This window comes from Toxorhynchites rutilus, chromosome 3 (genome assembly GCF_029784135.1).
Source record: "Toxorhynchites rutilus septentrionalis strain SRP chromosome 3, ASM2978413v1, whole genome shotgun sequence".
In the NCBI taxonomy this organism is placed as follows: Eukaryota; Metazoa; Arthropoda; class Insecta; order Diptera; family Culicidae; genus Toxorhynchites; species Toxorhynchites rutilus.
This window is the reverse complement of record NC_073746.1, coordinates 301,440,185-301,512,273: the sequence shown is the minus strand read 5'-3', so window position 1 is coordinate 301,512,273 and position 72,089 is coordinate 301,440,185. Positions and strand designations below refer to the sequence as shown.

The 72,089-nt window shown below is 38.8% G+C and overlaps 1 protein-coding gene across 1 annotated transcript; it reads right to left on the bottom strand.

Annotated features, from left to right (window-relative positions):
• Positions 1-53,271: 53,271 nt before the first annotated feature.
• Positions 53,272-55,188, bottom strand: LOC129774353 (protein fem-1 homolog CG6966-like). Its single transcript, XM_055778073.1, has one exon. The coding sequence runs from the start codon at positions 55,186-55,188 to the stop codon at positions 53,272-53,274; it is 1,917 nt and encodes a 638-aa protein (XP_055634048.1).
• Between the last annotated feature and the right edge of the window lie 16,901 nt (positions 55,189-72,089).

Genomic DNA, 72,089 nt, shown 5'->3' with positions numbered 1-72,089 from the left:
GCATTGACGTCTCTGGCTGACGATCGGCGTTGAGGGAATGTTCAAGCCGTAATTCTTTCGAGTCTTGTGGTGAACGCAGAGATATACACAAAGTGCCTTTCGGAAGTTGCCGCTTTCATAAGAGGTATCACGCAGCTGAGAGATCAATGGAGGAGATGAATCGGCTGAAAATAAACATCGTAGCGAAAACCGCCAACCCTACCAACATCCCCCAGCTGCGAGGGATAGAAAAAAAATTGGGCGAACTTCAAACGGAAGATTTCCTTCAATAACTTCATGGGCAAAACGGAGAAACAGCTGACCGCTAAAGCCACGTAAAGGTTAAAGAACATGCCGACATTTACCTTTTCATCGGCCATGGTTGAGGTTCCGGCCGCAAGTCGGCCTGGCACTTTATTTACAATACTTCATCAAACATCTCTGCCTCTTCCTGTCCAACATCCACTAGTTCTTCCGGCTTATCTAACACATTGATCCCCGAAAGAACTATAGGACCGAGAATGATTTTTTCGTCTGACTCACGTCGGTCCCTGCGGGTCCATAGGACACAAAAAAATCCCAATTTTATTGCTGTCGTTTCTACTTGACACTCTCTAAACAAAAAGTACACGTTCGGTGCGATGAAACTGGCTCAACGAGTTAACCTTCGGATTCATTGAACGGTCTGCCAAATAAATGTTTTTTGAAGTTCATCCATTTAAGAAAATCAACATGATCAAATTCTAATATTGAAAAATGTTGATATCGCAGGACATTTTAGCTTCTTTTGCCAAATGCGGGACGTTTCGCGGGACATTTTGTCGAAACGCGGGACTGTCCCGCGTAACGCGGGACGTCTGGTCAGTTTATGAAAGAGTGAAAAAGACACAAAAAGACGGGTGGGTAATGTCGGGGACATAACCGGAGTGACGTAGGACTATACAAAGGGGACAGCTTTTGTTAAAGATATATTTTAAATATGTTGTTTTATTTTCTTCTCCTACGTGAACCTGAAAAATGGATTAGTTTACTGTTTACTCTTTATGAATATGTTGATGGTTTTGAAAAGAACCTTTGGTGTTGTGTTTTTGTTATTACTCGATATTCCCATCTTGTTCGGTTAAACCTTCCTGTTTTGCTATTGCGTTTGCCACTCGCCACAGCTTTCACAGTTGGAAAATTTCTTCCCATCCAGCTTGTGACATGTTGTTCAGTAAATTACATTTAATGCGACGTGCCGGAGAAACACTTTGCCACTCACTGAAACTAATTGTTGCCTTGATGAGCGCCGAACCGAAGCTGCTCTGTTCTTGATGCGGGTTTTCTGATTGTCGTGAGCAGCTTTGCAAGCCAACTCGAGCACTCCGACGGCCGAAACTCTATAATCGCTGTTAGGTATACTGGTGCTCCGGCACCAATCCGTTCGGCCTAGTTACCCTTGCGGAGCAATCAGTGAATGCGACCAACAGGGATCTGGAGACCTGCACGGTTCGAGTGAGACTTTGCCTTTCCCTTAACTTGTCCTCCTTTGTTACGTCCACGATGCCGATGCCGTACAACCACACGGGTTTACGGTTTGAAAGAAAATAAGATATTTTTTTGGGGTCCGCGTGTTTTATACTCTAGCGGTACACACTCACAGGATAGAGACAAATCAGCAGACTCAGCAAGAGGGGCGAGTCCAACGAGACGAACGAATGAGCGTTAAAAGGGAGCGATGGCAAAAAAATACATTCTATTAGAGGCGAATGAACTGCAAAGTTTAAAGCCTCTTAAAAACAAAGAAAGAAAGAAAGAAAATACATTCATTACGATTTGTTCGCTCGTTGGATTCACATGCAGGCTAAAAAGGGTCCTTTTCAGGATCACAAAATTATCTTCAATCTAAAGAGTTTATTGTTTTGTTATCACTCGATATCCCCATCTTGTTCGGCTAAACCTTTCTGTTTAGCGATTGCATTTGCCACTCGCCACAGCTTTCACAGTTGGAAAATTTCTTCCCATCCAGCTTGTGACATATTTTACAGTAAATTACATTCAATGGCACGTCGCATTACCACCACTCAGTATCGGATTGGAGGTAATTTTAACCTGTAATTGAACATTTGCGATGACAGTGGTACAGTGTCGACTTTCAATGTGGGGTCATAATTTGGACCCCGAACTCTATGTTTACAAAAATGTCCAACTAAATATGTCGCATTACAGCTCCGTCCAATTAGCTAAATGTCGAGATAAGTGTAAATTAATGTACTTTCAATCTGGAAACAATTTAGGAATTGATGAAAATCTATAAGCTCAGAACAACTGCCAAATTCACATACTCATCATATCCTGGCAAACAAATTATGAAAAAACTCAATTTGTGTTTTATTATTATTTTGGATATTGTTTTAGAAAGCATTGAACTGTATTTCCTAAACTCTTTTTTGGAAGGTTTAATGGCCCTGAAAAGCGCCTTGTTTTATGGAATGGTTCCAATTTAGAAAACTTAGTACTCGTGGTTTTGAAAAAAACCATTTCGAACGCCCTCGATGCCGCCTTGTTCTGGATTTGCCACCAAAGCAGTTTGTATAAAGAACAAACTTTTTTCTTCTGCTACCTGATGCCGTTTTGCGATTGCGTTTGCCACTCGCCACTCGCTGCAACTGCCTGTTGTCTTGATGTCCACCGAACCGAATGTGTTCTGTTCCGAATGCGGGTTTTCTTATCGTCACGAGCAGCTTTGCCAGCTATCTCGATCACTTCGGCGGCCGAAACTATATAACGCCGGCTAGGTGGACTGGTGCACTGGTACTAACGCGCTCGGCCTAGCTACCCTTGCGGGGAACTCCAGATCAACACGGTTCGAGCGGGATTTTGCCTTTCCCTTCACTTTTCCCCCTTTACCATGTCCAGACATGGCTGCTTGGGTTGGTTTGTTGATGTGTTGTGATGCGAACCGATGTGGTGTACGGTTTGAACGAGAATGATCGTTACGGCAGCGGAGCGGGGATTTTTAAGCTGACTGGCTGGCTCGAGAATTACGCATGTGTAAGACTGCGACCAATGTTTCGTTCATTTTTTTCTTTTTCCTTTCCAAGCTTGCTTCATTCTATTTCGCTGCTGCTCTGGTTGCCCGTTTTGGTCGGTACGATTTGAGGAGCACAAAATGGACCAATCAAAAATGGGCACATAGTGCATTTTGACAATGCTTGATATTTCAAAATTATTCAATTATTTATCTCAAGAAAAATGAAATGTTATTCGTTATGATAGATGCGTAGATATATTTTCTATCAATTGATGCAAAAACCTTCGCGATCTATTGAGAAATGCTCGAGTTATAAGCGTTCCAAATCTTGCATTTTTTCCTACTTGTTCAGTGCCTAGATTTCCATTTCACCCCCTATATCTTCCGGTTAGACGTAGTCCTACGTCAAAATATTATTTTTATTCATCTTCTCCGACATGATTCCACAAACATCCACTGCACACTGCTACATTATACTCATATTAAGCAGGAATTCCGAAAAAAAAATACGTTTTTCATTGATAAGAAACTTACAGTAAATACCTTTTTGCATGGATGTGGAAGACAGTTGAATGTATACATAAATATTGACGTCGCGACTTGAGAGGTAGCTATGGCAGCGCATGCTATCACGCACACTACGCTCGCAAACTCTACCATCTGCTCTACCTATACTTCTTGCACATGGGATAGAAGCTGACGAATTCGAACGAATCAAGGGGGAAGCATTGTAACCACACTAATGCAACTCAATGTGGTTGTTTACTTTCACTATTGCATACAATTCATACGACCACGCCTAATGCGGGCGCTACACGATTCGTCCAACGTTTCACTCGAATGTTGGACTCAAACATTTGACTCGATGAATCGACAAATGTTGTGACGAATGTGCTGCTACACGGTGAAGTGAATGTTCGATTCAATGCAATCGGTCCAAACATTCGGCGAGTATTTGGATCGAATGTTTTTTGTTTTGATTTCACGTCAAAAACGTTCGAAAAATGGGTGACTATGCAACTATTGAAATTGCGGCCGCAGCAATTATATTGATATCGGGCTGTAAATTGAAAATGCTCGAAGAAAATAAACGGAAAAGACGTGCTAGAAGATGGTGGATGTTATCATTAAATAAAAGCAGAGAAATGTGAGTTGAATATATAGTTTGTTTAAAATCCTAATAAGAATATACTAAAAATTTTAGGTACAACGGATCGGATATGCTGATGGATTTATTGAAAGAACCATCAGGAAAATTTGAAAACTTCTGCAGAATGTCAGCTGAAGATTTTGAATATTTGCTGAACAAAATTGGACCGGAAATAACAAGACAAGACACCAATATGAGACTTGCTATTCCGATAAAAGTCCGCCTAGCGGTTACGTTACGATTTTTAGCAACCGGTAATACTTTTACCAGCCTCGGATATCTCTTTAAGTTATCTCACCAGTCTATAAGCAACATTGTTCCCGAAGTTTGCCATACACTTACTGGGGCATTGAAAAATGAAATTCAGGTGAAGAAAATACAATTTAATCATATAAATATTTATTGTTACATGTATAAATTACATTTATAAAACATTTAATAAATTAAAGTATATCGTCATCCTTCTCCACTAACTCTGAAATATTAGGTGCAGTTTCATAATAAAAACTTACTCTTTCTAGAGTAGAACCAGATTGACTGGAAACAGAGGGCATTGAAGAAGGATGTTGTACAGAAGAAACATTACTGGTAGAAATGAAGGAATGCGAAGGCGGAACATTTATTGCATCAAGTTCATTGATTTCTGCCTCAAATAGCAGATTATCGATCTGGTTTTGTAAAATGAGCTGTGATTTCTTGGATAGTCTCCTGAGTTTTTCCGTCAACAGCTGTCCGTACAAAGCAGGTGCATCTTGTAACGGAGTTGTTAGTTATTTGTTGGTAACAAGAGTGTTCAATGCATCGCTTGCCTGTTTTAAGTGCTCATCGATTTGGCTGTGCTGATTCGCGCCTCCTCTTCCATTTCTCTTCATATTTCCTTGTGGCAATGCAGAGAGTGTAGCACTTCGCTTTCTTCTCTGGCCTCCCAAGATAAGATCCTGCTGAAGTGGTTCGTTATGTTCGATATCGGTATCCTGTACTTGTTCCTGGTTCTCATTGATTATTATTTCCTCTTCATATTGAATGATGTCATCTTCTGTTAATCCTTCATTTGTGGGTTCCTGTGAAATTAAATTATAGTTAATTTATTATGTGTTTAAAGCATATTTTAATATATAATTTCATTGTTTTCAGTTACCGCGATCAGAACGTGAATGGATAAAAATAGAAAAAGGATTCAATCAGCGATGGAACTTCCCTCATTGTCTTGGAGCAATAGACGGAAAACACGTATTACTCCAAGCTCCATTCAATAGCGGATCTACATTTTATAATTATAAAAAAACATTCAGCATTACACTCTTGGGACTGGTTGATGCAGACTACTGTTTTACATTTATTGATGTCGGGGCTCAAGGAAGAATGAACGATGCCGGAGTCTTTGCATACACAGCACTTTACCGTAAAATTATGCGGAACGAACTTTTATTCCCACCAAGCAAACCACTGCCAGGACGACAAATGAATGTTCCATATGTTTTGGTTGGTGATGACGCATTTCCTCTCAGTACATCAATATTGAAACCATACTCTGGAAATCATGCCAAACATAGCATTGAAAGAATTTTTAATTACCGCATTTGTCGCGCCCGCAGGATCGTAGAAAATGTATTCGCCATTTAAACATCAGTATTTCGAGTTTTCCGAACACCCATGCTGCTACAACCCGAAAAAGCTGCATTGGTATGCAAGACATGCTCACTACTGCATAACTTCTTACGACGAAGCGAAACATCTAGACAAATTTATACTCCAAACGGGAGTTTGGATTATGAAGAAGATGGACATTTTAGACCCGGGACATGGCGTCAAGACACGAGTAATACATCGATTATTCCAATTCCCAACATGCCCAGAAGGCCTTCACTACAAGCAAAAGAAATACGAAAAGAATTTGCTGAATATTTCAAAACCTGCGGAGCAGTTGAATGGCAAGACTATGTTTAGCAAATGTACATCAAATCATTGGTTATTATAATGTTTCAAATAAAATTACCTCTGAACTCAACGATGGATTTTTTTGTGTTGTGGCCTTAATGAAACGATCTATTGCCGTATATGCAAACCATGACGGTACATAGACATCCTTTGCACCGGATCCGGACGAAGACGATAAACGAACTTTTCTCGGCAAAGCTCTATACGTAGCCATCAGCGATTCCTTTTTTTTCCTTAATGCTTCCACAGTGATATTAACACTTATGTTATTCGCAATATTTTTCCAAGCATCGAACAGTCGGTTCCGATTCTTATGATATTTGTGTCTAGGATCCCAAAGGACCGGATGCATTTCGTACAATTGAATGAATTCCATTATCAATTCGCTGCTCCAATCCATATTTAGTCGTATAATGTTGTGGGAAGATGAGATGTATTATGTTATGACTGACGGTATCCCGTAATCCTAAAATAAATATTTTATATAACTATGGCGTTCTTATTTCTTTTCAAATAACTCACCAGAATTTTGAGAATTGATTCCATAGCTCTTACACCTACAACTTGTAAACAAACATATCTGTCAAAGATACACTCGGACGAATTATGTAGCAGTGTACCGAATGCCATCGAGTGTCGAATCGAGCGAATGACAAAAATCCTTTGACTCGTGCCACTCGCGTTGGAAGGTAATCCATAACGAATGGATTACCATCCAACGCGAATGTTCGATGCTCGACATTGGAGGTTCGTAGCTCGTTAGTCGACTACACGATGCGTCGAATCATCGAGCGTCCAGCATTCGAGGGTGTTCGTAGCATCGTGTAGCGCTGGCTTAAGTGATATTATCACTCATAGGGGAACTGGGGGTAAAATGTACCGTTGAGGTAAAACGCACCCCCTTCAAATATCATGGATAATGGTATAATTGGCAGGATTTTTCGGTGCTCATAACTTCATTTCTTATCGTAAATAATACTGAATATATGCTAGCACAGAAAACCTCATCTTGCTCTAAAATATAGCAATGTATGAAAAACTGCATGATTTGATGCAACTTTGGCTGCTTCTGCCATAATAAAACTAATTTAAATTATGGAAACTTCATAACATTCTTAAATATTACTAAAGCTATCGAATGAGTTTGAATCAACAAATGTTAAAAGTTCAATTCTTATTTGAAATGTGATTACAAATTATTACAATGTTTCGCACTACTAAAACCCATCCAATAACCTAAACCTTAGAATCACAATAAAAATTCATACTTTAAAAACCGAAAGTCTGCCAGCACTTCTATATACAGCGTCATATAACGATATTTTTGTGAACAACGGCACATATTAATACATATGAAAACATAAAATATTGAAATGAAAATTCCTCGGAGTATCTGGTTCGACAACAAAAAAGGTTCGAATATACGAAAGCATCTGACGTTCCTAGGAGGCGATAAACTTATCCGAAGCTGGGCATATACAGCGAATCAAAATTTAACCAAAAGATATGCTTCGAAGTTTGACCCGTTATTGTGGTGCGTTTTGGACACCATATAACCATCTTACCCCATCTGAATAATGTGTAACAATGTAACAATGAATAATGTAGTAAAAAATACATGTTTGAGCCTTATTTGCTCATGGTGGGCAATTTACCCCCTGTTACCCTACATACACGGACGTTCGACAAAACACTAAGGCGGAGAGGCACAGAATCTTAATTGACTGTATGGTGAACGGAATGCTTTTCTATATTTCACTTTGTCCGATAGCTACTCTTCATGATATTATCAATATTTATTACTATTCACGACACAAAACTCCATTTCCAGAATAGCGCAATATGCAGCCGAAACAAAAACACGACAAACCAATGACTTTCTTAATACACATTTCCACAAAAAAGTTCAACTACACTGGAGAAATAGTTTAGTAAAAGCAGCTACCAAATCTTTAGTAGCCAAAACATTGGTAAAATATACATATTTTTTGTAAATATTACCAAAATCGCGTAAAAGTGGTGTCAGACGCAATGAACGTTCTTACCAAGGATTCGTAAATGTTACTTCATACCATTAGTAACCTTGTTTTTTTTTGTCATACCTAACATCTGTGAAGCGCGCAGTTTGCAATTGCCATTTCTCTTTTGGAGACGAAGATATTCGGAGGTGAGCATTTTGTTGATGTTATGTTTCATTACATGTATACATATTTAATATTATTAACATATGTTTTTCCTTTGTTCATGGGGACACGAGGAAACAAAATACGGATGAAACGTGCTGTGCTACCGACACTCTGTTAATCAGCTATCCCCGTCCCTAAATAATGCAAACCAGAGCGATGCAGCAGGAAGAGGAACGGAAACTTTTTCGAGTACTCGAGACTTTGGAAATGCATATGAAATTGATGTGGTTGAGGCTGCGATAGTAATTTTCCCCTTGTACGCTGCTCATAGAATAATTGATGTTATTAAGTACTGTTATTATTATTCACAATGATAATTTTTATATTGTAGAATAATTGATACTGTTTATAGAATAAGTTATACATAATACTAAGTATTCTAAGTATGTGGAGTTAAATGTAATCAAATACATTTTTTGAATAAAAAATAATTATTAAAAAATATTTTCATAATCCCAGATAGGTAATCATCACAAATGAGAAGCAACATTTTCACTGATATTGCACCAATGTTGGACCAACAAATCGCAGTTTGTTTGACATTTTTTCCTACCATTTTTCTTTCGTAACATGTACCAATGATTGGTAGGGTAGAAAATGACTAGAGAATTGGTAACAGATTTTCAGCAAAAATACAGAATTTACAGATTTTTTTTGAAATTCAATTTTAAATATTAAATTTATTACTGTGCATGCATAGACGCAGCGTAATGAGATGGCTTTTGTTGGAGGCAGTTATTAGGCGAAATGTTGAGCGATTTGAAGAGCTTAAACAATTTCTTTCTTTCTAAGTTATGTATGACCATAATCAATCCGCCAATCGTATTTTGACTCATTTATATGATCCTATGACTAAACCGATTATACTGTTCCTAAACTATGTTCTACCGCTCATCAATAATGTCAATCGCTCCTTTCAATCAGAAATTTCTCAATTTTTTGAACTTTATAATGAGAGAAGACTGTAATTGTTGATCATGTTGGGTAACTTATGTTTGGAGAGCTACGTGCAACGATTCGTTGATGCTGACCTTGATGTGAAAGATTTTGAAGATTTTCTGAAGAAGCTTGAGGATGTTAGCATTGGTATCGATGCACAAGAAGCTGAAGAAAGGTTGGGTGCAGCTAGAAAGTTGATCTTCATATCGATTTGTCGTGACTTCTATATTGCATTGGTGAAACATAGTTGCAGCCTTGATAAACCCTCAAAATTTCTTCAAGGTTTGGTACTTAATGATTTGATGCTAAAATTACCTCAATTCGTTTAAACAGTAAATAGACAAGTCCTGGATTATGAATTTAGGATACTCAAGTCGAATATTATGGGGCAAAAATTGAGTGACTCGGATATAACTTGGTCCCAGCTGTTGGATGTCAAAAGGCGTGATGAGAAATTTTTGTATCCATTGGTCGTTTGTAAGACATGCTTTGCGGGTCCGCAAAGCTTATGCGATTGAGCCTTACAAATAAATGAATTGGAAGACATTTGAAGACATTCATCAGTATGTGTTGAGCGAATATTTTTGCTTAACAAAACAAAGTCCGGAAATCGGTTCGATCCCACAACTATGGACTCTATTTTGAGAGCGAAGAACTATGTATCGGCGGAAAGAGGAGCGTCAAAAATGAAGCTGAAGAAAAATTTTAAGGCAAAGTACAACAAAACCATGTAAAAACATCGTACAATTCAGAGGCGAAAAACTTTCCTATTAACACGACTTTAACACCCATAAGTAATAAAAATAAGTTCAAAGTGAAAATAAACCTTTATTTTCATTTTTTTACCTTAACTCTCCGATACAGATTTTCTATACAGATTTTTTGGCTAAATATACAGATGTACAGTTTTTTCAGAAAATTTTACAGAATTAAATGTGGCAACCCTGCGCCAAGGTTACCATATCTACAGAATAATCTGTATTTATACAGTTTTTTCAAACTTTTTGAAACCAAGAACCTGTAGATGCAGATTACAGATTTTTCAAAATAACGATTCAATAATAGTCATCAGGGGCTGTCCACATACCACGTGGACAACTTTAAGGGGGGTAGGGGTTACGATAATGTCCATGATCGTCCACGGTGAGGGGGGAGGGGGTATAGATTACATCCACGTGGACACTAACACATATTTTGAAAATATATATATATATATATATATATATATATCCGTATTCAACAATATATGAAAAATATTTTGCATTTTCAGGGAATTTATTCGTATTTATGAATAAAAGGCTGTCTCATGGTACAGCGCGGTGAAAATTGTATGTTTCTTCATATCGTTGAAATTCTTTGCTGAAATTTGTATTTTGAGTTTATCGCACATGAGCAGAGAGTGATCGATTTATTTTCATCGATTTTAAATTAGATGCCATTATCGGCAGGATTCAGATGCCACAAAAGCATGTTGGGACGCTGTTATATTAAAAATACACGACATTGTTTCCGATGTTTCGATTCAGCGTTCACTCTCATTGTATAGCCCCGTATATGTTTTTTTAGAACTCGAACAACAAATTCTTTTAGGGGCCCGTATCTTTGGAAGTCTCCCTAGCAACGATGCTCGTGTGCCCAACTGATGATAATCGAATCAAGACGATGATCAGGAATAATCCTTGGTTTACGACACATCAATAAGCAGGTTTCTTACAAGTATCTATGTGCTCATGAACCTGGTGAAGCTTGATTACGTAAAACGCTACAATGTATGAGTTCTACATGTTTTTACCGAAAACATTAAATGGATTACATATCTATCAACAACTCGCTTTATAAATGCAATGAAAACTCGCAGTTTGAAGCAAAACGTGACAGGCGAGGAAAAAAATAATCAATTACCAGAATGGTGAGCGAAAAAAATCTTTGAAGTGAACTAAATGAATCATCATTAAATATCTCAAAAGCCGGTCTTCATCACCAGACAGTCATTTTGTTTGTCTAGTGAGCAGAGAAATTTTGCTTGTTTCTGATTGTTTCTACAAAACAATCAATCGATAAATTCCAACAAGTACTATTTACAACTAATCGAATCTAAATCGGCAATCTTGAATAAATGTTCAGATTTAGCCAAAGCGTCCTCTCTCAGAATAATTCCAAACATTATGTTTCTTTGACAGCCCGCCAGGAATTCATAGAATTTGGCTAGGATGTGATAGTTCACCCGCTATCATCGGATATTGCATCTACTGATTCTCACAGATAATTAGACTGCTAAGAAAAAATATTAAAGGTCAAGAATTTCGATACATTGGACACAGTTTTTTAAAGAGGAAACAAAAAATGTCTGCTATGATGGATTTTGAAGTTGCGTGAAGGATGACGAAAGGTTGTGGAACAAAACGGGGCATATAGAATCGAATAAATGTTTGTCCTAATTATTTTGATTTTGATTTTTTCCTAAAAATCAGCATGATTATTCGAAACAACTCAATATTTCCTAAGATTTAGTTGAACGAAGAGAGATCATTGGTAGAGTTATTATTGAAGCTTAGACGAAGAAAGATTTTGCAATAGTAAACTGGTCTTAATTGGATGACGGATTTGCGGATTGATTAAGTGTACGGAATCAAATATTGGGCACTGACTTGCACCTATTAGTTTTATCGGCAATTTTGGAGTAGAACCCGCGAAAATTACATAACACAACACAATATGTTTATATCCTCAAAGGCATGATAATACCCATATCGATTCCAATAACGAAGCACTTAATTTCATCGTCTGATTTTCTTGAAAACTTGAACATTTCAGCCAGTTTGCGACGGTTTATGATAGAAATATCCGAGATTAGATCCATATCAAATACATTTTGCTATAACGTAAATATAATGTTTGAGAACGTGATCACAATGTAAATGGAATTTGGAAGAAAACAAACAGCCATACAACTAACTTCACAAGTTGTTCTTCCCCAAAGTCGTTCAAATAATTGAGAAAAAAACTGTTACTATTAGTTAAGTTTTCATTTTATAGTTTTTATAAGTTTAACATTTCTCTAATGTAAAAACATAGGATAAAGAATAGGAACAAACATAAAATTAAATTTAGGCGCTATTCAACTATTTTTCCGATTATTACTTCCAAGAAATAGAGAAATATCCACGTGGTCAAAAGGGGGAGGGGTATAGAAGATGTCCATGCTTGTCCACGGAGGGGGAGGGAGGTGTCTGAAATCGTACTTTTTCTGTCCACGTGGTATGTGGACAGCCCCTCAACATCGTCAAATTCATAATAACTATACCAATCAATGACACTAAAGCTAAGATTATGATTCGAAATTGAACCTAACAATTTAACCCTTTGCGGTCGTATTGAATTTCGACATGTGGGTCGTACATGTCGCATTTTTTTTTTACATGATAAAGCAGTGATGTATAACTTTGTGAGATTATAAAATATGAACAAGATTCCTTTTTTGTTGTTGTAAACTTCTGATAAGTATTTACTATACAAGGTTTTTATGTTTATGTTCATAAAATATTTGCTATAACTCTTCTTCGTGTGATATACTTCACATCATAAAATCACAAAAATAATTAGTTTGGCGTCTTTCGACTTTTATTTTTTTTTGTTTTAACATACAGCACAATGCTCTTTACACAGTGCCGCAATACATGGAGTTTTCCATTAATCCTTTCCTCAAGTATGATGACAACTCTTGTTTATACTGAGTACCGTTATCTATTATTCATAGTGGCACCGTTTTGTTTTGTGAATAAGTGAATAAGACTATAAAATTCGTTTAGAAAAAGTTCGAACTGATACATGGTTGCATAAATTATAATATTAGTATACTTCTTTGCTGTGGTGGCTGAAAGTAGACAAACGACAAAAAGGTTGATACTGATTTCGATACAGTTTTTCTGAGGAAAAACACAGATAAAAAGATTTTTTGAGATCAAACACACAGATTTTATTATGGCAACCCCGGTCTACACGCGTGTTAGCAAGTTAAGCAACGCCTGGCAGTGTAAATCGAAGAGGTGACTGACGTCCGATTTCCGTCCTTTTACAGCAAATGGATATGTCTTCTTTTGCGCATAATCGTTACAAATTTTTAAAGATTTGAATCAAAATTACCATGTGGCTCCATTAGTTTGGTTCAGTTACATTTGACTAAGGGGCTGTTCACATACCACGTGGACAACTTAAGGGGTGGTAGGGGGTAAGAAAATGTCCACGATTGTCCACGGAGAAGGGGGAAGGGGGTATAGACTGAGTCCACGTGGACAGGAAGAATTTTTTTTTAATATAACCACCTATACATTAAAAATTAAATTAAAAAACACATATTCAAGAATTTCTCTGTATTTATCAAAAAACGGATTGAGCCGCCAGAGAGTGCTGCCCAGTCAAACGTTCATTTATCATTGATCCTCTTCAGTGAAATCTGTATTTTAAAAGTATTTGACGTGAATGGCCAAACTATTTCCTATGATCGAACTTTTATAGTTACGGGGTATGCATAGATCCTCATTAGGGTGGCAGCGAAAATGGTCATGTCAAATTTCAAAAACCGACCATGTACATTTTGTTTATTGGCCTAAAAAATGACGTTTGCAAAGTTTCAATATTTTGGGAGGTGATAGAGAATCTTATTTGATGATGAAATGATGAAACTCCTACGAATATGGTCAACTCTCAACAAGTATATTGTTGAACTTTTCTTGGGCCTAATTTTATGTCTTCAACTGACTCTCATTTAGAAAGCACGCTACTTAGAATAATTATACTGTTCATTAGAAAGATGAGGAAATTGTGCGTAGAATGCTATTTAGACACTCAATGCAATGTCAATAAGCAGTTGAAAAAATATAAATATTGAAAATATTTTTAATACACTATTAGTATTCTCTGAAAGTTCCCCGAACTATTGCGGAAAAGGTTTCGTATTACGCTGGCAACTAAAAGTGAATCGAGTGCGTAAATGAACCGACATTTCCTGTGACTGATCGTATTCCGAAGTGGGCAAAGAACTACACTGGACAAAAAAATAGAGGAGCGAAATGCGACATAGAAAGTTTTGAGTGATGTTTTAAAAGTTGTAGCTCTGTTATAAAATAATGCATTCGTCGAAGCAAAAAATGGACCTTGTATAAAATATTTTCAAGTTTGCGATGGGCAGATTTGACTATCGATGTGCTGTGCGTTCATTATTTTATGAAATATTCTCAATTAAATATTAAAGGAGAATTTTTCATTCGATGTAGAATACCTCTGTAGTAAACGGTGAACGTTGAATTAACTTTCTAGTATTGAATATTGAATATTGTGAATATATTGAATATGTGTGATAGCAACACATTTCTTTGTTAGTGTTTAAAATCGTGAACTTAAATTGTATCTGATAATGATTTTAAATCCGTTCATTTTTATTCGATTGGCGTTGCTCAATATATGTCTTCAGAATTGTGTCATTTATATTCGGATGCGGATTGTTCAACTGTATTCTGCACGCTTCCGTGTTGGCAAACCAGATAGGCTTTATAACTTTGCAGATAATATAAAAACAAAGTATTACAAGTATTTAAAAATTAAACTCATATGAAACACATGCTTTGTTTTACTACTCATTTCTCTGTCAAAAAACCTCAATGTGCCACAGCAAAGAATTAAAATTTATTTTATGCGTAAACATGTCATTTCCTAAATTATTCTAATAAAATAAGGAAAAATGTCCACGTGGACAACAGGGAGAGGGGTATGAAAATGACCATGCTTGTCCACGGAGGGGGAGGGGGAGTATAAAATCGTGCTTTTTCTGTCCACGTGGTATGTGGACAGCCCCTAATAGAGTTGTATGAGAGATTAATACCAGTTCAGCGTTGGTTGGTCATCCCTCCTTCCAGTGCCATGGAGCGGCTGATTTCTGTATATCTCCGGCTTACTAGCCATGGTGATGGAGAGTATACCGCGCTCGAGCTGCATCATGTTTCATACTCGAATTGCCTTCGTTCGCGATGTAAACACAACGATGCGTACCACTGTCAGTGACAGGTGAGTTGATTGCTTTCGAGATCAGGAAAATTCACAGTGCACACGTTTTATATGGGAAAGTTTACAGATGATGTTATCGCCGCAAACGGAGCATCGCCCTAAGAAACTACACATATGCTGCGAATAGGGGGGGATGGACGTGAAATTGTGAAATTTGATGGCATTACTTGTCCAATGCTTGAATTGCGGAAAACAACTAGACTGGAAGAAGCTCATCTCGAAGAACATGACAGCAAACGACAGATCTATTCCGGGCCTTGGTGTTTATAGCCAGAAATAGGTAAGTATCCATGCCAAACCGATATAGTGGTTCTCAAATTTCTATAGAAAGTGGTAGTTTTGTTCTTTATCGCAAAATATAAGACTCGTAATTTTTCATTTTTTTTTAGGGTGACCATTTTCATTTTAGGGTGGTTCGAAAAATCAATTCTTTCAACTTTTTCCCAAAGTGACTTTTTATCAAATATTTATAATTTTTGAACCATTGAATTGATTTAGATGATCGACATATCCAATTGAAGCCAACAATATTGAACTTGCAAGAAAAATGAATTTTATTCTCGTAATTATTGATTGTAGTAATTTTTTATTGTTTTCATGGCTGGACTAGAGGACTAGAGGGCGCTGTAAGTTTTCATATTTTTTCTTGGAAGCTGTATTTTTTTACATTATTTTTTATTTTTTACATAACATATCTCGATATCAGAGATGCTATTTTTCCGTTTTTGAGATATGATTTTACAAAGTTGGTCCGAAAAATGTTTCCCCTTTTATCCAAAAATGACTTTTTGCAAAAAATCATAACATTTGAACTAATGAACCGATTCAGATGATTGACATATTGAACTGAAACCAATACGCTAATCTTCTTTGAAAAAATATCACATTTGCGGGAAGATTGGATCGCATAGGTCTAGTCTAGTTACATAGCAATATTGAACGAAGGCTTCAAACATGTTGAATTTGCAAAATAATAACTCAAAAATGAAAAATAATACCTCTTTAATTTTCGGATATATTATGTGAAAAAGCCTCAGCTTCCCAGAAAAAATATTAAAAAATATAGCGCCCTCTATCTTTAACCGAGAAAACTATGAAAAACTAACTCAATCAATAATTACAAAAACGAAAATCCATTTTCTTTGATAAATCCAAATTTGATAAGTCAATGATCTGAATCGGTCCAGTAGTTCAAAAGTTATGAATTTTGGTAGCGGAAAAAAGGAGAAAAAAAAAGTTTTTTCGAACCATCGGTTAACTTTGAAAAATCATATTTAAAAAACGAAAAAAATAGCATCTCTGATATCGAGATATGCCATGTAAAAATTCCTCAGATTTCAAGAAAAAATATAACAAAATGAAGTGCCCTCTAGTTCAAAGCCATGAAAACAATAAAAAACGACTACAATCAATAATTACGAAAATAAAATCCATACATCCATATTTTTCATAAAAGGATAGCTCATTGGCTTCAATTTGATATGTCGATCAACTGAATCGGTTCAATGGTTCAAAAGTTATAAATTTTTGAAAAAAGTCATTATGGTAACCCTAACAAAAAATAAAAAAAATACGGGTCTGATATTTTTCGATAAAAAACAAAACTGCCACTGTCCGCGAAAATCGGAGAACCACTATATCGGTTTGACATGGAATGGCTGTATATAGAAAAACAAACGTGGCATCATCGGAATGCGTCCAGCTCAGTAAGCCAAATGATGAGGCAAAAAAGCACAAAAAATGAATCTTTGGTGGAGTTTCAACGCGCCATCGAAAGATACTGTAGTCGTTTCGAGCATTTTGTAACGCTTCCGCGAATTATTAGCTGCCATAATTCCAATCTTGTTGAGAAATCGTAATTGGACACCATCCTTAAAGCTCTGAAAGTTTTTTTAGATGGATATCGGTTTGATTACTTTTGGGGGAGTGAGAGGTAGTGGGGGTTGAATTTGGGTCAGCTACAACAAAGAGGGTTGGAATACTGGGAAATTTCTATCAATTTTGTCGATATTCAAACAGGTATAACTGCGGTGTGATTCATTAGATCGTTCAAATCCAATTTAAAATTATAAACACGGTTTCCTGGTGAATAACTAATTCGCTTTGAATTGGTTTTTGGCAAGTTCAATTGAGACTTCATCGGGCAGAATAAGTTACAGAAACATAAATTATAATTTCCCGCCTCCGAGACAATTTATCATTTCCCTTTGGGTGGCTGTGGCCTTTCTTCTTATCGTGAATAGCGTCTTCAAATTTTGCACCGCATTCCTCCGCACGAAACCAAGTCACAACGGCTTGCTATTCCCCAAATCCCCAATCCAAAGCCGGAGCCGGGCCAAATCACGGAGGGTAAATAAATATTCATCTGCCCCAATCCGCACCTGAGAGTTGATGTCTTCCTCCATTTATCCCAAGTGGTCGCATCGCCTGTCGACTGAGGATTTTTTCTCGGAACACCGCTGGCGCATCATTTCCACGACCAGTCTAATTCCTCAACGCCCCCCAGGGAAACATTTTCGTTTAGGTCGCATACACACACATGTTAACAATAATTTGGTGCAAATTCTGAACTCTTCGCTGTCTAGCTGTCTGTCTACCTTGGAGACACTTTCCTTCTGGTCATGAAACTTTTTCGTCTATTCAAATAAGCCAAATTATAGGATACTAACATACATTACTGCAATGACTCGGCTCGTCTAACTTTCGGAAGAAAAATAAAACTCTGCCAGCCAAAGATAATCATCAACGTCACTCAACCCCCACAATGTGGTTTGTTTGTTGAGGTTTGCCTTTGCTGTGAATGAGAACCAAGTCCCGGCTCCCACGCCGAAAGAGAAAATGATCAAAGCGGTTTAGGTATATTAGCATTAAATAGAGGCAACTTCGTTATGCCAATGCGGTAATGTGTTGCGGTCAGAATGGAAGATGAGGCAAGATAGCAAAGATAAATAAATTTGATTCGATCGATTGGCCAAATATTGGACAGAGCACGAACGGTAACGGTTTAGGGAATTTAGTTATTTGGTTTTGGGAAACTTTCTTCCAAATGATTCTCAATTAGACAAATGATGTTGTAGGGTGTCTCGTTTAGTTAAATCAGACAACAGAGCTCTCGATTCTGTGCCACTTTTATCAAACACGAACCATTTTCTGTTTGATTCATTCCGACTGTTATGAGCTATTACACAGTTTGAATGTCCAATGCCTTCGGAATCGAAAAAGCATATCGACATGCGCTTAGCTTTCGTTTTTGCCTTTTCCTGTATTGATTCGATCTAATAATCCTAATCATTCATCTTTCGGTTACTGCGTAAAACGATTTTAAGACAATTTCAATTTTTTTGAATAGTATAGTGCAATTCCAAATGAAATTGAACATAAAAATGCAGATTTAAAAATTTTGTATTTTTAATTCGAACGAAAGCTTGTGTCCCATTCGGGTTGAAGGAAATATGAGTTTTCCACAGCCTTCGGGATTTCTTTGACTCAAGTGTTACTTTTGAAGAGGGCTTATCGATTTTAGTAAGAGAAATCTTTGATAATTTATATCTCAAAAACTATTAGTAGTACCAAAATAGTGTCTTAGAAAGAGTTATAGAGTATTGATGTTAAAACGTGAAAAAAATATACACTGAGAATAAAAATTAGTACTTTTTTTTATTTACAAAGAAAGACTTTAATTTGAAATATCTAAAATACATATTTTTAATTTTTTTTTCAATTTTTTCACACAAAATAGAAGTCATGTAGAAAATTTCATAAATGGGTACAAGATGGTAAAACTATTTTTGACGAACTTTGTGGAACATCGAATTTTTATGAGTTTTCGAAACATCGAATTTTTGTATGTTAACAATCATTTTTAGCCAGAAATTATGAATTCTGATTTGATTTAAAACAAAAAAAGGTCTTCATCAATCTCCTTTTAAATGCAGCCATTCTCGAGATATTTAAAAAAATATCTCTAATTTATTGTCTTTTTTATAGTTAATAGGCTCTTTTAATATGTTTGTCGTGTTATACCGCCATGTTTATGATGTTTTATGAATTTGCTTATAATTTTCAACAACTTTTCCAAATACATCATTATGGTAAAACTATATGTTAAGGAGTTACGTTGTATTTAAGATATTGCAAATTAAAATTTTTGTTTGTAAATAAAAAAATGTACTACTTTTTTTTCTCAGTGTATAATTTTTTCACGTTTGGACATTAATATTCTATAACTCTTTCTAAGACACTATTTCGGTAGGACTCATAGTTTTTGAGATATAAATGGTCAAATAATTCTTTTACTAAAATCGATACGCCCTTTTCAAAAGTTACACTTGCGTCAGAAAATTCCCAAATGCTGAGGAAAACTCATATTTCCTCCAACCCAAACGTAATACAAACTTTCATTCGAACCAAAACTCATGTTTTGTCATTTGTCGATCTCATTTGCAATTGCTCTATAATTAATAAAATAATATTTTTTATTGGTTCATGCGATAGAGAGATGTTTAAAGATTCATCCACATTAAATTTGGAATAAATCAGTTTGATGAACCGACGACAAAAAATGATTTTCTTCATCGATTTTCGAAATCGATGGAATTGCAAATTTTCCGCAAGAATCTCATGTCAGCAGGTAATTCCATGTGTCTGTAAGTAGGTGTTAATTAACTAACCCACGAGCATGCAGACTCACCGTAAGCACTCAGGGGCGGCCTAGCGATTAGGATGGTCCGTGTTCCACCGCCGTTCTAAGCGGGTTTTTTTTTGCGGCCACGTTAATGCGAACTCGGCGCTGTCGTTTCGCGATACACTGGGATCGCTTTTTGGCACCAGCGATTCCCTATTCGTTTTCTTTTCGCGTTCAACAAATATATTTCACTCGCGATCGGTATTCTAAGGCGCACAAGTGGAATAATCCCGCGTTTTTCCAGCAGCAATTACACTCGCGTTCCTTCGTCCGACTCTTTGGTGCGTCCGTATCGGCCAGAGGTTCAGAACTTAGAGAGCGAGACCTCTTTTTTTTCGCGCCAGGAAACTTCCGAGTATGACCGTCGGAAACTTTTTCTGCGTTTTCGAGAGAGAGCCTCAACGCACCCAATATGTTTTGAAACGCGTTCGTTTGCGCACGGTGTTTTGTATGGAAAATTTACAAATAAAACTTGTTTTTTCCCTATCTCCTGTTTTAAGTTCCTTTTTTAATATTGTTTATTAATATGTGACAACTCGTTTGTTACATGTCTCCAAACTAAAATTTCATTATGTTGGGCAGTTGCAAATAGCAAATTGTGCTGTCGGTAGAAGGTACCAGGCATACTCGTGGAATGAACGGTTACAAACTAAAAATTCATCTGCTGACTTAAGTTTTTTCTCCAATATTTGCAAAGTTATAGTGAAAAATTTATTTATTCAGCCATTCCATGTTAAACCAATATAGTGGTTCTCAAATTTTCGTGAAAAGTGGTAATTTTGTTCTTTATCACAAAACAATAAACCCGTATTTTTATTATTTTTTTTGATTAGGGTAACCATTTCCATTTAAGTGTGATCCGAAAAATCATTTCATTCTTTTTTTTTCAAAGTTCACAAATTTCGAAATTTTGGATTTTGGATGATCGACATATCAAATTGAAACCAATTAGGTCTTTCTTGGAAAATGAATTTTGCATGTTCCTAGTTTCTGTCCATTAGGCAGTCACAAACAAAACATTCAAACTTTAAAAAATCATAAAGTCAAAAACGAAAAAAAAACACCTGTCTGATTTTTGGACATATTATAGTAAAAGCTTTCAAGAAAAAAATATGGTCCTGAGAGACAATAAAATACAATAAAAAATTATGAAGACAAAAACCATTTTTTTGCAAGCGTAATAATCTTTCAATCAAGATTAGCTCATGGGCATCAATTTGATATATAGATCATCTGAATCGGTCTAGTATTTTAAAAGTTATGATTTTTTCATTCCTGGAAAAGGGGAAAAAATGATTTTCTGGACCATCGGTTAAATTTGAATAATCATAACTTAAAAACGATAAAACACCTCTCTGATTTTTAGATATGTTGTGTAAAAAAATCTCAGCTTTCAAGAAAACAAATATTTGACGCCCTCTAGCCCAAAGCCATGAAAATAATAAAAAAAAACAAATACAATCAATAATTACGATAATAAAATCCTAATTTTCGGCAAGCGTAGTATTTGTTCAAAAAATACTAGTTTATTGTTTTTAATTTGATATGCTGATCATTTGCATCATTAGAGTAGTTCGAAATTATGAATTTTTGAAAAAAGTCATTTTTGGAAAAAAAAAGTGGACCACCCTGAAATGGAAATGGGCTAATGAAAAAAATCGATTTTTCAAATTTCCTCTCCCCTTGGAAGATTTTCGAGGATCCAAATATCAAAACTTTGAGAGCTTCGAGGCACCCCTAAATCATGTACGATTGAACTGAAACTTTGCACAGGTCATTTTATGGGCTAATAAGCAAAATGTACATGGTCGGGTTTTGAAATTTGACATGACCATTTTCGCTGCCACCCTGATATAGATAGCCTCTTAATACTTCTAAATTATTGACGTAGAACTACGTCTTTCAGGTAGGGTTCCAAGGGGGATCACAACGATCGTTATTCAACAAAAAAAAATGTGTTCATGGGGTTTCGTGTACGACGAGCATTACAATTCACTGAGACGGGATCCGACAACAGGCTTCCTACTTCTTCTCTTTGATTGCGAACCACAGAGATGCCGAATCTCGTGATATGTCCGGTTTCAAAATTATATGAGATTTCCGCAGATTATTTTTCCACGCATCTAACATATGTTTTTAGTATCATATATTCTATGAACAGTTACATTACAATAAATTATAATTTCAAGATTACGCACCGTGATTACATTATGTAAAAGGGTATTTTCAACTTTTATCAGCAACCCTTTGAAAATGGCCTATCAACAGCTGGCCCAAATTTGACAAATTTGATCCAGAATCGATCCCCCTGTTCTTTGGTCTCGTCCCAGTTATCAGATCCACTTTGCATAATCTCAAGGTGGAAGGAAACTATCTATGCAAACTATAAGATACCATGTTTCTCCATCTCCATGGTTGAACCTTGACTGTGGAAAAGGGAACTGAACCGGTCAGCTATTTGTGGCTGGCATTGCTGTGAATAATTATAGAAAAAATTCAATTGCAAATTCATATTGCGCAATAAATGTCACATACATTTCCAGTAATTTTCTGTATAGTTGTTATGCGTTTCATCATTTATAAAATTAATAAAAAGGCGAGAAAATAGCCATCGATATATCACAATGCATAAAATTATGAACGAGGATTTTTAAATTCACAGCTACCACGGGTTAATTGACTCATAAAGGTTTCCCAAGTAACGCAGATAATTACAAAAAAAACCGTGTTACATTTACAGCTATAAAATATGATGTTTATGTCATCAATTCCAGTAATCAAAACGAAATACCAGATGAAGCGACAATTTATGTGTCCGATGTGTAATGATACTGTAATGAATCCCAATTGAGTTGGTCATTATCCAATTTATTCGAAATTTCAATTTTGGTATTGTAGATCCGAATTCAATTTCATCATAATTCTCCTCCGAAATATCACTCCACCACAATTTTGCCACAGTACCAGGCTATCAGTGAAAACATAGCACTTCAATGAACCAGATGAAAAATAAAACACTGGCTTAAAGATGTTTAACATGAGCTGGAGAGCGGGCTAATGTAAACAAAATTATGGAAGTGCATTGGTGAAATCCTTCGTAAAAATTCTTCGTGAAGGCCTCACGGAGTTGTTGAATAATGTAACCCACTACATGTCCCAAATATCCTAAGCGCAGTAAAGTTCAAGCTTATTTCGTGAACGATTTAGGTTTGAGTAAACAGAAAATGAGGATGACGACACGTATGTTAATCTGGATGACAAAACTCTCGCAGGAACACAGTTCTACGCCGTGAAGCGAGGAAAGGACATTTCAAACTCGGACGAGTGATTGGTATCATTAAATATATTGATTTGGTATCATTAAATTCCGTTCCATTTTAGGAAATCATGAACACGAGGTCAAAATAATAGAAGTAGATTCAAGACAAAACGCGATCACAGAAAATCACAATTTCCAAGGAAAAAAGACGGGTGGGTAATGTCGGGGACATAACCGGAGTGACGTAGGACTATACAAAGGGGACAGCTTTTGTTAAATATATATTTTAAATATATTGTTTTATTTTCTTCTCCTACGTGAATACCTACCTATCTACCTGAAAAATGGATTAGTTTACTGTTTACTCTTTATGAATATGTTGATGGTTCTGAAAAGAACCTTTGGTGTTGTGTTTTTGTTATCACTCGATATTCCCATCTTGTTCGGTTAAACCTTCCTGTTTTGCTATTGCGTTTGCCACTCGCCACAGCTTTCACAGTTGGAAAATTTCTTCCCATCCAGCTTGTGACATGTTGTTCAGTAAATTACATTCAATGCGACGTGCCGGAGAAACACTTTGCCACTCACTGAAACTAATTGTTGCCTTGATGAGCGCCGAACCGAAGCTGCTCTGTTCTTGATGCGGGTTTTCTGATTGTCGTGAGCAGCTTTGCAAGCCAACTCGAGCACTCCGACGGCCGAAACTCTATAATCGCTGTTAGGTATACTGGTGCTCCGGCACCAATCCGTTCGGCCTAGTTACCCTTGCGGAGCAATCAGTGAATGCGACCAACAGGGAACTGGAGACCTGCACGGTTCGAGTGAGACTTTGCCTTTCCCTTAAATTGTCCTCCTTTGTTACGTCCACGATGCCGATGCCGTACAACCACACGGGTTTACGGTTCGAAAGAAAATAAGATATTTTTTTGGGGTCCGCGTCTTTTATACTCTAGCGGTACACACTCACAGGATAGAGACAAATCGGCAGACTCAGCCAGAGGGGCGAGTCCAACGAGACGAACGAATGAGCGTTAAAAGGGAGCGATAGCAAAAAAATACATTCATTACGATTTGTTCGCTCGTTGGATTCACATGTAGGCTAAAAAGGGTCCTTTTCAGGATCACAAAATTATCTTCAATCTAAAGAGTTTATTGTTTTGTTATCACTCGATATCCCCATCTTGTTCGGCCAAACCTTTCTGTTTAGCGATTGCATTTGCCACTCTAAGCTTTGCCAGCTAACTCGATCACTTCGGCGGCCGAAACTATATAACGCCGGCTAGGTGGACTGGTACACTCACATTCTTTGTGTGGACACCGACTGGACAACATCGTTGCTGGACGGGCTGGAGGGATCGAGTGCCTTACTCAAGGCAAGAGGGCGGAGGTGGTAGCACTGGAGTAGAATAGAGTAGAGTTTTCAAAGGGTCTTTCTCAAGGTTAGAGACGAATGAACTTCAAAAGTTTAAAATCTCTATAATACAATACCTTCCTTCCTTCCTGGTACACTGGTACTAACGCGCTCGGCCTAGCTCCCCCTACGGAGTAATTGGCGAATACATCTACGGGGAATTGCAAACCAACACGGTTCGAGCGGGATTTTGCCTTTCCCTTCACTTTTCCTCCTTTGCCATGTCCAGACATGGCTGCTTGTGTTGGTTTGTTGATCTGATGTGATGCGAAACGATGTGGTGTACGGTTGAATGAGAATGATCGTTACGGCAGCGGAGCGGGGATTTTTAAGCTGACTGGCTGGGTCGAGAATTACGCATGTGTGACCAATGTTTCGTTCATTTTTTTTCTTTTTCCTTTCCAATCGTGCTTCATTCTATCTTCTTCTTCTTTTTGGCTTTAAGAGGGTTTAAACTTTTCAGTTCATTCGCCTCTATGCTTCATTCTATTTCGCTGCTGCTTTGGTTGCCCGTTTTGGTCGGTACGATTTGAGGAGCACAAAATGGACCAATCAAAAATGGGCACATAGTGCATTTTGACAATGCTTGACATTTCACAATTATTCAATTATTTATCTCAAGAAAAATGAAATGTTATTCGTTATGATAGATGCGTAGATATATTGCCTATCAATTGATGCAAAAACCTTTGCGATCTATTGAGAAATGCTCGAGTTATAAGCGTTCCAAATCTTGCATTTTTTCCTACTTGTTCAGTGCCTAGATTTCCATTTCACCCCCTATATCTTCCAGTTAGACGTAGTCCTACGTCAAAATAAAAAATACGGATCTCTAATGTTTTGTGACAAAGAACAAAATATAACCACTTTTCACGAAAATCTGAGAACCCATGTATCGGTCTGACGTGGAATGGCTGTATTTACAATGATGCTACATCCCATGACTAGTTTGGATCTTATTGATAACATTGTTCCGCCTATGAACCCGGTACATAGCTGCAGTTCTACAACTGCCTGCCGCACTGATTCTTGCCAAGTGTGTGCGTGTTCCATCTGGTCCACTCACCTCGCTCACTGGGCTCCTCTTTCTCTTGTTCCGACCGGATTCGATGCGAACACCATCTTTGCATGGCTACTGTCTGGAAATCTTGCACCATGACCTGCCCGGACAGTTCGGTGGATTTGCTGTTTTTGGCACATATTTGACCTCAAGTGCATTATACCATTCCAGGATGGATGGACGCGATATCGCCACAAATCTAAAACTGCCGAAGAGTACCGTGTTTAGTGTGTGCAAATCGTTTGACCAGCGCTTAACTGTGGATCGGAAGTTTGGAAGCGGAACAAATCGAAAAGTATGCTCCCGACAGATGGATCGAAAGGTGGTTGCCATTATTGAGAAACATCCCTATCTTTCAGTTAGAAATGTGGCTCGAAAGGTTGGAAAATCAAAATCATATATACAAAAAGTGAAGCAGAGGCATGGACTAAAGGCGTACAAAGTGAAAAAGGTGCCCAATCGTGATGATAAGCAACATTTAACTGCAAAAAGCCGTGCTAAGGTGCTCTACACCCAGTTTTTGCAAAAATGTTCAAAAAACCATAATGGACGATGAAACTTATGTTCTCGAAAACTTCAAACAGCTTCCGGGTCTCGCTTTTTATACTGCAATGCGAAGGAATGCCGTAGCCGAGTGTTTCCGGACCAAGAAGCAGTCTAAATTCCCCAAAAAGTACTTGGTTTGGCAGGCCATATGCAGATGTGGCCGAAAATCCAAATCTTTGGTATCTATCGGCACTGTCAACAAAGATGTCTACCAGAAGGAATGTCTCCAAAAGTGGTTGCTACCATTCACAAGAAGCCACGACTCTCCAGCGTTGTTTTGGCCAGATTTGGCCTCTTGTCACTATGCAACCGATACCTTGCATATAAAAGTTAGAGCAAAGAAAACAGTTTTTTTCAAGGTGACCCTAACGTAACTTAGAAAAAAAGCGCTCTATCGATTATTTCAAGAGATAGAAAAAGTTCTACAAAGACGTCTCAAATAGTTGGGACTACAATATTGTCGAACTATGCTTACCTCTATCTATAAAGATAACAAAGTTATATTTTTTATTTCATCGACAATTTTGGTCATCCTATTTTTGATACCATAAAAATGAGCACTTTAACAACTTTGTCTAAAACAGTTTTTGTCAATAGAATAACTGTCGAGCTCTAGATGCTAATTTCCACTTAAATGCACCTCCTGTACCATTGTGTATTGACGTAAGATCACTTGTTTGGAAGGTATCAATATCCGCGGCACCAATTGAATCCAAACGAAATTTATACTTTTGTTCGAGACTGTGTTTATTATTATAAGGTGCCACATTGAAAAGAAGCGTATTTTTTATTTTAAATTTAGGGTTTCTCAATTAAATTTATTTTGCGGTCAATGTAATGGGAGTGAAGTCCCTATTTAACGAGGATAAGCAATCACCCCAAGCCACCGAGGTGACGCGATCCAAGATAGCCGCCGACCTGCCGTCGGAAGCAGCGGACTGTCGCAAGCAAATCTTAGTTTGAAATATAGGATACGATCCTTCAGTAGGGTCCTATTGAGCTTTAGTGGGCGTCAGACGGCATATGTTTGCCTAGATCATTACGATTGCCCGGTTGATTTTTGTTCTGACATATATCATTCATTGCAATTCAAAACTTTTGTACCGTTTTGAATCACTTTATTTTGTAATTTTTTGAACGAAAATTACATTACACTTGATTATATTTGAGGGGCTTAGAATGAAAGGGGTGTAAGTGATTTGATCGATTTCTCTACATCGACTCTCTCTTTTGGTCATAACTTAGCTGCAAACTCATTCCCAGCTGTATTTGACAATGTGGAAGGTAGGTCAGAACCTCATCTATCAGATTCTATAGCAAACTCAAATTGGAACGTTTTTGCCGTTGAGTTATTAATCAAAGAAAAAGTTGACGAAGAGAAATCGATCAAGTCACTTACACCCTTGCATTCCAAAAAAATTGCTCTTTGGGCTCCCTAGAAACAGTAGGCGTGTTTGGTTTTGCTAGTTTGAATTTAGTCAAAGCAAAGATGGCGTCGAAACAGCACGTGCTCCGCGAACGCATTGTACGGTTCTACGAAACGCATTTCCAGCAAGGAAAAAAGTTCACGGTGGCACATTTTAAGGAAGAAAATGTACCTGTTAGTACGGTTTATCGTATGGGTTTATCCTGGGTTCCCTGAACGTAGAGCGGAAGGTCGGAAGTGGTCGTCCGGTGACGATAATGACGAAGCAGAGGAAGACATCGTTAAAGAAGCTGTTTGACAACAAGGACGCAACCAGCCTGCGTGACGCCGGTCGAAAATATGGCTGCTCCCACGTATTGATCCATCGGACCCTTAAGATGGAAGGAATCGTCTGCAGGAAGAAGACGAGGTCGTCGGAGTACACGGAGGAGCAGATTGAGACGGTTAAATCACAGTGTCGGTGGATGACCAAACAATACCGCGGGACGTCTTTCGTTCTGGACGACGAAAGCTATTTTCCACTGTCCAAAACGCATATTCCAGGAAATGATAATTACTACTCCAGCGACAAGTCATCCACACCGCCTGAAGTGAAATACAAGTTCAAGCACAAGTTTGAAAAAAAGGTTATGTTGTACATCGCCATTTCCGACCGGGGCATTTCAAAGCCTTGGTTTAAGCCGAGCGGTCTGGCAATCAACCAACAAATCTATCGAGAAGAGTGCCTCGATAAAATCCTGCTGCCGTTCCTGAACGAGCATCACGCGGATGGGAAGTACGTCTTCTGGCCGGACAAGGCGTCTTCCCATTACGCCAAGAAGACGCTGGCGTATTTTGAGGAGAAAAAGATACCGTTCGTGCCGAAAGATCGTAACCCAACAAACTTGCCCCAGTGCCGCCCAATAGAGGATTTCTTTGGCTCACTCAGTGCCCTAGTGTATAAAAACAATTGGAGGGCCAAGGACACGAAGCAACTGACTACAAGAATCCGGAAAATGGACGTAAGTGCCGTACAACGTTCTTGTGAGAGCATCGCGACAAAGTTGCGTCGAACAGCAGACCGCGGCCCTTACTCAAACATTCACTGACATTTTTTTGAAGAAAATACATTATGTTATTAATAAAAAAAATACTGAAATCGATGAAAAAACAAACAAAAAAATTTTTTATGTGTGATTGAAAAAATTATCATTTTTTATTCAACACCCGTTAAACTGTTAACGATGATGAGAACTGATGAAACACGAGAGAAATTTAAATATTGTTGAAGGGGTAAATTCTACTTGCTCACGCTAAGCAAACGTCAAACACAAACAATAATGAGTGGATTTTGTATTTTGGATGGATTTTCCCTACTATGTAATAATTCAAATGTAATTCTCAAATGAAGTGATAGTGAAACCAAGGGATTACTCTTAAGAAGCAATTGTGACCCATGATATTTTTTCCTGCGTCGGAATATTTGTAGTAGAGATTCAAGATTTTTTTTCGGGAATCGTCGAAGAAATTTCTATGGTTTATCTGAAATAGCAATCGAGAGAACTCCTCTATAAAAAATCCAACCGATGGAATATTCCATGACCCATCGCGCACTAATTTTAACTCTTTAGCCAACGATTTAATTTCTCAAAGGCCGGACTAAATGAGAACGCTTCGATCGGTCACGCATCGAGTAATTTCACTACTCTGTTGAGCGTCCTAGCCCCCTATGATATGCACCATGATTCATGAATGAGACTCGATGTTGTAGGTGAAAGGCGGTGGAGGATATCCGTGGGCGATCTGAGAAGCCATCCTAAGGAACTTCTCTATAGTAAATCGGATCGTCGGCGATTCGACGGTAAAAGCGAGAAGAGTAGTCAAAACACAACACAATGTCAATTTATATTTATTCTGAACTTTCTTTCTATATTATTTTCATACTCACCAAAGATATCTATGAAAAAATCATTTCTCGTTTGCATATTAATGCAATCTCTTGTACTGAATTCGCGTTGACGGTGTTAAGCTTCGTGTTCAATGCAGTAAAAGCCATAATAGTAATTTCATTTCTATTTTCGGGTGGGACTCATTTTGAAATTCACAGGTGAAATTAAGTTATTTTTAAAATAAATTCTATGTAATAAAGTAATACGCACAAATGCAAGTGATGAAATTATCATTATCATAATGACGAGGTTTTGGGTATAACAACCACTGATTTCAATATTTTCATCTCAAGCGAAACAAACACAAGTACATCACACCCGTAGAATCAATAATCCGGATTTTTCCGGATTTTATTTGGCACGTTAAAAAGAACCAATTTCCGTAATGTTGAGCTACTCCTGCTTCCGAAAATTGCATTTCATCGAACATCCATGCGAAAACATAAACAAGGCGATCGGAATAATTAAAATCTCGTTATGTAAATTCAATCATTTACATAATTCGACTGCATCCAACTCACACACGATTTTTTTCCTCGATTGGCATTACGCGTGAGATTCCTACAAAAACATAAAGTGTGCATAATCCAGGCTTCTCTGGCTCGAGCTTCACGAACGTCGAAATGGTAACATTTACATTTCGTTATCCTTCTCTGCCATTTATGGTAGCGAACGGAATTTAAAATGATAAAAATCGTAAATCATTTTTCAATCAAATGTTTGCTCGTGTGCTGAATGAGAACGGGTAATACTTTGCATTATCATAGATGAATTTATTTAATGAAGAAAAAAAAAATTATGCATTCTATCTTCCTTGAAGTCGTGTGATGAAGGAATTAAATTTACTTGAAAGTTGTTGAATAATGAATGAACCCTTAGATGTACCTCGGTGTCATTAGTTGACAAACACTTTGCGTGGCAAAAAACATAGAAATGGTTTGGATTCTTGAATGCATTCGATAGGCATTTAAGGGTTATGCAAGTTTCTGCATTTCTCTGTTATTCCGCTTGATGAAAATTTCATTTCTTCGAATATTGAGGCGTGAAACAAAAACGTGACGATCGTTATAAATACAATACCGTTGGTACTAACGAATTTTCACAATCCAACAGCTTCCAACTCAAACGTATCTTTTCGATTGGAATTATGCGTGGAATTCCAACGTAAACATAAAGAGCTTATAACTCAGCATCTCTCGCTACAATGTTGCGTTCAAATGGTAACATTTGCATTCCATTATTCTTTTTTGCCATTCATGGAAGCGAGCGGAAATTAAAATGATAAAAATGTGAAATCATTCGCCAATTAAATGTTTGCTCGTGTGAACGGAAACATTTCAAATTATGCATTCAATCCTTATACAGAATGAGAATTTGTTTCACAGTGAACAGATTTTTTAGTATTGCTCCATAGGTAGCATCGTGTTTACTAGGCGAAACCTAGTATTCTTCATCAAAAAAACTAAACAATTTCAACTTGCACACTTGTTACACTGTCACATAAGAATAAATATTCCGACCTTCAATTATCTGTTATTCCAGAAATTTATCTATTTTTTTAAATTTAATACAATAAATCAGAGCATTCGCAGTATTCGTAGGAGTACTTGTCACCTACCGACAGGTGAATTCACTTCCAACTGAGTTCGAAAATTCTCGCACCTGTATAGACACATTCTCCCGAACGGCTTGGAATTTCGCAGTGCTCCACCGGTTTCTTTCCTGCGTCACACAAAATTGAAATTTACGCCGTAATAAAGTGTCACGACGGGCGAAGGATATGGAATTGAGTTTTCCGGATTGCTCGACGGGAAATGAACGCCAGCTAGATTTATGCGTTCTCGTTTGATCTGTGCCTGTGCCGAGACAGAGTCACAGCCAGAGGCGCTGCTGTCGCATTTGAATGCGAATATCAATCTCGTGGTTCGGTTACGTGGGGGGATAATAGTTTATTGACTCTTGCGAACGTTATTGGATTGCTGGGGCAAACAGAAACTCATCTGGTTTCAATGTGGAAATCGGTTCGATTTCGACGGTTGGATATGAATTGTAAATGAAGGTGTTTCTGAAGAACTCTAATTTTTTCTCCCATCGTTTGCGTAACGAAGTTTTATCTCGCGGGTAAGTTTTCAGATTACCAGATTTGATTTATTATATTTAGTCAAAAGAATTCTGAAGCTTTGTTGTACGTGCACTCCGAGAATTCTTATTTGTAAGCATCATCTGGAGGTTCATACCCGAAGCAACCGGTTCCAGGAACAACGGATGAAATGCAGACGGATGTGAGGATGAAGAAAATCTCGATAAAAATAACTCAGAATTTGTACACTACTTCTCGAAAAGCAACGTTTGTGTTTTTAATCAAAAGCACCAACGGAAGAAATCTGGAATGGTTCCGTCTCACATAATATAATTCATAGACAAATTTATTTTGCGAAGTGACAGGACTAAAGTATCGAATCAAGAGTCACACAAAAGTTAGAGAAAATATAGAAAGAGAAAAAGCGATAGGGCTGTGACCGTATAGTTGACGTAGGATTGTGTTACGATATTTGTTGCATGTTGATTTTGAATATCTTTGAACATGATACGCCGGAATTTCAGTACCGTTTTGTCTCAAATTCCGAACACTTAGGCTTTGATGGCCATTAAACAGTGTCTCATCACTCAAAATGGTACTTTTTTGCGAAATTAATTTGATTTTTTAATACAGTAGAGATTTCTTTTTCATTTGACTACAATAAAATGGATTAACAAATACATATTCATGGTGAAAAACTAATAATATGTTTCATCACATTTGCACATTTGCACATTCCGAACACCACTTTTTTCACTGACTCATACTCCGAACACTTTTGTCATTATTATACATTAAAATGCAATATAAAAAAATCATAACTTTTGAACTACTGCACCGATTCATATGATCGGTATATCGAATTGAAACCACTTAGCTAGTCTTTTTTTTGGATGTCATACTCGCAAAAAATTTGGATTTTGTTTTCGTAATTATTGATTGTATTAGTTTTTTTTACAGTTTACATAGTATCGGGACAAAAGGCGCAATTTCTATCCGTGATTTCACAGTTTTTAATGATGTTTGAACATGTTCGGCTTGTGATAACTTGATGATTATTTGATTACATTTTAATTTCAGTTGACCACGTGAGATTCGTAGATTGGACTCGTAATAACTTAGGGAAGCACTCGTCTTTTTCCCGTTATTCTCTAATTCTTACTCTTCAATACAGCCCATCCATGTCAAACCGATATAGTGGTTCTCAGATTTCCATGAAAAGTGGTAGTTCTGTTCTTTATTGCAAAATATCAGACCCGTATTTTTTTATTTTTTCGTTATTTTTATTTTACGGTGGTCCGAAAAATCATTTTTTTCAACTTTTTCCCAATAATGATTTTTTTTCAAAAATTCATAACTTTTGAATCACTGAACCAATCTTGATGATCGATATATCAAATTGAGGCCAATGAGCTAGCCTTTTGTTAAAAATATTGAACCAGTAGAAAAAAAAAGAAATGGATTTTGTTTTCGTAATTACTGATTGTAGTTGTTTTTTGTTGTGTTCATGGCTTTGGACTAGAGAGCACTATACAGTGGTAGACATTCGTTTAGCCGCAACCTATTTTTTCTCAATATTTTTGAAAAATAAGTCATTTCTTTGTACAGTTTTGTTCATAAAAGCCTATTATTGTTTATTTTAATCGAATTCACTCTAAAAAAAAGTATAAATTCACTTTTTGTTTTCTAAGTAATTCAAATATGTGGAATCAGGGTGGACATTTGTTGAAACCGCTGGGCACAAATTTTAAATTGACACCCGAAAATGTCAAAAAACCCGAACAATATAAAATCTGACAGCTACGTGAAGACAAAGCGACATAAAAAATATATTCGAAGAACGCTTAGTCTGATAATTGATTACTCTGAAACTTGAACCGTGAATTTTCTATTTAAAAAAATATATAGTACTCAAATTAGTGTTTTGAAAACATAAAATTATAAAACCGGTAAGCCGCAGATATTTATATTAAAAATATATATAAATATATTACTGAATTTGTTCGATATAGGACTCCAACAATTACATCGGGGATTGCACACGCGGTTTGCAGTGCAAAATAGATAAAAAACTAGTTCTGTAAGTCAAATAATTATATATTTCTTTGATAAATTGTAATTACCTACGATGAATTTTCAGTTTGAGCTGGATTAAACGTGCTGCTACAAAACTACGTTTTACTAAACCGATTTTCCGAACAACATTCGTTTAGCCGCATCCTAGAATTTTAATGAAAGAAAATTTGTGCGGCGTTCACCTCCATTTCGGATCACTTTGAAAACTCGATTTGGCATCGAGTCAGACAGCTTTTAAAGTGTTGCCATATTGATTACAGCGCAACACTCCTGAATTACTGCCTTGAGACTGGAAATGTTGTCAAATTGTCATCCGTTTGCATAGAACATCTCGGCAAAGATTCTCCATAGGTTCTCTATGGGATTGCACTCGACTGCCAGCAGGTCATTCAAGAAGCGGGATGTCCTTCTCGGCAAACCATGCCTTCGATTGCTTGGAAACGTAAATCTATGCATAATCCTGCTGTAAAAACGACATCCTCGGTAGCGTTATTCTCAATATGGCCAATCAAGACGTACTCCAGTAATTGAAGATACTTTTCGAAGTTCATTCGGGTGAAAATGAAACAAATGGGAAGCTTGCTGTGATAGGAAACGGCTTCCCACACTGTCAAACTACCGCCCCCAAAGTTTCGCTTCGATCTCACGACATGCCGTTGACTTAAATTGTACAAATAGCAACTGTAACAGTCCGGACCATCCAAATTGAACTTTTTTCGCCGGAAAATACATCATTTCTCCATTCTAGTTTCCATTCCATGTATTGCCGGGAGAAAATGAGATGTTTCTGCTTATGGGTGGCGGTCAGTTTCGGCTTCCCTTGAAGTTTCTTCCACATGATGTTCATTCAAGATGCGCGCAATATGCCTCTTCGTCGCTGGAACAACCGATTCTGCCTTAATGTATGAGCAGGACATCGTTTCCTGGTTGCTTCGTGTCTTATTCGACCTTTAAGACGCAGAGTAACTTTGGTGTTCCCATTTGTTGGTCGTTTCATTCCATATTTCTGGCACTTTTTGAAGAAATTCCGTACCACTTTCTCAGATCGACCAATTTTTGTTACGATCGAGCGATTAGAAAACTTTTGTTCACTGAATATCTTTATTATTTTCCGCCCTTCTTCCGTCAATAGAATATCTTTCACCATTCCTTTAAATTCTACGTAAATCACTAATCTGACCAACTTCTTACATAGCGCATCTAATATTTATCTTGTAAATAGAACATTCCCAAGTATTTTTTTCAAAAAACACAGATAAAGGCTTGGTGATTATGCGAAAACTCGATTTTTATGCCCTGCGGCTAAACGTGTGTCTCGGGAAAAAACGACGTTTGAATGTTTATATCCACCGTTGCCGCCTTGTGTGTGTGTGATTGTGACGCACGTCCTTTCAATAAAAGTGATATAAATATACTACCACTACAGCAAATAAGTATCCCGATAAAAAGAACATTCCTAGTTGTTTTGTAAGTGTTTCAAGTTATTTTCAAGTGCGGCTAAACGAATGTCTATCACTGTATTTTTTATATTTTTCCTTGAAAGCTGAGGATTTTTTACATAACATATCTCTATATATATATATATATATATATATATATATATATATATATATATATATATATATATATATATATATATATATATATATATATATATATATTATATGCTTTTGATGATTATATGCTAACGTTAGCATATAATCATCAAAAAGCATATAATATATATATATTATATGCTTTTTGATGATTATATGCTAACGGAAATACCCACTTCTGATTGGTCGAAATTGACGACACATGCGCTGGGTCCTTAACAGAGACATCAAAACCAAGCTAACTGGGGGAAATCGGCATTGCATGCAAATATATGCAAGTCTGGGGCATTTTTATATTGCAAGTAAGGTGAGTGATACGATTAATTCTAGCAATTAAAATTTAAATTTGGAACTTTAATGTTGGTTGCTTCGTGAAATATCATATCAATGACCGATCGTGTATTGTGAAAAATTTAGCACAAGTGTAATTATCAAATTGTATATGGTAGCAGTTGTGTAAAAAAAGACTTGATATATGAACCGATTCATTTCAATTTTTATAAATAAAAACCAAGGTGTGTTCCCGCTCGAGAACGGGTCGTTTGGTTTAAGCTGTCTTTTTTGTTGTGTTCATTTTCACCCAAGGAAAGTTTATACGGCGAGAAAAATTAGAAATGTGAAAAAATATTAGAAAAAGTGATTTCCATATGCCCTACATATAGTATTAGGTGTTGTTAGTCCAATTAAAATTCTCATTGGGATTTCAAATATGTTTTGTCTATATTAAAGTAACATGTTTTTACTGATGAGAAAAATTGATAATTGTGTTCGGTATTGTTAATTATCTTAAATTACATTGGCGAGTTTTTTTTATCTTTAGTTCATTTCATTTCATTTATTCATTCATAGATACTTGCAGAGTAAGGACTTCTCCTTTTTAAATTCTGCAATTGGATTCAATACGACCACATACATAACACAGGAGGCGTCTCGTCCAGGATCACAGAGGGCGGTTTTCATCATTTCTCGTTCCAGTTCGGTATCTTTTATCTGATACCTACCATCCAACGTCTGTTTGCCATCTTTCTGTCATCATCACTCGGTAAACATTGGTGGAGTGAACAAACAATACCCAACAACCAAACAAAACGGCCATTTTCAGAGCCACCAAATCATTATCAAAGAGTTTAACTATATAATTCTTCAAAAATATCCAAAATCAACAGATAGCCCAACGGAATCCTACGTCAACTGTGCGGTCGTGTCTCGGACACAACCCTCCTGTGACTTTTTGATATTGAATTCAATTTTTGAGTAGGATTATTTACAGTGCATATAAAATGGTATTTTTTCTAAATATTCCATTATTTTCCAACGACTTTGTCAAACATCATACTTCAATCAGACATCCGATTTAGATTGATCATATGATAATGAACATTGTGATTTTTGGTAGTTTCCATCATAAGTACCATGTTCAAAAATAAAAACGAAGGTCGGGTGAGCGGCCGGCTGATTTGGCGTAGAATTGATCCATTTTACCTACCAAAAATATGATACTCATCTACATTGCAACGGATTGTTAGTGAGTATTCAAATCGATTGGTGCAAAACTCTTGTAAATCCATCAAGAAATGACTGAGCAACAACATTCGACAATTTACGTTACGAGACCGATTTTTTTTTGTTTTTCAATGTTTGTACCTCCGATATGTTCTCGAAAGGCATAATCCTACGTCAAAAATAACGTTTTATTGTCAACACAGTGTTTCAGTTTATGTAGTACAATACATTACATGTGAAATAAAATAACACGGAATTCCAATGATCCTGTTAGCTGTATATCGAACCCGATGAAGTGACCCAATTACTCGTATCGTTATTGGGCATAACCCGAATGCTGAACACCAGCCAGATTGGAACCGAAAACCACAAGGGCACCCGGGGATGATGATGGTAATTAGGTTTTAATTAGTTATTCTTTTCGGGCGGAAAATTATTTTTCGCTTAATTGGTAATTATGGAGCCAATTGACACCGTCCGCCAGCTGGCGAAAGTGTGTGCACCGTTCCGAGCATATTGTCCGTCGTCATGGAAGATTGATTATATTCCGATGGACAATTGATAAATGATGGACATATGGACAAGGGTTTGGGAAATAGTTTATTTTCCGCCCTAGGAGTTGGGCCAACGGGAGAGTTCATTTCGCATCTCGTTCGTCCCTTATCTTAACGACTCGCCTATTGCACATTTGAATTTCCGTACCCTCCGCATCAGAGTACGAGAATCAATCGCAAACATTCCATTAGTAGTCCAATCGAAAAGCACGGTGCGATGGCTGTATCCAGCATCGCGAAACGACTCAAAGTGTATTACGTAAACCTTAACAGCTTCCCACCGACGGAGCGGAAAATCTTTCACGTTCATTGTGGGTAGCGCCAGAGTGATGAGACTGGAAGGGGCTGCTGCCTGTTAGGTACCAGCTAGATGGATGCTTTCTATGCCCCGATAAAAGCATTTTTCGAACTCACTTTCAATTTCGCACCACTCTGGGCTGTATCCTGTCAAAAAGTTGAAGCTTTTAGGTTGCCGAAATCTTGTTTTCTCCATGTCACGCATGAATGTTTTACATCAATTGATTGATAGGAGCAGTATTTGCCGTGTTACGATATGAATGCTGCAGGAGTCGGTTGTTTTACATATTGTGATTGATTGCAATCTATGTCAACGCACGTAGAAGAGGGAAAAATCCCCAAAATATGTTAACCATCTATATTTTTATCATTCTATCATATATGGAAAGTCGTTACACTTTTTTCGTTTTCAAAAGTTATCTGAATGGGCTCGGAAATATCCCAAAAGCTCCACCTCTACTCCCTCAACATATTATACTCAAGGGATTTATTAAAATCCAAAAGGTTTAAACGATCATCGTAGTCCGGGAGGTTCTGAGGGTTATTCCAGACTAGTTGACGTGAAGCGAAACATACACATGATGTTTTCGATGTATGTACCTCCTACGGAAGTATAGAAAATATAGAGCTTTGACGCAATGTATTTCGGTGAAATATTTGGTGATACACGGGAACAAACCAAGAACTTTGGATGCTTTGGAAACAGCGTTTGGAACAAGTTCTTAGTGAATTTAGTAGACGCCTAGGTATTCAACGTTTGTAGTTCTATTAGCACAGATTCAAAAACTCGTTTTCGAACTCTATCGAGGATCGTTTGTCGTTCAATGCAGACGTGTTTGTCAGTCGCTTCGTGTTTGTTTTTATTTCATTCGAGATGTTGGTGATGCATAAAAAATACTGTTCCTCTTACAGTTTGAGCGTTTTTTTGCGAGATTTTGTGAAATCCCTTTAAATAGCTTGTTTTGCCATTAAAATTCTAGTTGTGCAAAAATATGTGGAGTTTTGTTTGTTTGACGTGTTGACAAGTTGCCTTCGTCTGTTTTATTGTCATTATTTTGTTTGCCGCAAATGTTTTTGCGCTGTTGGAGTTAAGGTATAAAGTGTTCGCGAAATTCAAACAGAATGAAGAAAGAAAACAGTGTGCTAAAAGCATATTTTCTGATTGCTATACGTTCATAGAAATATGGCTTCTAAGTGATGAAAAATGTAGTTGATGACGCCATATTTTCGAACGGGTACATCACCTATCTCTTCTCTGTTGCCAGTTTTCATATATATGAGCGAAAAGGACTGTGAAAGTGAAAGTGAGCGCAGGATAGCCAAAAAGAAATTATTTAATATTGTAGAACAAATTCGAGGAACATTTGCCGCCTATTACATGTTCTCACCCAAAAAAAAAAACATTGCTGGTATAATGGATGGTCGGATCGCAAGAATGCGAGAGACAAGATGCATTGTTCATATTCTCTCCATATGATTTCGTTATATTTTGGGCCTGATTCTCGAATACACTTCGAATACACTTCACGGTGGAAACGGAATGAAATGTTTCCGCGATGACAACGGTACGGTGTTGATATCTGGATACAAGATTAGTTTCCCACTAAACCAATCATTATAATATCAAATTATCTTCAGATAAAATTTTTGTATGAGATTATTCTATCACATGAAGGAAACAAAGTTTTCCACTCACATTGAATACCAGTTTGATACGAAGAAGTTAATTTTCATGAATGATTTTTTATTTGAAAAGTGCTCATTCTGCCTGAAAACTCATTATTATCTTCGACACTTCACTAACTCGTAAAACGTAATTCAATGGCGTGCAGTTTATTTCGTTTCCACCGTGAAGTGTATTCGAGAATCAGGCCCTTTGTGTTGTGCGTGGCAGTGTATTGTCTACCATTTCGTTTGATGTTTCGTATGTTAGTATCATTAAAAGTGAAAAAGAAAGGGATTGTGAAAACTGTATCGTCTTGTTGCACTCGTTCGTGGTATTGTGCTCTCTGTCTGACGCGTATTTACAGATCTATTTTTCGTCGTAGTGTCACAATCAAAGGAATCATTAACATGGATAAGCTCAAGGCACCTCTATATATACCAGGTGAAACAATCATATGAAATGCACTTTCAGCCATATTGGAATTGTTGTCGGTATTGTTTACAAACAGCATCAGAACGCTGCCGGCGGCTCTCTACAAACTGCTACGACGCTTATTCGATGGATGTCTACTATGTTCGGCTTATGTGAATTTATATTAAAAAGGAAGGAATGATTTTGTAGAATTTCATTCTCATCCAGTTCATCCACTACTCTCGCATGTGAAAATACAAAAATGGCGTATCCTAGCAATAACAAAACAAACAACCCCCGCTCCACAAACAGTAATCCCCTTCTCATTGAAGTGATGATGTTGCTTCACCTGTTATACATTTATACAAGCGCCTTGGATAAGCTGAGCGTGCAGTGGTGGCGTCAGATAAGTTTGATTTTTTGACGTAGGATTACGTATTTCGGGAACATATTGGGTTACAAATTGAAAATCGAAAATCGAGTGCATCGTGAAAATTGTCTAATTTCAAACGCTCATTGCTCAGTCATTTCTTGATGGATTAATGAAATTTTTGCGTCAATAGATTTCGGCACTCCATAACAATTTTTTTGTTTTGAAGAAAATAATATATGTCATGAAACTAACTATCGAACAATTGAAAAATCTCAGCCCCTATCCTAACGGAAATACCCACTTCTGATTGGTCGAAATTGACGACACATGCAGCGGGTCCCTAACAGAGACATCAAAACCAAGCTGCTGGAAATCGACATTGAAAATACATGAAAGCAGGGGGTAGTGATCTTCGATTTATGAAATTAATCGTTCATCAGCTAATCGAATACTCTTCAGCAGTTTGATATTCGATACGATTAATCGCCCCAAATAATCGATCAATCGATTAATCGTCACACTGAGAGGAATAATTAGTAATTAGACTAATATTTCTCATTTGCTAGAAAGCCATCTAGATTCAAAAAAGTGTCCATTCCGCCTGATAATCAATTATTATCTTTTACGCTAAACTCGTAAACGAAGCTCAATTCGCATTGACGGCATTGAGCTTCCTCGACGAGTTCAGGGGAGCGTCAAAGATAATAATTGAAGTTCAGGGTGGAACTGCAGCGGCCGTACGTTTTTTTCTCTGGATCGATTAATCGACGAAAATTATTCGTTCGTTTCGATTATTGGTTGCGCAGTATTCGTTCGATTAATAATCGATTTCCTTAGGAAGTATTCGATTAATCGATTAATCGAACGATTATCGGGAATCACTAGTAGGGGGGACTTTTGTTCCTACCACAATGTGTTCCCTAACAGAGACATTAAAACCAAATCATTATCAAAGAGTTTAACGATGTAATTCTTCAAACATATCTGAAATCAACAGATAGCCTAACGGAATCCTACGTCAACTATGCGGTCGTGTCTCGGACACAACCCTCCTGTGACTTTTTCATACGCGCATTATTTAAATTCTTTGATTGTTTAATTTTTAATTCTTGAAACCTTCGATTCTATAATTCTTTCATTCTTTAATTTTTTTTTTTGGCGTGGGACTACGTCTAACCGGAGAATATGGGAGGTGAAATGAAACCCAAAACACAGAACATGCAGGAAAAAATGAAAGATTCCGAATGCTTATAACTCGAACATTTCTTACTGGATCGGAAAGATGTTTGCATCAATTGATAAGGAATATTTCTACGCATCTATCGCAAATCATAAAATTATATTTTTCATTAGATAAACAATTGAATAACTGTGAAATGTTAAGCGTTATGTAAACGCCCTAACTGCCTCGTTTTGATTGGCCCGATTTACGGGTTCCCCAACACAGCCATCATAATCAAGCAGCCTTGGAGAAATCGGCATTACAAATACATGGAAGTATGGGAACTTTTGTTCTCACCGAAATGTGCTTCCTAACACAGACTCCAAAACCAAGCAGTGTTGGAGAAATCGACATTGCAAATACATGAAGGTCGGGGGTATTTTTGTTCCGACTGAAATGTATTTCCCCAACACAGACTTCAGAACCATGGTGTCTGGGGAAATCGGCTTCGAAAATAAATGCAAACTGCGAGTACTTCTATACTCGCTTATCTCTGTGCAGACTAGAATATTGTTGATTCATGCAAGGCGGGGATACTTCTGCACCCGTATGTTTTTTTTTGCACTCCGAAAAGTGTTTTCCTAACACAGATTACAAAAGCGGGAACGAACACAACGCTTTGGCTCGGTTATTCAAGATTATATTGAAGGATATGCCTTCATATCTTCTGCTCTCTGAATTTCTACGCATACCATTTGATGATTAGACAAAATGTTGATAACCATTTACTGCGATAACGTCTGTTGATAAAACAAATATGCGCTCGACGTACATGTCAAAATCGAAACTGAGTGCCTGAAGTTCATCAAATCAAGCAAATTCGCGGTTCGAGAAGTACGTACACTTGAGAGATGAAAACATCAGCGGGAAATGTAGAATAAAATAATCGTTTGATAATTCTTCCGTTCACATATTTTGTACAAATATACACCAAACGTAGAAGGGCTATTATTAAATTCACTTGTAATGAAGAACATAATCTATTACAAAGCAAATATATTGAATTCAATTGAATTCGGAAATTGTTTCAATCAATCAACAATTCAATCAATACAAACAAATGAATGCTAAGCTGAGGTAATCCCACGTAAAACTTTCGGTTATATCATAGATATAACCCACCCATTTTTTTAATTTTTTTATTTTTAATTCTTCGATTCTTCATTTTTTAAATTCCTTCAATATTAAATTATTTTATTTTATTCTTGAAATCTTTAATTCCTTACCGCCATCGTGATTGTAGTTCGATAAAGATTAGCAGGATTAATAATATTTCGTTATTAATCCAGTCAGATTATTTTATAAAAAAAATCTCGGTTACCTTATCGGGTTTCCCAGGAATAATTTTCTAAGTTCCCTCGGTTACCTTCTTAGGTTTCCAAAATATAATTACCATCCGCCTTTACGATTGGAATTCTATAAAAAAAAGTACGCCCAATGAATAACTGAATATATCGCCAAATCGATTAGTTTTTCTTTTTTTAGGATTGAATAAAAATATATAGATCGGAGTTTTTAAAGGAGTTTTTTATGACCTTCTCAGGTCAGGAAAAATATCTATGTACTACGCACAATGAATAACGAAGTGCATGACCGGTTCGATGAGAATGTATACTTTCTTCAAATTTTATTTCGCCGAATAGTTGAGAGTTCACGTTTTTAGAATCACATCACTTACCGCAGTGAATCCTGATTTTTCTTAACCATTCCCACTAACAACTATCCCTTCCATGCGTTTAGGGAACCACGCTAAAGAGGCGACCCTTCTGGCCTTCGGGCGGCGAATATCATACTAACATTCCTTCCCTTCCCCTGGTGACTGTAAGGACGTGGCCGGCGTCGTTATTGACCATTTAAAGCTCGAATCACCGAAAATTGCACAACGAGAATAATTTGCTAGTCCCAAGCGTCATTATGTGTGTTCTTTGTGCAATTTGGTTGTTTCAGGTCAATCACGGAGAGCAACTACGAATTGTACACACATCTGCGACCAAGTTTGATCAAACATGAATTAATAATCATTATTCGATATCACTTTGACTCGGGACATACAGTAGTAAGCGAAGCCGTCCGAATGATACGCAATTGTTATGGGTCAGAAGTTACATGAACTTACAGCGGTCAGGCCGTCCACCTGTTATCGAAAATGTTGAGCAGGTCCGGGATGACGTTGGGCATAATTCAAGGCGTTCAATGAGGTTTTTGGCCCAAAGATGTCGGTGTTCATCTTCTAGTATGGCTAGAACGCTTCATTCCCTTGGTTGCGAATCTCCCAGGATGGAATATCATTTAAGGTAGACGCGATTATATCACAGAGACGGGCAGAGCTATCTTCAGTTATGTTGAAGAGAACCGGGCGTGATAATCAGTGTTCCAGCCAGAGGACTTCACTGGATAAAAAGTGGTATGTCATCGGAATCTATTCCTAGAAGAAGGTTCGCAACTACCGTTCCTTCATGTTATGCCATTTTGAAAGAGTCATGTCGTGATCCACTGGGAGCTTAGCGTAGTGACCAAGAAGATAGGCAGATCACAATATTTCTGAATGGACACCAAAGGATCTAGATGCTAAAATAGATATAAGAGTAGACAATACCGTTCGGATAAAAGGGCACTGATAGTCTGCCTTCTATGAGTTATACTCCTCTTTTCATGTGTAAGACGGGCAATACCCTCCGTATGAGAGGCGCTAGAATGTGAAAATGGTGGTATTCCAACCATTGTTCCGCCACGTATCACGTATGGCTACTTTACACTTTCGTGTGAGATGTTCTGAAATGTAAAGAGGGTTGTATGCCTCATGTGAAAATGAGCCATTTAGTTCGAGTTCACCGTTGGTCGCTCTTCGCTTGTGCGGTGGAAACCAGGAAAAGCACTGTTTCATCAGCCTGTGTATGAGGTGTACGATAGAGATCATGATGGGATATGTGGCGGAACAACGTCTCGTCAGCCTGCATGCGAGATGTGGTGTAATAGTCGTGCAGTTACTCCGTGTGTGCATATAAACGACACAGTGGATATATATAATAAAATATGAAATTTATAAGATAAGGTCAGGTACTACATGGGCTGAAAATTTCCGGGATTTTTAATGAAAACAATCGATTTTTGGACAAAGATGTACTTATTCCTCAACATAGTTTCCTTCGAGGGCAATACACTTGGTATATCGAGTTTCCAACATTTCGATTCCCTTTTTGCAGTACGAATAGTCAAAGTTTTCAAAATATGCTCCAGTTTCTGCGATGACTTCCCAGTTCGATGTGAACTTCATTCCCTGGAGCCACCACTTGAGTTTTAGAAGAATATAATAGTGGGTGGGGGCCAAGTCTTGAGAATATGGTGGATAAGCGATTAATTGGAATCTTAAAGGGTTCAACTTGGTCAACGCTTTTAAGGACGTATGCGACGGTGTGTTGTCGTGATGGTATAGAACTTTTATCTTGGCCATATAGGGCAATTTTTTCTTTATTTCGTCGTCCAGTTCAATAACGCTGCATAAAACTCTTCGGTAATTTAATTTCCCTTCTGCAGGTAATCGATGAAGATTATGCCATGCGCATCCAAAAAAACGGAGGCTTAAACCTTCCCGGCCGACCGTTGGACTTTTGTCCGCTTTGGCCGGCGTTCGTGGCTTGTCAGCCACTTTGCAGACTGCCTATTGGACTCAGAAGTGTGGTAATGGATCCACGTTTCATCCATTGTCACAAAACGTCGAAAGTAGCCCACTCGATTACGCTTCAACGACGCCAAACCGGCGTTAAACCATCAACGCGCCGCTATTTTCGGTCGATGGTCAGCAAACGCGGCACCCATCGCGCGGATAGCTTTTTCATGTCCAAAATGCCGTGCAAAATGTATCCCACTCGTTCTTTTGAAATGCCTACCGCCTCAGCTAACTCACGTAACTTCACTTTACGATCGTTCAAAACGATTCGATGCACTTGTTTTACGATCTTTGGATTCGTAGCTTCTTTTGACCCTCCAGAGCGAGGTGCATCTGCGGTGCTTGTACGGCTCATTTTAAATTCAATACACCACCGATGAGCCGTTGTTCTCGAAGAAGTAGAAGTGGAATAACGTTTCATCAACTACTGCATTGATTTTTGGGAGTTTTTTTCCATTAAAAAAACAATGTTTGATCAAAATACGATACCGTTCTGAATCATATTTAGGACACTTTGTTCTAATATCTTGAAATGCTTAATGCACTGATGATATAACTATAAAATTAATATCACAATTGCTTCTTTAGAGTAATCCCTTGGTTTCACTATCATTTCATATGAGAACTACATTTCAATTATAACATAATCGTCAAAAATCTATCAACACTACTCACTATCGTTTGTGTTTGACGTTTGCTTAGCGTGAGCACGTAGAATTTACCCGTTCATCAATATTTAAATTTCTCCCGTGTTTCATCAGTTCTCATCATCGTTAACAGTTTACTTTGATTGCTTGGTAAGTGTTCCGCAGTTGACTATGTTAGAGGCGAATGAACTGCAAAAGTTTAAAGCCTCTTAAAAACAAAGAAAGAAGAAGAAGTTGACTATAAAATATAATCAAGTGTAATGTAATTTTCGTTCAAAAAATTACAAAATAAAGTGTCCTAAATTTGAATTCAATCTGTCCGAAATTTGATTTAGTGTCCGAAGTTTGATTTATATTTGCTTCATTTGAAAAGCATTTTATTTGACAATTTTTTTATTTTTTCTATCAAATAGGTATCAAAGTAGGAAGCTTAAAAGCATATTGAACTAATTTATTAAAAATATCAACCAAATAATACCTGTGCATAAAGATTAGACCTGTCTTCTGCATCATATGCCTTAAGCGTCCGAAATATGATTGAGAACGGTATTCTTCCTTTTCCATTTTCTATACGAATGCTCAGGTAGTGACACTACATATGCTAGTGACAGATTTTCGCGATATGTATTTGAATTCGCCGTGAGCTTAACCCTTTCATTACGGCAGTGTGCTCCGCCAAAGTGCTAACCCTATACGAAGCACTGCGCCGAAAAGTATGCACATCGCGCTGGTGTGATCGAAGAGCAGTATGAATTTCATGTCGTCTAAAGACGACGCTCATAGGATGTCTTCGTAGCCACTTGGTTACGCGTTCGCTTACTAAGCGATCGATCGTGAGTTCAAACTCAGGGCCCTCAATTGACCATCTTTGTGTTGTTATAGAATAACTACGTCCACGCAACCATCATCAGCGATGGAAATCGATCCACGGTGGAACAAAGATCGATTCATCCATACAACTGCTCTGCTCTGCAAGAAACATCGGGCTGCTGTTCTATAAATAACTCAACAATGATCAATATCAACTGTCTCCGCTCATTCAGCTCGCCCAGTCCGAAGACATCGGTCGCAAATTTGTTCGCGTCTATCATATAGTGGAGATTATACCGTTATCAGTGGCTGGTGAAGTTATTTCGCCCTAACGGGGTTCTCTTTATTGCGCGAGTGAGAAGAGCAGCAATCACAACCAGCGTGAGGAAGAAGTTCTCCACCGCGGGCGCGGTGCGTGTGCCGTATCATCGCTGTGTGTGCTTTATCATCGTCATCGATTCCATCATCGTGTGGTGGTGCGATTTACCGTTGCAGCTGTACCGAGCGATTGCCACGCGGTTCGATTGGGACACCGTTTCATTTCATTCGCATTGGTGTGCGATTTAGGTATAATATATATATTAGGTTTAGGAAGATAGAAGAATTCAAAATTATATTATTTCATATCTGCCGTAATGGCAGAAGGTCAAGTTGAAATGGAGATTGAAACTACTGTTTCCTCCTCACTAGCTACAACGGGGGCTGGGAAGTCGCTCAAACGCGTTCCCCCCTCAGAAGATGTCTCTTCAGAGAAAGAGTTAATTAACCTCAACAAGCCCCCCTCAAGAAAATTGGCAAACTTTTCCTCTTCGCCCTCTCCATCTCCCGCTTCCGTTCAACTCCCGAACTTACCTCCCAGTCCTACTGATCCCGCTCCCGCTCAACAATCGACCTCGTCCTCCCCCTCAGTTGTTTCCTCTCCTCGTGTCAAGGTCTATCCAGACGATGCACTTGGAGCTGGTCCATGGGTTGTTTTTTTCCGGCCCAAACCTAAAGGAAAATCTATTAATGTCATTCAGGTTTCGAAAGATCTGGCAAGATTTTATTCCTCCGTGGTCGAAATCTCTAAGGTTAGGCCGAACAAACTGCGTGTTGTCGTGAGTGATCGGAAACACGTAAATGCAATTGTGATCGACGAGAGGTTCACCCTAGAGTATCGTGTCTACGTGCCCTCCCATGACGTAGAAATCTCGGGGGTGGTAACTGAAACGGGTCTGACGTGCCAATTGATAAAAGAAGGAGTTGGTAAATTCAAAAGACTCCCTTTGGTGGGCGTTAAAATTTTGGACAGTCGCCAACTAGGTAAAGTATCCCAAGAAGAGGGAAAAACGAAATTCACGCCGTCAGACTCGTTTCGAGTAACTTTTGCTGGTTCGGCCCTCCCTGACTACGTCATGGTGGACAAATTGAGACTGCCTGTGCGACTCTTCGTGCCAAAGCCCATGACTTGCAACAAATGCAAGTCAGTTGGTCACACTTCAGATTATTGTGCCAACAAGGAGCGCTGTGCAACTTGCGGAGGGCAACATGTGGGAGAATCCTGCAGTGCGACTGAGCATAAGTGTCCATATTGCGGGGGATCCCCACACGTGCTCTCAGCTTGTGAAACTTACAAGAGTCGCTGGGAGAAACAGAAGCGCTCTTTGAAGGAACGCTCAAAACGCACTTTTGCGGATATTTTAAAGGGCGCTTCTCCACTTGCCCAACAACAATCAATCAACACTCAAAATGTCTTCGCCACGTTGCCCGTTGACGAAATGGAAGCGGACACAGCTAACGGGGGCACACCGTTCATTTTCCAAGGGAATCCCCGGCGCAAAAATGTGACCACTCCCAAAGTTCAAGGACAAGCCCCACCGGTTATACCCCCTGTTAGCATGTCTAAAAAATCGAATGCAGCGGACAAGCAAAATCAGGTTCCTCCTGGTTTCCGTGGGAATGGTTCACCTTTGAACGGCCCAGCACTCGAGGGGACATCAAAAACCCCAACTGTCCCTGTTTTTCCGTCTAGTTCAACTTCCCAATCGGGATTTATAAAGTTGACTGACCTTGTGGATCAAATCTTCACGTGTTTTATCGTTTCCGACTCCATCAGAACCATTGTCATCTCAATGCTTCCAGTGTTAAAGACAATTTTGCAGCAATTGATGCAAACATGGCCCCTTCTTGCAATGATTATCTCTCTTGATGTCTAATTTAAATAGAGAGGTCGGAGATATCACTGTTTTACAGTGGAATTGTCGTAGTCTTATCCCTAAATTGGATACTTTCAAATTTCTAATTCATAAATTCAATTGTGATGTTTTTGCTCTGTCCGAAACCTGGCTCTCTTCTCAAAATGATCTCTCTTTCCACGATTTTAATATTATACGCTTGGACCGTGATGATAGATACGGAGGGGTGCTTTTGGGGATCAATAAGTGCCACTCATTTTTTAGAATTGACCTTCCACCTATTGGAGGGATCGAAGCTGTTGCTTGTCATGCAAACATCAGAGGAAAACACCTCTGTATTGTCAGCTTGTATTGGCCTCCTAAAGCTGCGGTTAGCCGCAAACAACTTGATGACATGTGCTCACTCCTTCCTGAGCCACGATTGATCTTGGGAGACTTCAACTCTCACGGAACTGCCTGGGGGGAACAGTACGACGACAATCGTTCATCGTTGATATATGACCTTTGTAACAGCTTCAATATGACCGTTTTGAATACTGGGGAAACAACACGTGTACCTAAACCTCCTGCTAACCCAAGTGCTCTTGACCTCTCGCTTTGCTCGAATTCACTATCGTTAGATTGCAAGTGGAATGTAATCCAGGACCCCAACGGTAGTGATCACTTGCCAATCAAAATTTCCATCTCCATTGGGTCGAATTCTTCTGAATCTATAAACATGGCATATGACCTCACAAGACACATTGACTGGAAAAAATATGCGGACGCGATTGATCTAGCCATCAATTTCAGAGATGGTTTGCCTCCATTGGAGGAGTATAACTTCATTTCTCGTTTGATCTATGACAGCGCGGTTCGCGCTCAAACGAAACCCATCCCAGGCTCCACTATTCGTCGAAGGCCTCCCAATCCATGGTGGGATAGCCAATGTTCCAAGCTTTATCAGGATAAATCGAACGCATTTAAAGCTTTTCGAAAACGTGGAACCATTGAGAATTTTCAAACGTATTTGGACCTTGAAAATCAATTTAAAAACTTGATCAAAGGGAAAAAGTGTGCTTATTGGCGAACTTTCGTGGGAGGTTTGTCACGAGAAACGTCAATGAAAAAATTATGGAAAGTGGCTCGAAACATGAGAAATCGCTCTTCATCGAATGAAAGCGAAGAATATTCACATCGATGGATTTTTAAATTTGCACGGAAAGTCTGTCCCGATTCCGTTCCTGTGCAAAAAATTGTTCGAGATATACCACAAGATAGGTGCGATCTTGATTCCGAGTTTTCGATGGTAGAATTCTCTCTTGCTCTCCTTTCTTGTAACAATTCGGCTCCAGGAACAGATAGAATTAAGTTCAACTTGCTGAAAAACCTCCCTGATGTGGCGAAACATCGCTTGTTGAATTTATTCAATCGGTTTCTGGAGCATAATGTTGTTCCAGATGATTGGAGACAAGTGCGAATTATAGCTATTCAAAAACCCGGAAAACCCGCGTCCGACTTCCATTCGTACCGCCCAATAGCAATGCTGTCTTGTATACGGAAATTGTTGGAGAAAATGATCTTGTTTCGCCTTGATCGTTGGGTTGAAACGAATGGCTTACTCTCAGATACACAATATGGGTTCCGCAGGGGCAAGGGGACGAATGATTGTCTTGCGTTGCTTTCTTCAGAAATTGAAATGGCTTACGCCGAAAAAAAACAAATGGCTTCAGTATTCTTGGACATAAAGGGGGCCTTTGATTCTGTTTCAATAGAGGTTTTGTCAGAAAAATTACACTCTCGGGGTCTACCGCCTCTATTGAATAATATGTTATATAACTTGCTTTGTGAGAAACATTTGAATTTTTCTCATGGAGATTCGGCAGTAAGTCGGGTCTCTTACATGGACCTCCCTCAGGGCTCATGTTTAAGCCCCCTTTTGTACAACTTCTATGTAAGCGACATTGACAATTGCCTTACACAAAATTGCAGCTTAAGACAACTTGCAGATGATGGAGTAGTGTCTGTCGTAGGATCAAAAGAATCCGACCTGCAAGAACCCTTACAAGATACATTGAACAATTTTTCAACCTGGGCCATTGGGCTAGGGATCGAATTCTCCACGGAGAAAACAGAGATGGTGTTTTTTTCTAGGAAGCATAGACCAGCAAAACCAAAGCTTCAACTTTTGGGTAAACCAATCACTCATGCTATGTCATTCAAGTATCTTGGGGTCTGGTTCAACTCCAAATGTACTTGGGGGGCCCATATTAGGTATCTGAGTAAAAAATGCCAACAAAGAATAAACTTTCTCCGTACAATTACCGGCACCTGGTGGGGAGCCCATCCAGAAGATCTTATAATGTTGTATCGAACAACTATTCTCTCAGTGATGGAGTATGGCAGTTTCTGTTTTCAATCAGCTGCCAAAACACACCTCATTAAACTCGAGCGAATTCAGTATCTTTGTCTCCGTATCGCGTTGGGATGTATGCCCTCAACGCATACCATGAGTCTCGAGGTTTTGGCAGGCCTACTCCCACTAAAAGATCGCTTCAATTTATTATCTCTTCGGTTCCTCATCCGGTGTAAGGTTATGAACCCATTGGTGATCGGAAATTTTGAGCAGCTGATCGGGCTAAATTTTCATTCTGGATTCATGACTTCATATCATGAATTCATCTCCATGCAGGTTGATTCTTCTTCGTATATTCCCAACCGTGTTTGTTTTCCTGACTACATCAATTCCTCTGTACATTTTGATCTGTTCATGAAGGAGAAAATCCATGGAATTCCAGATTATCATCGATCGGGGATCGTTCCTACGATCTTCAATGCAAAATATGGGCGTATCAATTGTGATAATATGTACTTTACTGATGGGTCCTCTATGAATGAGTCCACAGGATTTGGAGTGTTCAACGAATTGTTTAGCACCTCCCACAGTCTTCAGAATCCTTGCTCAGTGTATATTGCTGAATTGGCAGCAATACACTGGGCGCTGGACAGCGTCGCCTCACGACCTGTTGAACACTATTACATTGTAACGGATAGTCTTAGCTCTGTCGAAGCTATCCGTTCAGTGAGGCCGGAAAAGCACTCGCCGTACTTCCTTGAGAGAATACGAGAAATTTTGAGTGCTTTAACCAGACGCTGTTATGTCATTACCTTTGTCTGGGTCCCCTCACATTGCTCAATTCCGGGTAATGAGAGGGCTGACTCATTGGCAAAGGTAGGTGCAATTGAAGGCGATATTTATCAGCGCCAAATCGCCTTCAATGAATTTTATTCTTTAGTCCGTAAAAATACCATCGTTAAATGGCAACGTAAGTGGAACGAAGATGAATTGGGTCGGTGGCTTCACTCAATTATCCCTAAGGTTAGCCTCAAACCATGGTTCAAAAGTCTGGACTTGAGTCGGGACTTTATTCGCACCTTCTCTCGACTCATGTCCAATCACTGTTCGTTAGACGCGCTACTCTTTCGTTTTAATCTTGCCGATGGCAATATCTGTGCTTGTGGCCAAGGTTACCACGACATCGAACACGTTGTTTGGTCGTGCGAGGAGTATCTTGTTGCCAGATCGAATTTAGAAAACTCTCTTCGGGCTAGAGGAAGGCAGCCCAATGTGCCGGTGAGAGATGTGTTGGCTCGGTTAGACCTTGATTACATGTCCCAAATATATGTCTTCCTAAAAGCTATCGATCTTCGTGTGTGATTGTCCTTATATCCTTATATTTTCCTTTTCCTTTTCCTTCGCGAGAAATTAAATCCCTTCTTACTAACAATAGAATAAGGTGAAATGTAAATACATGTTAGATATAAGATAGGCTTAAGAATTGAGTATGATGAATGTGAGTGCGAATGTGAGTGTGAACATTGTCAACATATCCTTATATCCCTTCCTTTTCCTGAAAAAAATGTCACCCTTCTAAACTCGAGCAAACCGCGAGTAATCGGTTCTCTACTTCATTAACACTAGAATTAATGAAAAATGATTATATATACTTGTAACAATACAGATAGGAGTTCGGCTCCTTTAAACTTATGTAACTGAGCCTGTAAAAATAAACGATTTAATAAAAAAAAAAAAACTGTCTCCGCTGTCCGGTCTGCTGAACAATGGATGAACAGAAAGAATACCCTTACGCCTAAATGGCTACTACTGTGTAATTTACCATAATGTAATGGAACAGAAAACTTAACGCCTAAATGGCTACTACTAACTACTGTGTAATTCACAATTCATAGAAACATAAACATATGTACATGTACACGATTAAACCCGGCTCTGTTACAGCTAAATGCTAATGAGCCTAATAAATAAATGGGATAAAAAAAAGACGACGCTCGTCGCGCGGATGTCGTCTATAGACGACGCTCGTAACGAAAGGGTTAAGCGCTGAATCCAAGACTTCATTCATTTCCGATGCGAGTGGTTAATAAGGTTACTGTTTTATCATTTGTGGGAGGACACATCGGGATAGATTTAGGTTGGAATAGAATAATAAAATATGATATATTGATAATGTACTGTAACTTCTATATTTTCATTACTAGCAACAACAAATAACTTGAGTTGTATTTGAATGAGGTTACTAAATTAGCGGGAACTTTTTTCGCGTCAGTGCTTCTTGTTCATTTCGAATCATGCATCCGGACGAACCGCTCAAGTGTTGGGGGGAGTTGATTCTGGTACGGTATGTTGTTCTCGATGATTGCATTTGCGCTTAAACATCGGAGTGAGATATGGCGGCCCAAGGGTGTACTTATCAACGGATTCGTAGCGAGTAATTTTGATGGCCGGTGGTCATCCATGTTCGGTAGATCGATGTGGGCTCCATGGTCGACTAGGGTTTGAATGATTTCTCCACTCTGGTTGCATTCCAGGGAAGCGAGGTGTAGAGGTGTAGATTTTCTTCTATTCAGCGCGTTGACGTTAGCTCCACATTTCAGCAGTAGCTTCGTTACTTTTAAATTAGGGAACACACTGCTAGCTCCGACGGAATCTTCCTCTGTAAACAAATTCGAACTGCTGACGGATAGGTGCAGAAGCGTGTTGTTGCTTATGAAACTTCGTATGTCGTTTGGGGTCAACTTCAGAACTGAGTTTCTAATCAACTCATTTTCTACCTCGCATCTTGCCGTGCAAACTAGAATCCATATCAGATGTATTAGACATCGGACGATCTGATCGTAGTTTTTCTGTTGCTGTTGGGATGATTGTACCTCTATTAGATGGCGTTTCTGGATAATGTTTGATGACAAAATTCGAAACACAGTCAAAACTGTTTGGAATTGTGGTATTGTGGAATTGTGGCTCTGACCGTCCAACTCTTCCATCATCAGCATTACGATGGATTGTGCTGTTTCGTTGGTATCGGAGTGTAAAATGGAATGTTTTTGAATTCGAATCTGCAGCGCCAATAGCCACATATCCAAACACCGCTGGAAGCGGAAGGAATACTCGTACATTGAACCCTGCCGCATCAATCTTCGTAATGTTTCTTCGTGGTCTATTCCGAGAATTCTTTCACAAATTAGCAAACTCTGCATTCTGAGAGCGTCATCATTTGCAGCTATTTGCCCCAATGCGTTTCTTGTTGTGAACTCAATCGCGTTCTCGAATGCGCATCGTCGTGAAATTGGTGGTGTCTTCGGGATGTAGTTAATACCACTCGACCGAATGTAATGGGCTTTTCGCCAATATTGCAATGCTTTCTGCCTGTCGGAATCAACATCGATGCACGAGGATCCGAGAAGTTCATTAGCATCAGCCAATCTTTGGGGCGAATAGCTATTCAGATCCATGAGATAATCGGCAATTTCATCTGCCCCATGAATGCACGCAGACTGCAGAGCGTCATCACCGTCACAGTTTTTGACGAACGGATCGGCTCCGTATCGTAGCAGCAGACAAATTGACTCAAGGTTGCGTCGTTTAATAGCATAGTGCAGTGCGGCATTGTTGTGGAAGTCAGCTGCATTCACATCTGCTCCGTTGATGATCAGATCACACATTATTGGTACCGATTGAACCGCGTTCATAAGACAGGTTGTACCATCGTAGCTCGGCTTCCGTAAATCTGCTCCATGTCGAATCAAATAACGAACAATTGAACGTTGGCTTTTAAGGCATGCTATTTGCAGTGGTGTTGCACCGCCTTCAGAGGGTCCGTCAACATCGCATCCTAATCGGATGAGGCATTTCACGACCCTAATATTTCCTGTAGCGCAAGCGTTACCCAGTGGAGTGATATTCTGCATCCGATCATCCTCACACCGGTGATAATTCGTGTGGTCGCTGTTGGCATCGCACAAAGTTATCAAATATTCGATGATCTGGATGTTTCCTTGATTGCATGCGATGAAAAGCGCCGAACAGGATCCATCTGTTTGTTTTTCTGCAACTTTCTTACGGTCTAGTTGTGGTAGATTTTCAATCCGCCGCATAAGATCGCCGGACAAGAACCCACCATCACATTTTACTGCCTTGCATTCAGCGATCAATTCATCGCTTATCTGGTCTAAGGTTGTATCATGTTGGCTGGACATATTTGTTGAATGAATTAGTACTTTTCGAAAGATCGAAACAAATGTAGTTTTTCGCTAAAAGGTTTTGAAAACGCTTTGAATGATTCCAGCTAGAAATCAGATTGAACTTACTTCCAAATATTGAACTGTATATATAGTGCATCGAAATGGTTACCTAGAAACAAATCAATCGGAAGATATGTTACCTGTTGATGTAACTGAAGGTTACTTTTGTGAAAAACAAGCAATCATCTTATTGTACTTCTGAATTTTGTCTACCTGACCATTTAACACTAAAAATACCGACACATAATTCAGTCCCTCAAAAATCTCCAGACGTACTTGCTATAACTTTGAAAAGGGTTGAAATGGGCATATCTATAAACATGTAACATTTTGGTTGAAATGTCTCAAGCTTTCACTTTTCTTATGTTTTTGAGATGTTTCTGCTCTTGCTCAGTAAAATCTAATGTCTGCATATCGCCAAAGCAAGGATCGAATAATTGTTCACAGGGCAGTTGATAGTATTTCGGTGCTATGCCTGGTAGGAAAAATTAAGGTGTCGGTACGGGCACTTGGGATTGTCTCGGATTGGTTCTAAAACTCTTGAAATGTGATCGAATTTGGATCAACCGAAAGTCTATTTATTTCAATTCAAGTTCTTTTCTTCTCTCGGCTACTTATCACAAGACCTACGTGTACACTTTGATGGTTTATATTATACTTAACAATTCTGGTTTGTATATTGTGTGTTTCTGTATTGTATATATCTAAATTTAATGGTGTAAAGGGAGACCGTGACCGGAAAGAATCACGAAGGATGGTCCTATCTCTACGGAAACAACCGTAGAGAAAAAAGCTTAATGTCACAAAAGACTACTAGAAATATTCTAAGGCGGGAAAAACATCAATGCCACAAGGAAAAAAGCACATTTTTTATTATAACTTCATTTTTTATGATGAAATTTACTATGAGGGCAATGTAATGGGGGCGAAGTCTTCATCTAACGCGGATAAGAAACGGAGGCGACCTAGAGCCGCCGAGGTGACGCGATTCGAGTCGGCCGCTGATCCGCCGTCGGAAGGTTCGACCGAGATTTTGTATGCGTCAGACATACGTTGGGCATGCGTTTACCCGGTTATTTATTTATTTATTTGTTTATTTAAATCACCTTGTTTGTCTTTGAGCGCATGGCTCTTAGAGACTGTCTGAATATATATATGCCAACAGTTGCCCTATTGACCGCAGAGTTCTGTCCAAATGTCGTCGTATATCGTCTGAGGGATAGCAAACGATCTCTTCCTCTGGTGTTATATTGATGTTGTTCGGATAGCCGACTGAGAGTTATATTTGTATGAACAGTGCCATGTAGGATACGATGGATATGCATACAAGCTGCATGAATATACACATTTTTAACGGTCAGTATATCATGTTTCGAGTGGATGAACGCAGTTGAAGTCCTTCGATGATAACCAAACAAATTCTTGATCGCCTTATTCTGAATCGTTTGCAAGGGTTTCAGTGCTGTAATACTGGCAGTTCCCCATACTAGTATGCCGTACGTGAGGTGGCAATGGAATAAAGTGAAGTACAGGTACCGTTTCGTTTCTAGAGGTACGAGATCCGCAATTCTCCTGAAGATACCAGCAACTTGAGCAAGTTTAGAGCTCAGCTTACTAATGTGTTCATTCCATTTGATTTTTTCATCAAGTAATACACCTAGATATTTGAATGCATTAACCCTTTCGATGATGTTACCTCCGTAGCGAATCTCGATGTTGTTTGTTTCAGGAACGTTGAACAACATGTATTTCGTTTTCGAAATATTTACTGTAAGTTTATGCTGGTTCATCCACCTATGAAGCGCTATCTGGTCCTGGTTAATCAGCTGCTGGAGTTCATTACAGTTTGCTCCGGTGTAAATTAGCACGATGTCGTCAGCATACATAAACAAGATTCCATGAAGAGGTAGGTCTTTTAGGTTGTTGATGTAACAGTTGAACAACGTTGGTCCTAATGTGCTACCTTGAACAACTCCAAAGTCAATAGGATGCTGCGAACTACTGATACCTTTATCGTAAAGATATTGTTTACGATTGTCGAGAAAATCTCTGAACCACTTACAACTCTTTCCTTTCACTCCAAGCTCATTCAAACGACGGAGAAGAATTTTTCGATTACAGGTATCAAAAGCCTTGCTTAGATCAAGAAACACCGCCGCAACCTTTTCCTTCCGATCACATAGCGATTGGATTGTTGAAACGACATCGAATAAAGCAGCTTGTGTATTAGAACTCGGCCGAAATCCGTATTGCCGAGATGAGAGAAGACTGTGATTCTCAAGGTGTTCCATGAGCTGTTTGTTAATAGCTTTTTGAAGAATTTTGTCGACTACACAAGGAATTGAGATTGGCCTGAATTCTGAGATATTACTAGGGGTTGACGATTTCGGAATTGCAACCACTTTCGCTACTTTCAGTTCAGCTGGTATTCGAGCTTGTAGGATTGAGGAGTTAACTATGTCACATATGTTCGGCGACAGTTCTTCACAGAGTTCCTTGAGAATTGTTGACTGGATTCCATCATAGCCAGCTGATGCTGTTGCTGGGAGTGCATTAATAAACTCTTTTACATTTGATAGCCCAACAGTGGTGAAGTTGAGCGAAATATTGGTTTGTTCGCCGAATGGTCCCAGATCCACATATGGTATCTTCTTCGCTAGTTGCGCGCCAGCCCTGGCGAAGTAGTTGTTCGCATTTTCAAGCACACATAGTCTATCTTCTAAGGTATCACACTTTCCGGTAATTGCATCACAGTTTTTGATCGTACCTATAACTTGCTTTATAGTGTCCCAAGTTTTCGATACACTTCCCTTAGCTCGTTCAAACTTATTAGCATAGTATTGTTTCATTTTGCTTCGCTTCATGTATGTCACTTTTCTACACCAGTCATAATATACGTTTCGGACGAAGTTATCGGATCTATTTTTGCGATGTTTTGCATACCAGTAATTTTTGGCCCGTATACACACCACTACTTCGTAATCCATCCACGGTTTCGAATGTCTGCGAGTTACTGTTGACACTAGTATGCGTTTCGATGAATTTCCCTGTGCTTGTTGAAATCTTGAGATGAACGAAGTGTAGTTAGTTTCCACACCGACACTACGGCTCGTCACTATAGGGTGCTGTAGCAGGATCTCACGGAAACTGTTAATGTTAGTTTTTGGGTAAACTTCTCGCATTTGTGGCAGGCTAGTTATCTTGTAGTCGGCTTCAACGAAGATAGCATCGTGGTCGAATAAACTGTACTGCAGATGTTGTACTGTTGTGTGGATTGCTGTGTTGTTAGTAGATATGTGATCCAGACACGCTTCATATCGGGTCGGAGTAGTGTCGCAGAAGTTAAATCCATTTGAGTGAACCGTAGTCGTATATTTCTGCACGGTAGTGTTAGTTCGCAACAAATCGATGTTGAAATCTCCGCATAAGATCATGGTGTATTTTCCTCGTCGAGTGAGAAATTCATCTAGCAATTCTATGAATCCATCCACAGCGGTGGCAAGTGTTTGGGGTGGCCTATATACACAGGTCAAAACAATCTTTTGTGGATATCCAATTTCCACAGCAACAATACTGTTGTATTCGTCGCAATACGATTCCACAAGTTTGGCATTGATATCTTTGTGAACGAATATTGCTGAACCTCCTCCTCGCCTTGATGATCGCGAAGCGAAGAAGCAATTGTAGTTTAGAAGTGACATGGATGATTCGACATCACCTCGGGACCATGTTTCTGTTATCAGAAGAACATCCATTCGGCATGGGGCATCATCCAGTAGTACTTCTAGCTCGGTAAGTTTATCTCGTAGACTTCTAGCGTTGAAGTAGAACAGTTTGAGACTATTCGTTTTGTTGATTTTGAGAGATTTAATAGTGGTTAATGATCGTGTGTTCGATTGAGACGGTAGTTGAAGGTTCTGATCATTTGATGTATTCATTCAGGGCGTCACACGATAAGACTTCTCTGACTCTACCTTTTTCGGTTTTCCGCACCAACAACCTACCGTCTCTGAACCAGGCAAACTTGATTTTACCATCACGTTTTAGATCTCTCGATAATTTGAACAAATACCGATTTCGCTTTGTCATCACCTCATTGATGTAAATGTTTACAACGCGTAAATTCCCGGTATTCATTTTCAACACAGCAGTAGTTAGGTCTCTCTTGCTCCTCTTTTTTGCAATTATATCGTCCCTTTTCTCCTTACTATGGAATCTAACCTGAATAGATGGAGGCAATTGAGATTTCGTGGACGCATAGGCAGGCGTCCGGAAGATCTCCTTGACTTCATCCTTTCGTAGTTCGACTCCAATCTCTCCGCAAATAGTATTTACAATTTTAAATAGATCTTCACCTTCCATGTCCGGAATGTTCGACATTTCCAGAGAATGGCTCAATTTTTCTTGCTTTTGTTTGTCGATTTCAATTTCACACCATTCTACTTTCTTTCGCAGCTCATCATTTTGTTCACGTAACTGTTGCTGCTCATCCATTAGGGTTTCAGTTGTGGTACGTAGTTCATTAAGTGCAACTTGGATATTGCGCACCTCCGATATCACTTCTTGCTGCCAGCCAATCAGTCTATCCAGCTTTGATTCAATCCTCCCAATTCCAATTTCCAGATTAGACGAATCAGCATCTCTTTCAGTATTGCGTGGTGTAGACAACAACGGTGGGTCAGCCATGTTGATCGTACTTCTTCTGCTCCTATTTCGGTTTTCCTTGCAAGGAATGCAAAACCAAAATTTATCAGGAACCGTCTGGATTTCCTGATATTCCGCATCAGATAACGATGTGCAGGCCTTGTGAAACCACTGTTTACACCTTCCGTCGCACTGTAAAGGCTTTCCGGTTCGCGAATTTCTATTTTTCTTGCACCTCGCACAGGGTTGACTTGATTGGTTCGCCATCTCGCATTTATGCGAGATCGTTGCGAAATATATATTTCATGGCAATTTGAAACTATTGTACCTTGATCTGAAGAAAATTCCATACTTATAGGAATTTTGATTTGGACATTAAGCTTTTTTCGGAAATGTTAGGATAATAAAAACATTGCCATGCGGTTTTTTCCGTGTGAGAATATTTCTAGTAGGTTTTTGTGACATTACATTACTTTTTATTTGTGGTTATTTCCGTTGCTCTTATTTGCTTCGCGATTTTTTTTCGGAAATCTCTTGCCACCGATTGAGACGATTTCAAGGAGTTCACTTCTCATAAATTAGGTTCGAGAAAGGATGCGAGCGGACGGGTAAGAAAATGACCCGTAGTCAATATTTTCAAATCGTTGAAGATCGCTGTGAGGTAACAGCTTCGATACTTCGATCGGATGGATTCACCAACTGTTAATGGATGCCTTGCAGAAATGATCATTAGATGCTTCCTATCCTCTGATATTCCCGCATTCCGCAGTCGGCCTACCCGTAATATTCCGTCTTCAACATAGGACAGGTATTTTTCTAAGCAAATCTCGAATCAACTAGATCTTCACTGGGTGCGGTGTCGACTTCAATCTAGAACACTTCAAACTGCGGTAGCTCTACTAATGTTGATGCAGCTTGTTCTAACTCCGATGTACACACGAAACACAATTTTTGATTCGATCGATTTTGTGGATGAAACATGGCAGTCAGCCGACTCTGTCCAAAGCCAAGATGGTTGTTTCAACCAGGAAGGTCCTGTTCACCAGTTTGAAGACTTTACCAGTTGATTTGCTTCCATACCATGGAACAAAGTATGGCCACTGGATTATCCATACCAAAAACGTTTGTAGAATATTCTTTTGAGGTGGACTTTAGTTTTTTCGCTGAATCATCGCCATTGCTATTGGCATCCCGTATCTGTCCCGTATTCTTAAGCCAAAACCAGTGTGAATCGCAACTGAATGAGGACAGTCTGGGAGAGTTTAACTGAGAGATTATCACAACCGCAGCTATGCCGAGCGCTTAGCCCTCGGTTAACCGATTGAAAAGCAGACTTTTTCTGATAGTTCGCACTGGTATGCGCTACTAAGTATTTTCCCATAATCATTATTATTTTTATCAACTGTGACATGTTGATAATAATTATCATTATTTTTATTATGTTATTAAAGTTAATCAAATTATTATTCAATATTATAGTATTGATTTCACCAAAACATGTGCGATGATAATGGTTGTTACGTCATTCAGTATGTTCTTTGTGCAATTTCACTGGTTCAAGTACATTACGGAAAGTTCCCACTTCAGTAGATATATCTTCCGAATATTAGTAACCTGCCTTAAAAATACCTCTTTAATAAATCCGCAAACATCGCTTCTCAACCCGCTAACCCTCCCGTTTTCACTGTCGAGCTAACATTCCTCATTTGTTGCTTTCCTTAGGCCAAAACTTAATGGAAGATTTCAGAAAGTCATACAGATCGTGAAAGATCAAGGTATAACTTTGTGACTGGAGACCAAATTGGACCAAACAAGTTGCGGGTTGTCGGAATTTGGAAGCACGCAAACCAGATTGCTGTTGACCAGTTGAATATCGCGTTTACATTCCCTCTCATGTCGTTGAAATAGAGGGTGTGATAACCGTAACGCTCCTGACGTAAACGTGTTAGACATTCAACAAAAAAAAACTGCCCTCGTTGACTGTCAAGTTCTTAAATTGCCACCTGCTAGGAACATTCTTCTCCTATGAAGAGAATAAAACTCTACCGTCCGAATTATTTTGAGTCAGCATTGCTGGTTCCGCTGACTATGGGATAGTAGAGAAATTGAGATTATCCGTGCGACTTTTTATGTGACACATACAAGAGTCACATCGCACAAGAGAGGGATAAACAGACGCGCTTTTCGAGAGAACGCTCTAAATGTACTTTCGCGGAAATTTTGAATGGCGCTTTTCCACTAGCTCAATAACCATAATAACCATTGACCACAAATAATATCTTCGCTTTGCTGCCAGTTGAGAAGATGATCGCGGACTCGGTTAACGAGGGTCCATCGTTTGTTTTCAAAGGGAATCGATGGCACATAACGTGACCACTTCCGAACTTGAAGAACAAGTCTCTTCGATTATACCACCTGTAAGCTTGCCAACAAAACAGAGCGCAGTGAAAATGCAAATTGAGTATACTCGGTCACCTTTGAACAATACAGCACTCGAAGGGACATAAACATCCAACTGTCCATGTATTATCGTCATTTACAACTTCCCAATCGGGATCTATAAAGTAGTCTGACATCGTGGATAAAGTCTTCATGTTTTTCAATGTTTCCGGATTTATTAGAACTATCATCTTTGCAAGGCTGCTGTCTTGCACTCTTGCAACATGTCCCGTCCATAGCACTTGTCTAGCCTTAGTGGCTCTCTGGATGTTGGGTTTGTCGTAGAGTTGCGCCAGTTTTTGATTCATCTTCCTTCTCACACTCCCGTTTTCCTGAACACCACCGTATGTTGTTCTGAGCATCCAACTTTAGAGGCCATTGTCTTGTCGAAGTATTCTGTGAGCGTGAAACGATTTAACTTTCCACAAGTCTACTTACTATTTATGATTTTTATCCCCTGTTTTGTTCCTTGTCTACTATTTACGATAGACAACGAGAGAAAAACTGAGACAGATTTTTATAGCCACCATTCAGGATTATGATTGCACGGTAGTTTCTCACAACCCAGCTTGTCACCTATTTATAGATGAGGCTGATCACCCTTCTCTCAAGTCTTTCGCTCACTGTTCTGTGTTCTTAATCCTGACTATCAACTGGTGCATACATTGTATAAGTTTCTCTGGGTCTCCCTTGAAGAGCTCCGCTACGAGGTTATCCATACCAGTTTTTTTTGGTTTTTAGCTGATTCACTGATTCACAGATGGTAAATTGTCGTTGTTCACTGCACCGGTGTAGTCCTCTTCAACGCCGTCTTGATCTCTTGTCTGTGAGCTGTTCAGGTGTTTATCGTAGTGCTCAACCTTCCAATTGCCTCGCATCCGTTCGTCGAGATGCCTCCTTTTGACGTAGGACTACGTCTTTCATTTCTATACCGGGGTGTAAATTCAAAGTTTCGATAACGAAAACAACTGAACGAAATGGTATGATAAACCCTTCATTCGAAAGATAAAATGTCTACGCGTTATATATTAGTAACTTTTTGATCCTAAACTTGTTTCAATAGCCTTAAAATTGCTTTCAAAACAGACTATTGAAATCACCAATCGGTATATAAGCGAGCGCTGCTCGGAAATCCACTCAGTTATAATTGAACAGCGATTGGAGCATGTTGTCGCTGTTCTGGCGAAGCTAACTTCGTTCATCATGAAAGCGCTGATGAACGGTGTCACCAAGAGCCTGTTTGTGCACCTTAGGCCAGAAGGGAATCCATCGGGAGGAGAGTGATGCCACTGAAAAGGCGACCAAAAAGTAACAGCATCGAAAATTGGTTCCGCGTTAGGCATCGGAGCAGCCGCCACACACAAACATACACGCGTGCAACTCTTTTCGTTTGGTGGTTATCGAGTAATCGAGAAGAATCGGGAAAAATGTCATCGTTGCTGCAAAATAATCTGCCAGGTCCCCTTGGAATTGAAAATTACATTCAAGAGGAGTTCAATTATCACTCCCGACATTCTTCCAAAAATGGAAGTATGAGTGACGAACCAGCCGAAATGTGTTGAAAGTCACTAGAATAGAGACAAAATATTGTTTTGTGATTTTTCAATCAAGTGCAATTAACAGGAAAGCTTCTGAAGATTATTCTTCCCCATCAGTACAATATTTTCGTATCCAATATTGGATGCATAAAATGAAAAACGGAAAATGTTTCACATCGCGAATATCATATAATTTCCTATCGATCAGTCGCTGAAAGTTTCAAACTCAGAGAGTTCATTCGCCTCTAGTTTGCCTCCCAAATTGCCATAGTAAACCACACTTTCTCTCGATTCAATCACGGACAAAAAACATACTTGAGCCATATTTTGGTGGTGAAATGCATTCAGTATGTTTCGAACTGTGTGGGAGCACAGAAGGGCCGATCCATCAGGAGGAGAAGAGAAGGCGACCAAGAGAGTATCAGCATCGAAAATTATTTCCGTTTCATGCATCGGAGCAGCCGCCACACACACATACACCCGCACAACTCTTTTGACATAGGACTATGTCTTTGATTTCTATATAGGGGGGTCACTCTATGAAAAATGTAATGTTTTTTAAGAGTTTTCAAACGCATATTACTCAAAATAGATATTGCGACATATGTTGTGTTATATACCATTAGACAGGAAATTTATCCAACTTTTTTTTTGCTCAAAGCATGAACAGTGAATATGAAAAAAGTTAACAATTTGACGATTAAAAAGGGGTATGTTTTCTTTCGATTGCACTAACCACTCGCTTTCCTCCCCGACGCAACGAGCAATCTTTTTGCCTAACTTCGGGCGTTAACTCACAATGTAGTTTGATGCGTATAATGAATTATTCTTCATTGACCGATAATAGGCAATCATCAGTTATTGTATTGATTGTTACTCAATCAATGCGTGCTCAATTACCCATTTAACAATGTTCTGGACAACGTGGCAACGAAGGAGAAAATGCTATTTTCAACCACAATACATTTCTGTGGTCACAGATTTATTTGATTTTGATTTAATTTATGTAGATCTTAACTATTTAGACTTGTGTTCAAAAATGATAAATGGCAGATTGTGGTTCCGGATTCTACCACGTTATCGAAATTAGATGTATCAAAAGAGAAAATATTACAGATTTTTAACAATGAAAAAACTCAATTCAAATGCTATTACTATATACAATCACAGTCCTATGTCAAGATCCCGTCCGTGCCCCTAGGCTCAGACCCATCAACTTTTCATTTGGTGGTTAGCATTAACCGTTGGCGGGCATCGAACATCGAGAAGAATCCGGAAAGATGTCATCGTTGCAGAAAAATAATCTGCCAGTTCCCCTTGGAATTGAAAATTACATTGAAGAGTTTATTTTAATGTTTTCTATTCATATAATACCGCGATCAAATGTATTTCGTTTTGTGAGTTTTGAATCAAGAGCAATTAACAGGAAAGCTTCTGGAGATTATTTTCCCCATCGTGGAGGCGATCTGGCGTAGTGGTAACATCCATACCTCTCACGCTAAAAGTCACGAGTTCAGTTCTCACTCTCGACATTCTTCCGAAATGGAAGTAAAGTGACGACCAGCCAAATGTGTTGAATGTCACTATGATACAGAAAGGAAAAAAAAATCTTCCCCATCAGTACAATATTTTTGTATCCAATATTAGATGCATAAAACCTTGTGCCTTCAACTCTTGTTTTTGAGGTCCCCCAAATATTCAATTATTCATTCATTCAGAATGGATTCAGATTCAACTTCAAACAAATCATCACTAAATCAACAATAGTCCTATGTCAACCTTGCAGTTATACCACAGATATAACCCACTTCCTGTTTTTTTTTGTTGCTGTACATTTCGACATGCCCTTGTGCGATGCGTTTTCATAAAGTTTCTTGAAGAATTTCTGCGATTCTCGAGAAGGATAAATCAGTTCTATTTCCTCATACTCTTTCTCTTCCAAGCGGTGCTCCCAATAAACAGTTTATGCTAAAGAATTTCTTCGCTCGTAGCGTTGAGGGACTGCCAATCTCTGGAACTCGTCGCACTTGAAAGTGTCGAGCCTTCGAAAGGACAGAAACTAGATGTCGAGTTAGTAATGGTGTGAAATGTATTGACTTTCGAGAATTTCGACGGCCTGTGGGACTTCGATTTGTGCGAATCAGATGAAACATCCATCAACGGCGTAATTTTCATAGGTGAGCTCGATCGTCTCAAAAACCTTTCTGCATTAGAACTAAGAATCGATTAGAAACTGGTACCATTCCGAAAAGAATCCATCAAACGCTGAAAGTTCCACTTCAGGGAGTTTGATACAGGTCTGGGGTGAACACAATAAGCTCACGATTTTTGTGGTTAGGAACCCGTATGCACGGAAATAATAAAGCTAAAAGTTATTTGTGTCATCAAATAGAAGTTCCAGTTGTAGTCAGCTCGGAACTCCCTGTAGATCATTACAATTCGTTGCTTCCATCTCTCCGATTGGTTTCTTCCCAATATCAGCATATCAGCTTGGCCAACCTGAACAATTGGAGCTTGTGACTAGCAAGGATAAAATCAAGCGAATCCAAAATTCGCCGCCTTCCAATCTCATGCTGTATCTAATGGAGATCGAGGGTTCTGTCATTTGCTGCTGGCTCACCCAGTTCAGCTTTCGCTTGCTGCATCACCATTCAGGTGCTCGTCGAAGTACTGCTTCCATCTGCCGACCACTTCGCCTTCGTTTGAGATCATGCTTCTTATCACATCCTTACATGTGTATGTCTGTAGGACAACGATCCCCTGTTGGCGCTTCTTTATTCTCAGAATCGTGGTCATGTGTCGTTCCGTGTTTGTTTGGTTAAGTTCTTCCTCGTCCGGGCCCTCAAGTAGCTCGCCCAAGTACGTTTTTTCTCCGCCACCGCTGCCTCGCATTCCACATCATACCAGGTATTTATGCCGATCGATACCTCCACTCTTAATTTGTTCGTCGCGGATTCCCTGATGGCTGTGCGATGCCTGCACCAACCATCTTTACCGTGGGAAGTGCCGCGTCGAGCGGTTACGCGTAGTCTTCCGCAGCTTGGGGTTCCACCGGTTTGTACATGGCTTCCCTTCCGATCTGAGCGTTCATATCCCCGATGACAATCTTGATGTCTCGACGCGAACAACTGTCGTAGACATACTTCAGCTGCGCGTAGAAGGCTTCGTTCTTAACTCTGAACTTTCTTAATGTGGGCAGTGCACATTGATGATACTGTAGTTGTAGAATCGGCATGTTTATCCTCGCTTGTTACTCAATCACACGACTTTGCATATTGCACAATAAAGTCAGCACCCAGCTCTTTTGTTGTGCCGTCGGTCTGATAGTGTTTGGCCCTGCCGCTACACATCCTTCGAACCTTCGTGCAGGAAAGAAGACGCCTCGTTTCGGAATGGTGACTACCAATCTATCAGACTCGTTATGAAAAGTGTTGGTAATGGAATGTTCTTCGCAGAATTTCCTCGGCGAGTGGAAAATCAACGAAACTCTAGCTTCTGAACCATATTATCGATTATAAGAAATAGTAGAAGTGTCTGTGCCTAGAGGCACGGACGGAGACTTGACGTAGGACAATTGCTTTTGAATTGAGTTTTTGTAACTGTTCAAAAATCCGTAAATTTAACTCATTCAATACTCCAAACGGTGATCCTAGTAAAAACCATTTGTTATGTGAACTGAACTTCAAACGAGCTGTAAGAGTTCATAAAAAATCAGATATATGTTGATTCGCCTTTGATTTGGATAGGTGCTTGTAATCGGTAAATGTCGAATAATTCTTAATATGCATCGGCTCACATTGTCCGTTGCATGTAAGAACCAATAAGGAAACCAGACCATGAAGAAGAGAAAGCAGTTTAAACAGTTAAAGCAAAGCCTAAACAGTTAAGCTGACCTTTAATTATGGTGTTTCTTTTTTTTAAGTCGCAAAATGTATCTAAAATATGTTTCGTTACCAACACGATAATACTGTATGTAATAATTTTATTCGCGCAATTTTTGATATTTTCTGTAGGGATTCAATCTAGGTTCCATCAAAGTTGTTTAATAATAATTAAGAAAATAAAAAAAAACATATCCGGTGACAAAATTTTCAAACGAACATCACGATAGCACGTACACGAAATAGGCTAAACAATGCATTGAAAGCAACGAAGAAACATTTTTTTAATTTGCTCTCCTACTAAAAGATTACTCAATTCTAATTCATTAGTTGTCTCAGATTGCTCCGGTTTATTTTCGTGATAAACAGAAAATATATAAATCTTACCAATTAATTATAAAAGATGCATTAAATTTAACATTTACGGGCTCTGCTAGAAATCACATGCGTTACATGCATTTTGTTTGAGGATGACAATAGCGTTATTTTCTAGTTTTCTTCAAGTTCTCGTTATATTCATCCATTCCGTTCAGCGCAATCTGTTTTTCACGTGTATTAAGTACAGCTGCACTTCATTAGGTTTCAAACAGTTCGCTCGCAATCAGTTCGTGTGGCGAATAACTGTTCGTTCACTCTTATTGGTGAAATAGTTCTTTCGTACCGTTCGCGAACGGTTTAGCCATCTCTGTCACGGAGGCTTAGAGTAGTGCGGGGCAAAGGTGCGCACGGAGCAAAAGTGCGCATTGGCCTTTTTGAAGCAAACGAGCATAAAAATTTGACAACAGTGTATTCGTTTGATACATTATTACACCAGCAGCTCACACATATAAGCAAGATACATTTCATGAAAGTGGCAAAAAGTTATGAGGTAAAAAGAGTTTTGCGATGTTTTGATCTATTTTTTTCAGTTTTGGATATGACGATTTACTTACCTAAAACAACTGGAAAGTTCGAAACTACACGGTCAAGGAAACCTTCATTCTATAGTAGATGATAGTGCGTATTCGTTTCTGTGAAAAAGTTCAAGGGTTCGGGAGGCAGCCTCGAAGCGTCGGATTGCGGCAGACCTCAGTAGCTCTGAGGAAGAGGCTCATATCAGAAAGTGATTCATGATTTGAATCTTCTTTTATTGACATTTCTACTTCTGCTGGGATGTGTCAGCAAGCACCTAGGGTGGTTCAGATAGGTATTTACGAGTGAGCAGTCTGAGGATTCGGCGAACCAGTGCAGGGCACTGGACAAAGCTTTCTATGGTATGACCCTCAAAGATTTACGGCGTCTGGCGTTTGATTTGGCAGGAAGAGATTGGGATTCTAGCTTCATGAGGAACCATCGTCTGTCTCTTCGAACCCCACGACAGCACAACGAAGCAACAGCGCTCCAAGGCAAAGCGTCGGAATCCTCAGAACCGAAATCCAAGATAAGGTATAAAAATAAACAATTGCTTAAAAATAATTCAAAATGAATTTCAAATGAAAAATGTTTTTATTTTCACCGTTCATTCGCGAGTATAGATTACATACATAAAAATAATTTCTTTGGGAACTTGAGTGCTCGAAATGATATATATCAATATATCAATTGTGGGTGGGACGAAGTTCACCGGGTCAGCTAGTTTGTTAATGAAAACAAATTCTGTTTCAAATGTTGGACATTTTCGGATATCTTATATTGTCAGTCTCTTTCCTCCTAAAAATTTCCACGTGGTATGTTCGACCATAAAACCAATTCTTCTCCACCCATAAAAAACCCATAAAACACCCCCTCCTGCCTACTGTACGGTGCCTACACTCTCTAGTAGTGATGCTTCTCCCGCTTCTGATAATAAGGCATTTATTTTTGGTATAAGTTATCTCAGCACTTATTGAATTGAAAATAAGTGCGCACTTTTGCCCCGTATGGGGCAAAGGTGCGTAAAGGGTGTGTCACATCAAATTGCATCACGGAAAAAACGCTGTAGAAATTCGCCCAGTAGACCGTAGATTTCCTTTGACACGAAGGTGACCCCGTTGGCTTCGTACCACTCCAACACATCCTTTGAATAGTGGCACGGAGCGAGATCCGGCCAGAAGATGGTCGGGCCCTCGTGCTGCTTCAATAGTGGTAGTAAGCGCTTCTGTAGGCACTCCTTAAGGTAAACCTGCCCGTTTACCGTGCCGGTCATCACGAAGGAGGCGCTCCGCTTTCCGCAAGAGCAGATCGCTTGCCACACCATGTACTTTTTGGCAAACTTGGATAGTTTATGCTTGTCAATCTCCTCCGGAACGCTGAATTTGTCCTCTGCGGAGAAGAACAACAGGCCCGGCAGCTGACGAAAGTCCGCTTTGACGAAGGTTTCGTCGTCCATTACCAGACAATGAGGCTTCGTCAGCATTTCGGTGTACAGTGTTACGGTTAGAAAAACCGCAACAAAATATAACCATAAACCATATGGTAATACGGACCGAAGAGTGAGTGTACCTCCCATAATTATACACCCTACTAATACATGCCCAAATCCCATCATCACCTACCTACCTGTAAGGCATTGCATGCTGCCACGCGAATTCAAAAAAAAAGAATCTTTGTAAAAAAAACTAACAATGTTTAACAATGATTCCTTACAACCTATGAGGAATCTTTAGTCCTAAAGGACGAAAAAAAGGAGCAGAAGATTAATAGGAGGAGAGAGAGAAAGGGGATAGAGAGATGGGATAGAAGAGAGAGAGATAAAAGGGGGATTCGAGCCGTAAAGGAAGATTGGAATGGCTCGAATCGGTCTTAACTCACGGACCGTCGAAGAAATTATACCGAAAAATCGTCAAAATTAAAGTTGTACTTTTTGAGTGAAGTGCGAGTGACAATAAGGGAAGAAGGAGTTGCACGTCCTAGGAACCGCACAAGTCGGGCGACATTCACCCTCCTCGCTGGATTCAAACGACGGAAGAGGTACCTCGGAGAAAACGCCGGTGGTCAGCGAGCCCCCAACGTTATCGCTGCTCCACACGTATACGGGTGAGTCGGTCGAACGTTTCGGAGGTTGCAGTGCGATGAGGTCTGGTCGAGCCTAGCCCCCGCTCATCGTCACTTGGACCGATGAGACCGATCCCCGTGTACGGGCACCGTGAGTAGAAAAAAAACCCACAGAAACCCTCTCTCTATTATCAACCAACATACTCACCTGAATTCAACCTGTTCCTGTTCGGCCGCAACGATTTTCTAACCTACTAACCTGAAAAGAAAGAAAAAAATATATAATAAATTTTAAAAAATATACTTACCATTCTGTTCTTATTACGATCATATTCTCATCATATCCATCACCAACAGCTTCCGTTGTATTCGTGAGTCCACCTCGTTCCTAGGTAAGAGCCGACCCTGAGGTAATTATACATACAAACCAGTACCACTGAGCTAGCCATAACTTACAATTGGCGATCCGCGTAAAGAAAATATTCTGAATCCATCTGATTCAGAATATTTTTAACCAGTTCGGGGGAGACTCACGAATATTGCTTAATCTTCGTGATTGAATTCAGTTTTCAGTTGAGTGTAAAGAGGAAAAGATCAGTTCGATCGTTTCGCGAAAAGGCAGAAGAAAAAACTGCTATCGGAAAGCAATCCGGTGAAATATATTGTTTTCAGGCAAAGTGCTACTCTAAAACGAGTCAAATTGCGTGGTTCGATACGATATTACGATTTTATGCATTTTTAAGCATTGTGAAAACTTGTGAGAAGCAGTAGAAATCGCATTCAGTTGCATAGCGAGATAAAAGTGATTTTTCTTTGGTGTGTTTCTAAAATACCCAGATCAGCGTGATCAGTGTGAGTTCATTTTCAATATTTTGCCTCCGTATAGTGAATTATAGCGATGGAGAGCAATAAAAAGATCGAAGGCCTTGGTGATTTACAGGCAAATTTTAGTGATCTTCGAGTCGAGTTTTTGAACGAAGATGAATTAAATTATGAGTTACGGATAAGAGAAATAGTTTGTGAAGATGGCGCCCAAATGGTTAGAAAACGAGGAAATCTCAGAGAAGCTTTAAAGCACGAGCGACAATCGAATACAGTATGGCAGGTAAAGTACAAGTTTGATCTCGAAATCGATTATTCTAACTGTGTTGAAAAATTTAACCAAGTGGTTAGCAGTTTGACTGGGGCACAAACAGCTCCTCCGCGTTGTCAGTCAACGTTATTGCATTTAGGTGTACGAATTGGTAGATTATTCCCACACGTAGATGAAGTGAATCAGAGCAACTTGAATAGAATGCTCGAAAAAGTTTGTGAAATGTTAAATAATTTCTATTACGACAAGCGTGACCGTCAAAGGACACTGAGTTTGGGAAGTGATGTGATCTTAGCAGATTTCCTAACA

Excerpts from the sequence above, each read along its gene's own strand:
- LOC129774353 (XM_055778073.1), bottom strand. The coding sequence starts at position 55,188 with ATGTCCAGCCAACATGATACAACCTTAGACCAGATAAGCGATGAATTG.